The sequence below is a fragment of the Macrosteles quadrilineatus genome, unplaced genomic scaffold (assembly GCF_028750875.1).
Source record: "Macrosteles quadrilineatus isolate MER2022 unplaced genomic scaffold, UCM_ALF_1.0 Scaffold_8__2_contigs__length_117827958, whole genome shotgun sequence".
NCBI classification, from domain to species: Eukaryota; Metazoa; Arthropoda; class Insecta; order Hemiptera; family Cicadellidae; genus Macrosteles; species Macrosteles quadrilineatus.
This window is the reverse complement of record NW_026542601.1, coordinates 58,158,105-58,230,193: the sequence shown is the minus strand read 5'-3', so window position 1 is coordinate 58,230,193 and position 72,089 is coordinate 58,158,105. Positions and strand designations below refer to the sequence as shown.

General features: G+C 36.1%; 3 protein-coding genes across 6 annotated transcripts in view; 2 read left to right on the top strand and 1 right to left on the bottom strand.

The window, feature by feature from the left end:
- The window catches only part of LOC129001704 (uncharacterized protein C18orf63-like), a 21,075-nt gene extending 19,634 nt beyond the window's left edge, over positions 1-1,441 (bottom strand). For both annotated transcript variants that reach the window (XM_054429097.1, XM_054429098.1), the window contains exon 1: positions 1,311-1,441. The gene's annotated coding sequence lies outside the window, so the exon portion shown is untranslated. The remainder of the gene's footprint in view (positions 1-1,310) is intronic.
- A 2,682-nt stretch (positions 1,442-4,123) lies between these two features.
- LOC129001191 (prolactin regulatory element-binding protein-like) lies at positions 4,124-25,552 on the top strand. The gene is made up of 8 exons (XM_054428404.1): positions 4,124-4,370; positions 5,723-5,930; positions 10,918-11,113; positions 12,121-12,295; positions 14,068-14,186; positions 15,277-15,517; positions 17,611-17,770; positions 21,802-25,552. The coding sequence occupies exons 1-8, from the start codon at positions 4,236-4,238 to the stop codon at positions 21,885-21,887; spliced, it is 1,320 nt and encodes a 439-aa protein (XP_054284379.1). The 5' UTR covers positions 4,124-4,235; the 3' UTR covers positions 21,888-25,552.
- Positions 25,553-30,252: 4,700 nt separating this feature from the next.
- On the top strand, positions 30,253-71,794 carry LOC129000935 (putative golgin subfamily A member 6-like protein 3). Of its 3 annotated transcripts, none has more exons than XM_054428027.1 (8): positions 30,253-30,406; positions 34,651-34,706; positions 59,159-59,328; positions 59,896-60,087; positions 61,279-61,419; positions 63,644-63,784; positions 69,049-69,192; positions 70,863-71,794. In XM_054428027.1, exons 2-8 carry the CDS (start codon positions 34,679-34,681, stop codon positions 70,938-70,940), a joined length of 894 nt encoding a protein of 297 aa, XP_054284002.1. In that variant the 5' UTR covers positions 30,253-30,406; positions 34,651-34,678; the 3' UTR covers positions 70,941-71,794. The 3 variants fall into 3 exon arrangements, with proteins under 3 accessions (XP_054284002.1, XP_054284001.1, XP_054284003.1); XM_054428026.1 differs by lacking the exons at positions 30,253-30,406; positions 34,651-34,706 and adding exons at positions 50,065-50,174; positions 54,977-55,063; XM_054428028.1 differs by lacking the exons at positions 30,253-30,406; positions 34,651-34,706; positions 69,049-69,192 and adding exons at positions 50,065-50,174; positions 54,977-55,063.
- The last annotated feature ends 295 nt before the right edge of the window (positions 71,795-72,089 follow it).

Here is a 72,089-nt window from a genome sequence, read left to right as displayed (position 1 = left end):
GGTTGAAGTTCGTTCGCTACGCTCACTCACCTTTAGGTTGGAGCTCGTTCGCTGCGCTCACTCACCTTTTGGTTGCAAATTAGCTGTTGTCATAAATTTAAAAAAATAATAGTGCTGCACCCTGTTGGTATACCTATTAACTTTGGCCTAGCGATAATCTGTAAGTCATTGGTATTTGACTATTATAACTTATGATTAAATAGGCCTACTTAGTGATTACGTATGCAAAAAAGGTTTCTTTATCAATATAATACTGAATTTCACACATTCAAAATAAAAGGCTGACTAAGCAATCTACAAACTTGTAGAGTTCACAAACCCCACAAGACTCTGATTGGACATTAAAAATCTAGAAGTTCTCATCATAACTTAACTTCTAGATTTTTAATCTAAAAACAGGCTTTGTTTTGTACTGATAGCCTTCTCCTAACTTACTATTCTATGCTTGATGCTCATGAATAAAATACTCTGAAGCAATTTACCTTTGGTTGTTTCAGCCAAAGTAGCCTTTTCAATTTTATTGTGGGTTTAATTTGGGCGAATAAGACAAATAACAACTAGGCTTAAAGATGCCTTGGAAAGAATAAACCATTGATCTCAAAATAATTGGTGAACTTGCTAGGCCTAGAGAAGCTTACACATGGTTTAACACGTTCACTGCGGGCGTATCCGTTCGCTGCAGGCCGAGCGCTGTTCAGGTGCTGCCGTAACCGATCGGATACGCACGGCAATGCCTTTCGTATATCTTAGTTTTTGCTCTAGCGTCGGTCGAAGGTGGACCTATAGGCTACCACGTTAGCGTGTAGTGGGGGACTTTCCTTTTGTTGTGTTGTAGGTTGGTAGTAAAATTTCCCCATAAAATCCCCGTCTGGCAAACTTAAAAATCATCTTTTTGTCCCGTCTTTCTCCCTCCAATTGGCAATACAATGGGACCGGCTACGTTCCAAGCAGTGCTGCTATCTGTGAGTGTTTAGCAAACTACGTCGACTCTTGTTATAAAGCAGGACATCACCGCTCGTTATTTGCTTTTCGTCATACCGAAATATGAGAGCCAATCACCCGGCAATCGGGTTTGTTCGACGCTGCGGGCTGCGCCGCACTGAGGCTACGCCTGCCATTTGATGGCCCGCAGCGAACGTGTTAAGGGATTCCAATCTGCAATGTACCGGTCTTAGGCTGCTTAAAGACCAGCTCCATTTCCAATACTAAAGTTACTTAACTTTTGGGGGGTTAGGTCTAGATTTAAAAACGACCCAGACGATTCTAAACTATTATGCTATTGATCAAATTAATAACCTAGCAGACCTTACCTTCCTACCTACGATGTTGAGTGTTGTTGGTGTTGACTAGACTTGAAGGAGTTGTTGTGTTTGTGTACTACCAGTACCACAGCCTACTGACTCACTGACTGTGTTACTTTACTGTAGAGTGAAGTGATCATTGAGATATAGATTATATAGCTCAGTGGTAGTGAGTCAAGAGCACAGAAAACATACTCAAGTAAGAGTCAGTGTAGTTTAAATTTTAAAATCAAATCATAAACATAAACAAAAAACAAACAAAACGTCTTGTTGTTTTTTCGGTTCTTTCACTCCGCTTTCCGCTTCAATCAATCTCTATTCCTATTCAAATTTTGTTTTGTTTGCCTCTCTCTCATTCGCTTCGCTCGCACTGCCACTGCAGAGGGCAAGGCAGGCACAGATAGAGGCCTAGTGCAGTGCCACAGCGCAGTGACACTCACAATTCGCAATCCGACATTCCAAATTCCAATGCAACACAACTAGCAACCCTGAGAATATTTTGGAAAAATACAAATTACCTTTATCATTTTATTGCAATAGTAACCTCCGGAACTGTACCAAGTAATAAATGACCAAGGGACCACGGATGGAAGAAACGTGTTTAAATCATAATATTGGAATGTAATAAATATAATATACACAAACCACTACACCAACGGATTAAATCAAACGGACACGAAATACCTATACACCGCAGCAAATCTGCATTCTAAGCGAACTCTCAGTTGCCTGATTGAATTTTCAATCAAATCTATATAAATACTAGGTTGAACGAATACCTAGGTCAAAACCTAGGTTTGCTGCTACATCATGGAGGGTAATAAAAAGTAAATATTGGTCAAATAAAATATTATAGTTTAGTATAAATTAAATAAGTTTGCCAAGTTTGATACTATATATCCATAAATATAAAATATGTCCATAAAATATATAAACATAAAAATATATATCCATAAACAAGCAAACTTACCACTAGTACAACAGATTACTTCTCAATAAGATTTAAAGAATAGCATAAAAACTAAATTATTATATAATATATTGTTTTTAATTTTTTCCGTAGCCATAACCGTAAAAACACTTCAATAAACTAAAATATTATTTTGTTTTTAAGCTCTTTAAAACGGTTTAAAGAGAAATTGCTGGGAGATTTTATGTTTAGGGGGTCAAAAATGAGAAAACCCAATTTTTACTACAAAACCCCGTGCTCATGGTCCGATCATTGTGGTTCGCGAACTCATACAAGTTTATCCCGCCCTAAGTTCAATCAATGGCAATCAAATCAAATCAAAACAACTACTCACAAGTTTATATGGAACTCATACAAGTTTATCCCGCCCTAAGTTCAATCAATGGCAATATACACTTACAGAAATATTTTATATAGTATTAATATCTGTAGGTGTATACTATATAGACAATGATTAAATTAAAGTTCAAGTTATATTCGAGTTAAATTTCATCAAAATCTGACAAAAAATAATCAAAATATCATGTTCACGGACGTATATTTTACTGACTAGTGTTTTGGCCTCTGGGGACATCAAAATGAACAATTAAGGATATCGGTTCCGCCCGCCTCCAGGTCTTTACTGTGCCACCTACGGTACAAAGACCGTAACACGTCCTGTATTAGCTAATACAGTAGCAACATGTAATAACTACTTCCCTGAAATTCGCTAAAACACATTCGAATGAGCTTTTAATTGTGTTTTCAATTATTGAATATGAATGTACTTCTTCCGCTATAAAACCAAAATTATTGTATTTACAATTCAAATTGTTCTAATTTGACGAAATAAGTAAAATACAAACATTTTCAACGAAAAATAAAATAAAATAAAGATATTTACGTATTCGAAAAGTTCCGAAAACTGATACAATATATTTTTCTAGTATTCGTGCAATATACCTGGACCAAAACCGTTTCATTAGCTGGAGCATATACAAAAATAATTAAATAAAGAATTAAATATAGACCATCAGCCGTGCTGCAGGTACCATAGGTTCTGGCACACACCGCTGGGAGCGCCATGTAGTTACGGCGTACAAGCTACGTAACTACACTGCGCTCCCAGTGGTGTGTGCCAGAACCTATGGTAACCGCAGGATGGCTGACAGTCTATATTTAATTCTTTTTGTCTATATGGCTGGAGAGAGTACATTAAACCTCAGATAAAACATATTCCCTTCTTGGTTAGTCTATGACTACATGCCTCAAAATTACTCTCTGTAGATACTGCAAGTCATCGGAGGTGGGGTTTTAACGTGTCTCTTAACCATAATGGTTGGGACTAACCAAAACGAGAAAGTATGTTTTATCTATGATATAACCAACAATAGGGGTTTTTTATCTATTGTATCAATTGTATCTATTTGTTTGTGTCGTTGCGTTGTCGAGTAATTAATTAATTGTTCCTATATTTTGCGGGTAATCGTATCGTTGATCATATATTTACCAAGTAATTCTTGGGAATTCATAGCTATAATAATGATTGTTAATTTTGAACTTTGGTCTTTGGTAAACCAGGAGGAAAGTAGCATAGCAAATTGTCCTTTATAATTTGTCCTAAAACCTAAAAGCGTATAGTATCATGGTGGAATGAGGTATGGTAAAATAAAAATTTAATAAAATCTAAGAAAAGAGCTCAATCAAGCGTTTTAAAAGACTGTCATGCTTTGTATAGTACTCTATTGACTCTCTTTTTCATGGCTTGTAATTTTCAAATTCATCTTACATGTCAGCAGTTTTGACAGACCATCAAATCAGCTGAGTGTAGTGACGTAAATGTTCACGTTTCTGTTTCTGTCTGCTAGCAGAAAGCAGAAGCCGTAGTAACAAAGTTTTATAACGAATTAATAGGTTTACAATAATTAAAGAATATCTTCCTACTTGGCTTAAGTGTAGACGTAAGCTTCAGAGTGTTATTTAAGATGCCTTCCAGAAATCAGCCTGGTCTTCTAGCTCGAGTGAATTTTCCTCTTTACACTCTACAAATGCTTACAAGCCGTCATGTTATTGTTGGAGGTGGTGGAGGTTCATCTAAAACAGGGGTTGCTAATGGGTTTGTAAGTGAAGAAGCTTTAACATAGAATTTAAACATTATCATTATACATTTTGTGATGCTCCAGCCCTAACTATTTGTCATATTTGTGTGCAGCCTGGGATGTGTGATATGATCAAACCTGCTGTTAGGAACATAGGCCTAGATAGGCCTACCAGGCTTGTTAGTTTAATACATCCTAAAATTAAAGTAATTTTTGATAGCAGTAGGAACACTTAATCGTTAATGGCTTGTCTGCGAGTTAATAACCCAACGTCATTGTTAGGTTCACAGCTATTAGATGTGTAGGCCTATATCACATGTAAACATAGCCTAGGTACTAGGCCTAGGTGCTATAGCGCAGTGTCTTCTACACATCCTGATTATCGGCCCAGACTTGCCTTAAACGGCTAATTTGAATTGACAAGTAATATCACAACAATGTTGTGTTTAATAAGTTCGATTTATTTTGTATATTAAAATTTGACAGTAGGCCTACCCACGTTAACTTATTTACACACTGCTCAATAATAATAAAAAAACTTTCAGTTTGTCACAAGCTAAGTTAATTAATTTATGGTTTAATAATACTCAACAACTTTGCCATTCATTCTCAATAAATTTTTTGGGTTATCAATTGACTAGGCCTAGGTATCTATAGATATTGACAGACGAGCATGTTTCTTTAAAACCTTTTTTCTCAGCTTGTGTACATCACAAAGAATATCTACGCGTATTCTTAGAAAGATATTTTACTGTAGATGTGCAGAATCCCTTTATAAATTAAAATAAGCTCAAAAATAAATAAGTTAGGCCTACAAAAAATGAATTAATAAAAATATAAATAAAATTAACATGGGCCTTGTAGGTTGCCATGCTGGTGACGAAATATAAATGGAAAATCAAAACAAATGGAAGAAATTCCCATCACATGGTTTTTTTTATAGTGTGGGTGAAAATAGCTAGAAGTCTTTACATTTACATATTTGTGGTTGAGTTTTCGATACTGGACGACCTCTAGTATAGTTAAATAGGTACAGTAGAATCTCAATAGTTCCACACTTTTTGGACTTAAGGGGTGTCGAACTATCGAAATGTTGAACTATAGGTAGTGAATGGAGTTTAATATACAGGAAAGTAAAAACACAAGTCTTATAGAAATCGCCCAAATTTATTAAATAAAAAGCTCAACAATTTCATTGTTCATTAGTTATCTATGTTCAAGTCAGCTTACATCACAATAGTAACCATTAAATATCACTTGACAAAATAGCTCAGCCCGTGTCAAACGACAAGGAGTCTTGAACTATCAAAGGTTTACTGTTCCATACTTAAATGATCTTTTTCTTGCTATTTATATTAAACACACTTGTCTAGGAAATTTTTGAGCTGTCATACAACGGGAATCGGTTTGTCGTTGAAGAGATGATACGACATGAGACAGGACCCAGTGTTGTTATGAATTGCGCTTGTGTGAGTACACCAAAGAAAACATACCTGGTCGCTGGACAAGAGAGCCACTGCCAACTGTATCTGGTCACATCAGAAATTGTCTCAAGGAAAAGGAACATAAGCACTTCAAACGGTATGGTTAAAATAATACTCCTCATATTTTAAATTAGTAGGCCAATCTCTCTTGAAATAAGTTAGGCCTACATATTTATTTATTGCTCTTGACAATTTTTACATTGTGTAGCATATAATACTAAGTCTAATATTTATAGTTACATAGAGGTTATTTTATAAAATTACACTTTACAAACATTTTGTATACATTATACTTATTCGTATTATGACAAGAAAAGCATTTTACTTTCCTTCATATTTCTACAAGTAATTTGAATATACCCTTAGACAAAGAGTTGTTCAATTAATTATTGGGGCCTATAGTATAATAAAAATGCAACGCACAAACACTTTAGTAAAATATTAAAAATACGACAAGACTACACTTAGGCTACATCATTGTAAATTATAGCAATCTAAACATAATAATAACTAGGTAAATTGCAATGTTTTAAGTAGCCTAGGCTAATAACAAACATAACAAATCTAAACAGTTTATAACGCTACAAATAATAAGAAAAATAAATAAATAACACACTAGGACCACAGACAAGGGAAACAAAGTCTTTTATTTCCTTAGTCAATGCTAGGACTGAACAGTTAGCCTAAAATGCATTAACAAAGGGAATATTTTGACTGGAAATGAGAATAAAGTAGCTCAGTAGCCTAAATACGAACGAGGGTGGTTTTTGAGTGGAGCGAGCGAAGCTCTTATACGTTGACTCTTATGCATTTCGTAATACGCAAACTCCTCCTAGACGGCTGAATCAATCGTTTTCAAATTTTGCATGGTGATAAAGACCATATCGGAGAGTGCCAACATCTATATGGCGTTAAAAGATTCTCTCAGGAATCCGTCCCACTGGGTCTCAAAGTTTCAATGTAATCCTTCTGGAAGCAGTATTTGACACATGAACAAAGACATATGATCAGCTGTTGACTTTTGAATGCAGTAGATAAAAAAATAGCTGATGATAGCATTATTCCACAGATATTAAAACAGAAACGGTATGGATCATAAATATAATCAAATGACGAGCTTGAGGTCCGTGACGTAGGAAGGGGTGAAGGAAGTAGTCAAGGCAAGCTGTCCGGAGTGTGGGAACTGTTTATGATGATTAGATCAAGGTATCTGCAATCCTAAAATGCTATTGGAAGGGAAGGAAACAGGTCCGCGACATAGGAAGTGGTGAAGGAAGTAGTAAAGGTGAGTTGTTCGGAGTGTGGGATCTTTTTTTGACGATTAGATTAAGGTATCTGCAATCCTAAAATGCTATGGGAAGGGAGGGAAACAGGTCCGTGACGTAGGAAGAGGTGAGGGAAGTAGTCAAGGCGAGCTGTCCGGAGTGTGGGAACTGTTTATGACGATTAGATCATGGTATCTGCAATCCTAAAATGCTATTGGAAGAGAAGGAAACAGGTCCGACCCGTGACATAGGAAGTGGTGAAGGAAGTAGTAAAGGTGAGTTGTTCGGAGTGTGGGAACTTTTTATGACGATTAGATTAAGGTATCTGCAATCCTAAAATGCTATGGGAAGGGAGGGAAACAGGTCAGTGACGTAAGAAGAGGTGACGGAAGTAGTCAAGGTGAGCAGTCCGGAGTGTGGGAACTGTTTATGACGATTGGATTAAGGTATCTACAATCTTAAAATTCTATGGGAAGAGAGGGAAACAGGTCAGCGACGTAAGGAGAGAGGTGAAGGAAGTAGTAAGGTGAGCAGTGTGGAGTTTGGGAACTGGAAACTGTTTGTAGCAGTTAGATTAATGTATCTGCAATGATGAAATGCTATGAGAAGGGATGGATGCATGCCCACGACCACAGAAAACATACTACTACGACATAGAAAATGGCGAAAGAAGTAGTAAAGGCTAGCAGTGTGGAGTGTGGGGAATGTTTGTGGCAATTAGATTAACGTATCTAAAATACTAAAATGCTATGGAAAGTGATGAAAACAGGTCCACGATGTAGGAAGTGGCTTAGGAAGTCAGGGCCGGATTTCCCAATAGGCCCGGTAGGCCCGGGCCTATGGGCGCAAGGTCCCAGAGGGCGCACGGCCGAGAGTAATTTATTTTTATACCTAGGCTATGTATAAATAAGAAAATAAATAGTCACAGTTGATAAAAAAAACTCCAAAGCATTGTGATTCTGAAGTTCATAAGAAGAAATCATTGTTAGGAAATCTAAACTATTTTTCAGAATTACGCATCAATTTCGTTACAAAATTGGTAACCAACATTTGTTATACGGGAGTAGGCTGTAGGGATGTTGACGTTGACGAGCGCCCATGGGGTACGCATTGTATTGCCACTATGCTGTTTTGGGCTCGGCACTACTGATCAAAGTGATTAGGGGCGCATGCGTGCTAGACATTGTTACTACCCTCACCTCACAAAACAAAAGTTATTAACTAATCTTTTGATTAGTTTACAACAATCTGCAGGATCAAGTTAATAAGTTGTGTTGAATATTAAAACAATGATGAATTTACCTTTAAAATTAACCAAAAAATATTAATCTCAGTTTGCATTAGATTTTAGAAAAATTCAATACCCTCCAAAGCACCAATAATGCTGTCATTTTCTCCTCAGACCTAAGGATCGACGGTTGGCCGGAATATTTCTCTGTTTTGCTTTGGAAATATATAACCTAGATGCAGTACGACCATAGACTAAATATAACTCAAGTCGACTTCTTATGACATTGTTAATTCAAAATTTTTTCATGTCTAGTTCATGTTGTTGACACTGGACGTTAGTTTTGACGTAATTTGGTTCCATTATTTTAGGGTTAGTTCTATGATGTGTGTTTCAATTTCTTGTAATATAGCCAGGAGACGACCTATTGTTGATGATTAGATCGTTTTATTTTGGATATACTAGGTTTAAACATAGATCAAACATACTAGGTACTATTAAATAACAAGAATTGTTTTCAGCTAATCCAAAATGATGGCAAATCTACTAAAGGAGTATGTTTAATCTATGGTATCACGTACTGTATGCAGTTCATGTTTTTTGGCCTGGAATTGGAATCAATGGCCATGTTTTTTTCAGGAATGCTCGGTGGGTTGAGTTGTTTTGTTTCAGTCCCACGGCCACAAACGTAAGCATTTATTAAAAGCATAAAATTGCTAAAAGTGTTAAAGACGGCATTTTGTTAAGGCTATAAACAAGTCAATTCTAAAAAAAAAAAAAAAAATCTTGCAATGATTCCAACGAGGAGTGGTATTTAAGCAATTAAGTTAGGTCAATGGGCATGATATAGTTTTTAATAAAGGTTTGAAGGAAAGTAACTGTGACCAGACTAGGGGGTGGAAAATTATTTGGGCCTAGGAGCGCAAAAATGCTAAATCCGGCCCTGTAGGAAGTAGTAAAGTATGAGCATAGTGTGAGAACCGTCTGTGGCAGTTAGATTAATGTATCTTCAATCCTAAAATGCTATGAGAAGGGAAGGAAACATGCCCCACGACGTAGGAAGTGGTGAAGGAAGTAGTTAAGGCTGGCAGTGCAGAGTGGGGGAACCGTTTGGGCAGTTAGATAAATGTATCTAATACTTAAATGAATGCTATGAGAAGGGAAGGAAACAGGTCTATGACGTGGGAAATGGTGAAGGAAGTAGTAAGGCTTGCAGTGCAGAGTGTGGAAACTGTCTTTGGCAATTACATTAATGTATCTGCCATCTTAAAATGCTATGGTAAGAGAGGGAAACAGGTCCACGACGTAGAGGTGGTGAAGGAAGTAGTAAAGGTGAGCAGTGTTGAGTGTGGGAATAGACAACAGACAATAGACAATATAATATGAACCCTTGATGACTCCGCTCAATTTTGTGGATGCCTCTGCGAATGCCACCTAGTTTAAGTAAGGGCTGGTTTAGCCTATAAATCCGTAGTTCGCTTGTAGGCCTACACCGCAACAAGGCCCATCACCATTTACTAGCATTATTTGTGAACAGAATGACTCAAATTTCAGCTCTGTAGCTGTCATGTACGCTTCACTGCGTGATTTAAAATCTTTTAAATAGGTACCTAATCAAATCTCCCGCCGTGCCCAAAGCAAGGTCAGTGCTACGTTTTTGGATTGCAGAAAACATATACGATGCCGACATTTATCACCAGATGACTGAAGATTATGACCCTGATCCAAAGATAGCATGGAAAGTGCAGAAATACGCCAGGGAGTTTTAAAAATGGCTGTGAAAATGCTAATTTCATAAGAATTTGTGTTTTTGGTGGGTACCCAGACTTCTTAAAGAAGACCACTAAGAACAAAGGATTTCTAGGCCATTTTTACACTCCATAACCCATTTCTGCACTTTACCCTTTCTTGTAACAAAAAAACGTATCACTGATGCGGCTAGGTCTCGACCTAGTGGAACCCAGGTGGAGTGACGCTTAAACAAGCAGCCGGAATCCCTGGTTAGGATTGAGGGGCAACCCTCCTTCCGAAGGGTCTGCTTCGGCAGCCGGCGAGCCTGATGACCTTAAGTCATCCGCCCATGATGTGCTAAAGGTTGATGCGTAAGCTTCGGCCTACATCATGGGGCCCGGGTATGTCCTAAAGGATAGGTACCGGGTATGCAGTCAGGGGGCTTCGGCTCTCATGACAAAACGAAATGGGAAAAAAAAAAAAAAAAAAAAATGGTGGGAGAATTGATTGCTAAAAAAATCTAAAAACACAGTTAAGCGGAGGTACATGACAGTTATAGAGCTGAAAGTTGTGTCATTCTGTTCACAAATGATGCCAGTAAATGGTTATGAGCCTCGTTGTGGCAAACAAGCGAACTAAAGTAGCCAGGTTGATCTTGTTTTGTGTTTGGAAGTTTAAGGATTGCAGTTAAGTTTATAAAGCAAGTGTTAAAAAAATCCTCATTTACATAAAATGTAAATCTGAGCTTTTTTTCCGTTTCAGAGAAAGACCAAAATAACTGGTGGAGGTTTTACCATTTTTTTTTTAGTTAATACAATTTTCTGTTTCCGTTTGCGCTTATCAAAACGGTCATTTTACAGACGTACATCAGAAGAAAGAGGGAGGTGTTCGTAGAAGAACGACATCTAAATCAAAGAGTAGTATAAGTGAAGATCCACCATCAAAAATTAATGAAGATCATATAAAAACAGAGGGCAGTAAAGATAGCCAAAACACCTTAGATCGACATTTAGAGTTTCATATTAAACCAGCTGATAGTATTCAAACTGATTTCAGGTATGTACTTAGCAGACTAGGATTCCTTTAACTGGTAAAAATAAATGTATTGCTCATAATATTTAAAGCTTTAAATTATAATCTACCGCTGTGTAGATTAGCTAGTATTCTAGGAATGTTATTGGGTTTACCTGACTAAATTTTAAAGATTGTAAAGAGTTGTCAATAATAACCATTATAATTGACTTTTGTAGAGGCTACTAAATTAGACATCATACTTATATAGGCATGCACTGTGGATGCAATACTCCCTGGTGTGGATAACGTCCGCACTAGTGAGTACTATGACTAAGTTATCTGCAGGACTGTCCTGATAATTAGACCAATTCGTTAATCACAAGGCAAAAATGGGGTTCGGATTCCACTATAAACTGTAGGTCCCTTAGTTGCCATTGTCTGTATGGGCTTTTAATTAACAGCAATGTCTAAGGAATGTGTCGGCCTTAGTCACTTCACTAACAAGACTACAAGATCGCACCACTCATCCTACACTCATCTCCATTCATACTTGGCTTAAGATACCTATATTCGTATGGTCGCCATTTCAAAGTAAAGTATGTGACATAAGATGTTATAGCCTACAATAAACCCATCTGGTTACCTGATTACCTCCTCCTATGCTTGAGACCAGTTTGTACTGGAAAAGCTGTGTCATTATATAATAAACGTATGTAGCCTAGATATTTACAAAACTTCCATGATGGAATGAGGTCATTTGTCTATGATTTGGTTAACTGCCCTATGATGCAATGATGAGCCATTATGACTTTAAAAAAATGTTCATAATCTAGAGGAATCAGTAGCCTAATTTACATTGGCGTGCTCTGTTGCTGGCTTAATTCAATGATGTCCATTTTGATTGGGAAACTGGCAACAGCCATTATATGGGGATGGAATGTCTACTATCAATAGTTTAAGTTATTGTTTATTCTAAAATGTTCAGATCCTGGAAAAACAATGGTTTTGACTGCAGCTCAGTGTTCATGTCATTCTTGTTCATTGTTCAGCTCAGAGGCGCTACAGAGAGTTGTAAGGATCAGCCCGTCCGGTCAGCTGATGGCGACTGGAGGAACTGACGGACATGTCAGACTCTGGAACTTCCCCTCCATGAAGCCGCACCGTGACATTGTGGCACACCACAAAGAGATCGATGACCTTGACTTTAGCCCTGACAGCATTTCTGTATGTTAATTAGGTTGTATACAATTATAAACTGTAGTTAGTCTGAGTTTCTGAACTGTGTAAAATAGATAAGCCCTCTTCAGCCAGGTTGTTATTCAATGTGTAGTGTATCATATTATTTTGCTGTTAAGTCCTGAAGTACATTGCTAGTAGATTGCTTTCAAATGTGATATGTTAGAAGCATACCAAACTTTCTCCAGGATAACTTGCACGTATACAGCGCTCTAAAGAAGCCAAAGTTGTTTAAATCAGCTAGGATTTGGGTTTTGATAAAAAAAAGTACTTTCCTATGGAAGATGTATTTATTAGGACGTACGTTTCGACCATCTTCAGCCCCGCTGTTACACTAAGTTGTTCCATCCTTAGTTGCATTGTTGGTGTAGCAACCGCGTCAAATATTTACAATTAAGAACATAAAAACACAAAAATACGACATTGACGAAGACGAACACATATTAATAAAACTATCACCGTGCGCACGGCTGAACGGGCTAGGGACTGCGGCGGCACTCACTGTATTTATTAGAATTTAACATGAAATTAAATCAAATCCGCAGGAATATGATAAGTTGTCTGGTTAATGTAATAGAAAAGCCTTTAAAGTCAACTCAAATTCTGAATAAAAATCATGATAAATATCATACCTACATAACTAAATTGGTTAATTTATTCCCTTTTTCAAGCAAAACTAAACTCAGAATTCCATCTATCTCAACTTTTGATCTCCCTACAACACCGTATGATAGATCCTAATGCAAAAAGAGTATCACTAAAACTTATACAACCTTTTCTTTCATCTGAACACCTTGACCCAACCAACTTAACTCCTTACCCACCAACATTGAGTAAAAACCTACTTAATATCCTAACCCTGATCAGTTTGTAAGTTCAAAGTAGACATCAACCTAATTACACTCCATCACAGAAAAGCTACCCTACATTTATCTAGTATAAGTAGTGGCAGAACAGAACACAAACAAGTTAATTCTTAGTCACTTATCACACTGAGAGTGTGCAGTTGGTCAGAGCTTTCTCTTAAACCCTTTCTACTCCAATTACGGGATGCCTATTTTCCTCCCAGCTCCATTTAATTTGTGCCAAATTTGCATATTTCATTTGTTTACCAAACAATAAATATAGTCTTGATTTATAGAAGGCTGGTAATCTTTTTCCAAATACTTACACAAAATAAAAAAATTTCTCAAATAAAAAATCAAAATACAAGCATAATAGTCCTTTGTTGTCAAAGCGACGGGCGGGCCCGGCCCGACATTAGAGTATGTGCGGCCATGACGAACGGCGGGGCTCCCCCACCAATTGAGCGGAAAGGGTTAAAATTGATAACTATTTAAAGATAAATCCATTTGATATGATCAAACAAAGATTGCTACAGGGTCAATAATTATTCTATGATTAGATCAGCATTTCTAACCAATTAGATTTAAAATTATGTATATAGTTATTCTTCTTCAATGCTACTGGAACATTGTTTGATTAAATACCAACCAGTTACCTTCTCACGTTCACTGTTACTTCTGTGACATTTAATGTCTACACAGTGACCTCATCTAACATCTATTTGCATGTTGTCAACAATTATATAAAAAACCCAATTCACGAACAAACATAAATATTGGTAACAAAATAATAAAGTTGAGGCAGTGGCAACATCAAATGCACGTTTTACTATATCTTGGTGACAATGACTAATCAGTTCATTAGTTGCTATCTGTTTTTAACCATGTTTTATCCATACATTCATTTTTTTCAAGGTTGCTTCTGTCTCAAAGGACGGCAAAGGATACATTTGGTGTGTCAAAACAGGCAACAAACTGACTGAGTTGGAGTGGACCCCCACAAATGGAACAAAATACCTCTACAAGAGATGCAGGTACTGTAGTTCAGGAATAGTCTTACAACTTTCTAAACACTTAATGTTAAATATTTTTCAGTGATTTTTAACAAGGCTGGATGAAAATCGTAAAAAATGTGGGGTAATGAACAATATCACAGTTTAAACATACTCTCTTATGTACAGGGAGCGGCAGAAATATCTGACGGTTTTCAAGCGAGTACAGTCTGGCAGCCGAGTGGAGGGGGTTGGTGGGGAGCGGCTCATTCTCAAGGCCAAGTGTGACAATTTTAGTCGCCATGGAGCAGTGAACCAGTTTACATCGCGCGTTTGCCGTTGAGGCGTTTTTTAAAAATGGCGATTCTGTTGTTGGTACGCAACGTAAGTTTCGGAGGCATTTTAATGTGGCTCGTGGGGAACCTATCCCATCCCGAAACACCATCAAATTGTGGGTGGATACCTTTAGATCACAGGATCAACTGCAAAACGTAGGCCTACAGGCCGTCCAAGGCCAGTGAGGACGCCTGAGAACGTGGAGCGAGGGCGACAAGCTGTGCTAACGAGCCCGCATCGCCCGGAGCGTAGACAAGCTGCTGCTTTTGGCATGTCTGATCGCTGTCGGGTGAAAGTGAAGGCCTGAGTGCAATATTCGTCGAATATAGCGATCAGACATGCCAAGAGCAGTAGCTTGTCTACGCTCCGGGCGATGCGGGCTCGATAGCACAGCTTGTCGCACTCGCTCCACGTTCTCAGGCGTCCTCACTGGCCTTGGACGGCCTGTAGGCCTACGTTTTGCAGTTGATCCTGTGATCTAAAGGTATCCACCCACAATTTGATGGTGTTTCGGGATGGGATAGGTTCCCCACGAGCCACATTAAAATGCCTCCGAAACTTACAATGCGTACCAACAACAGAATCGCCATTTTTAAAAAACGCCTCAACGGCAAACGCGCGATGTATACTGGTTCACTGCTCCATGGCGACTAAAATTGTCACACTTGGCCTTGAGAATGAGCCGCTCCCCACCACCCCCCTCCACTCGGCTGCCGGACTGTACTCGCTTGAAAACCGTCAGATATTTCTGCCGCTCCCTGTATTTATGATTTAACTCTTAACTGTTCCTGTTTAGGTTTGGTCGAGTTGAGGAGGATCCAAAGAAAAGTAGGCTGTTCCTGATATGCAACCCTGTGAGCCGCGTTGGAAAGCAGACTGCGCACATACAGTTGTGGGATCCTGCGCAAGGTCTGCGTCGCACTGCGCAAGTGGAGGAGAGTCTATCTGCACTGGCTGTGCGCGACGACGGACGGTTCATTGCAGTCGGCACCATGTTTACGGGAACTGTCGACATTTACATTGCCTTCAGTCTACAGGTAAAATGTTTAAATCTGGATTATTTCTACTTAAGTATACAGCTTATGATCTGTATTCATAGAAATCTGATAGAAAATGTCACTATCTTGGGGAAATAGATAATCTTTGTACGTGTAAGAATTATTAAATGGGATATGTTATGAATGCATCTGAATAGCCTACTTTATGTTTGTAAAGAATAATGTTAACATAGGGATGGACTGATAAATGGACTTTGAGCCTGATGGTCGTTTTACATCTTCTTTCCTTATACAGTACTTCTGATAGCTGATTTTTTAAGTATATAGTTAATGGCGCCATTCTTGGCTTCTTGTAATTGCTTATTGGGTCTAAAAGTGGTTGGAATGTCAGAATCCAATCCCTGTTTTTACACATTACAGTATGTTTACTACCACAGTGTGTAACTAGGGATGTGTCGATAACAAAATTTAACGTATCTCGATACCGATACCTGAAAAATCGATCCTCGATACTGACACCGATACCTAAAAAATTGATTCTCGATACCATTTTTAATAGTTTTACCAAATTTTCCCAATGGATTGGTTATACTACAGCAATCCCTGTCTTTTTGCCCTTCCATAAAGTTTTTTTTAGGTAAGGGGTGTTTTGCAGTAAAGAAAAAAAATAATGCAGCAATGAATAACTCTAAATAGCCAATTTAAGTTTAACCCCTTCTAAACACATTAAATAACTCCATATCAAAGGTAAATGAAGATCTAACAACAAAAAATCATAAATAAAATGTAATTATATAACTAGATATGGGCTAGCCTGAGACATCATCTTCTTCTGGGATCATTGCAAAATAATGAATATCTTCCTCAGTACGGAAACATTACATATCACGTCTTTTGTGCCCGGCAAAATTCTTTTATAATCTCCCGCAGTCATATAGACATCATCATGGTCTCCCGTGGTCCTATAGAAATCATCATAGTCTTCCGCTGTCGAGGTAAATTTCTTATAATTTTTCTGCAGTCGTGTAGCATCATCCATTGACTCTTGCGATAGCAGCAAAATCATAAACATCTCTCACGGTTATGTGGACATTACTATTGTCTCACGTAATGGGGCAACATTTCTAATCCTGCGGCCGTGTAGAAACCATTATCGTGTTTGCCGTCGTGTAGCCATTATCATCGTCCCGCGGTGGCAGCAAAATTCTGACCATTTCCCTCGATCAAGAAGACATCATTATCGTCTCCTGCGGTTGTGTAGACATAATTATCGTCTCTCGCGGTCTTGTGGACATAATCATCATCTCCTGCAATCGCGGTAAATTCGTTAACATTTCCCGACATCATGCAGTCATTATCGTCATCTTCTATGATCGTAAAAAATGTATTAACATTTTTCGTCATCATCATATCCTGGTCATGAAAATGTCATTGTGATCCTGCCTGATTGTGGCAAAATCATGAATATCTCCCGCACCCGTGTAGATATCATCATCGTCTCCCGCAGTCACAGAAACATCATCATCATTTTGCGCAATAGCGGTAATTTTATGATTGCGTGATCAAATGTTGACGATCGATTCTCAATACCGATACCAATGTCTAAGAATCGGTGCTATCGAAAATCAACTTATCCCTAGATAAATATATCTTCAAAGTGGAATTAGGTGTGAAATTGGACATTCTAAAGGTCTCATCGCAGTTATATTTTAAGGAGTAGTCTTGCATTGTATTGTTAGGGCAACAATGGTGTCTACAAAATTCAGGGGTGATCAAAGGCGGACTGGGGAGATAAAATGGCCCTGTTACCCTTTAGGCAATTGGCTACAGGCATGATTGAACTGTTTAGGGAGAGGAGACCCAGGACCTTCCCGGTTTGGGTATTGAATTAGAAATAAACTTTGAAGCGAGTTAACTTAAGTAAGTGTATACTCAATCCTTCTATGAGTGTATTATTTTTATACCATACAGCACCTACTCAGTGTATAGCCAGGAGTTTGCCACTGATGTAAAAAGATTAATTTCAAAAGAACAGTTAGTTGTGTTTCTGTTCACTGTTTCACACATTTTTATGCCTACAAGTTTTCCTCTTTGTGACCTCGTCAGTGCTACATTCTTTGCTTGTTTCACAGAGGGTACTTCACGTCAAGGATGCCCACAGCATGTTTGTCACAGGACTAGAGTTTCTACCAGCGCTCGGCTCTGAGACGTCCATCACCACCGTGTCTGAGGCGGCCGTCGTCAGCATCTCTGTGGACAACAAAGTCTGCATCCACAACCTCCCGTACAGGCGTAAGTGAACACTGTTATAAACTGAGATGTCTTCTCTGAGAAAGAAAATCTGAAGGAGTAATTAGAGACAAGCACAGAAAATATATGGTTAACACGATGCTGAGGGAACCTCGAAGTTGGTCATTCCACAAGTGCTCAGTGCCAAATGCAAGGCGCTGTGAAATTTCAATTTCTCAGCTAACCAATGGCTGTGATGCTCAAAATTGTAGTACAGCCCGCCCTCGCTAGTCCGACAGGTACGGGACTGACGTAGTGTCGAATTACCAAAAACCTCGGATTATCAAAAATGGCTATTCTGTAATGCATTTGATTGCCAAAAAGATATAACTATCATTTTAAACAATGTATTAATCACCATTAAATTCTTGGGAAGAATTAAAAACACAGAATAAAGGAAACACAATTTTAATTTATGTAGCTAAACTTATTTTACAGTGTTACAAATAAGGCGGGCATTTCAATTACAGTACAGTACTGTAGGTATATCCCAAAAAATATGCATAAAAGTACACAATTCATTAAAAAAGTAGGCCCTGTAAAATTAATACATACGTGTATCAGCACGGTATTTAGTTGTTGAAAAAGTCTGTGATTGACTTCTGCTTCTTTTTTTGTACACAGTCCATCATTGCTGCTTCTTGCAATCCTTTTAAAACTAAAATTTTTGTCATGTCCATATCTCCCTCTTGGCACCAACCTAACAAAGTATTAGCTGCCGATACAGCTTCATCACAGCTGACAGTGAAGGTTTTTTCTTGCGCTGCGTCCTCGATCACGTCGTCATCAGCTGCTGTAACTTCCTGGATTATATCTGCGTCTGTCACGTCAGCATCAAGGTTGTCCTCCATGATCCATGTTCTTTGCTCTTCAACTGATGCGGGGGCAAGTTGCACTTCGTTACAAAGTTCCAATGTAGCCTCCAAAACGGGTTCTGGGTCGCTGCTGGATGTAGGATTACATGTTGTAAGACATGGATTGTTAGGCCATACATTTTTCCAAGATTTGATCAAAGTTATGCTTTTTACTTGTTGCCAAGCATATGCAGCGTTCAAAATGGCGTCCTTAATGTTAAAAGCTTTCAAAATCGCTGCAATATCAGCTTAACAATCAGGTTGACTGACAACATCCATAAGAATGCGCTTTTTGTAGTGAGCATTGAGAGTTTTTATCACATTTTGTTCCATGGGCTGGATTAAAGCTGTGGTTTTTTTTGGTAGGTACATAGCTTCAATGTAGCCATCAGCAGTTTTGATTTTCAATTCATCAGCATCAGGATGTCCTGGTGCATTATCCAGTAAAAGAAGGGCTTTCATTGGTAACTTGTTCTTCTTTAATTCACCCTTAACTTGTGGAACGAAGCTGTTAGTGTACCAGTCATGAAAAACTTCTTTTGTGACCCAAGCGCGACATGTGACTTGTAAGTTACTGGCAGAGATTCAACCTTGACATTTTTGAACGCTCGAGGGTTTTTTGATTTTCCTACAACAAGCAGTTTTAAAGCATGAGTGCCTGATGCATTAGCACACACCATAAGCGTGAGTCGTTCTTTTTGCAATTTCCTTCCTGGCACTTTTTTTTCCTCATCACTTACAAATGTTTTGTCGCCAATTCAACCCGGTTTCATCTGCGTTGTACAGTTGCTCGGGAACTAAACCAAGCTCAGTAATTTTTTTGTCTAACATTTCAATGAACGCATCAATCTTAGACTTGTCAGCAGATACCTTTTCACCACACATCTTCATAAACCGTATACCATGGCGTTTTTTGAAGTTTTCGAACCATCCATGACTAGCTCGAAAATCATTCTTCTTCGTTATTTCTGTGTAGAAATATTGAGCTTTTTGTTTAAGTATGTCTCCGGAAATAGGAACATTCCGTGTGCGTTGTTGTTTAAACCAAATGAACAGTGCTTCTTCCACCTCAGGAAACTCGCTTGTTGTTCTCAGGGTTTTCCTGTTTAAAGCGTCGTCTTCAACAGACTTCATAAACCCTTCAATTTTTTCTTTATTCTTCATTGTATCATAAATCGTAGGCCGTCCGATTTTATAAAATTTCACTACTGCAGTCGGCGTTGCACCGCTATCTATTCTTTTAATAATCTCCCACTTCTCCGATATTGTTAAAGTTTTGTGTTTCCGTTTAACACCACTTGTACTAGCCATTTCACACAACTACTGTACACGAACACTTGCACTTACTAACTAAGAAAATACCACTGCACCGGGAAAGTGTACTGCACGTCCCGAAAGTCAACTGAACACTGAACGGAAGTGCTCCGACGGCAATGAGACAAGAGTCACAGTGTTTCATGTCATTGCATGCTTCATTTTTTGCTCCCGTAGCGGCGCCTGACGGCGCGTCGGATTTCAAATCGTCGGACTAGCGAGGGCAGGCTGTATTGTGTTACAGAATAGCTGAACGAATTCTTTAAAGTACCAACAAAAAGATGCGCATGCTACGTCAAAGTAAGGAGCTATTATTTATTACAATATGTAGAAAGGAATATGAGCAAAACAACAACAAACAGTAGATAACAACTGTAATCTGGTCTATTGATGATTGCTTCTTCTTCATTCATTCTGCCTTAAAGTATGAGTACAAAATTAATAATATTAATTTAATTCAACTTCCTTATCAAACTTAAAAAATGCAAAGTTTTGGTCCTTTTAAGTATCACTATATATAAATAAATCAGTTGTATGCTAAAATGAAATAAAATTTCAGGTCTTTTGGAATTTTGCAAGTGTTTCGCAATCACATTTTTTTCTTTGCCTTTTATACAGCATTAAGTAATTGAATCAACTTTAGTAAGAATATAATTGAAATAATAAACATGGAAAAAAATGTTTAATTTGTACGAGGCATGTTTTTTAAGTAAGTTACGTTTTTAAATTTTTTTGTTCCAGCGCTGCGATTGGCATTTTGGACCATTGCGCTGTGTATGTGCATCTATTGGCAAGCCTGCACCGGAAAATCAGCATAAATCGGACATGTTTACATACGGTTTCGAGCATTCAAAATGGTACCGCCAATTGAAACTGCCGCCGACTGTGAAGTGCGTGCTGTAATTAGATGTTTAACTGCTAAAGGTTGGTTAGGCTTCAGCACCATAGGGTAAGTAAGCTCACCCTCTTCTCTCCTTCCCAGACGGTCGCCTCCAATGCCCTACGCTTGGACAGGAGGCGACTCAGACAGATCACAGGAATGGTCACTGGACATGGCTTTCTGAAATTACACCTGCATCGCTTGAGGATCCACAATGGTGACACTGCGTGTAGGAAATGTGGGCAATCAGAGGAGACTGCTGATCACCTACTCTACGACTGCACAGCTCTGAATGAGGTAAGGGACAGTACTCTTGGTGTAATGACAAGGGGCAGACACCTTCCTCAGGAGGAGCTCATTGACAGGATGCTTGAGTTCATTAAGCAACTCAGGTTTGACGGACTCTGAAGTACCATGTGGGGAGCGCAAAAAGCCCATCAGTGGCTGACGTGCAACAGGACAAGGTCCGCCCCTACAGAATCAATCAATCAATCAATCAACTGCTAAAGGTGTGAAAGCCATTGAAATTCATCGAAAGATTATTGAAGTGATGATGCCACCCAGTGCGTTGCTCATCATGAACGTTAGTGGGGCCGTCTTTTAATGCCCTTACCCACTTGTGTACCATTCCGTCACTCATAATGTTCTCGCCATACATTTCACTATTCGATGAAATTCAATGGCTTTCACACCTTTAGCAGTTAAAAATCTAATTACAGCATGCACTTCACAGTCGGCAGCAGTCTCAATTGGCGGCACCATTTTGAATGCTCGAAACCGGATGTAAACACGGTAGATTTTTGCCGAATTTCCGGTGCAGGCTTGCCAATAGATGCACATACACAGTGCAAATGTCCAAAATGCCAATCGCAGCGCTGGAATGGAGAAATTTAAAAACGGAACTTACTGAAAAAACATGCCTCATATAACCAAATAAATATGTTATGTGTTGTTAAGTTCACTAACTTTGTAAACTTTTGTTTCAGGGACACTTCCATCATGGCTTGTAGTAGTTTTGATCATAGTCACTCTATTCTTCACATTTGTGATATGCAGTTACATGGGGTTATGACGTCCTAATGACACTTAAGTTCTTCTCAGATCACTTGTCTTACTGTATAGTTCTATTTATTATCTTCCATTTACCTAGTGGTGAGTGTGTTTTGTACATATGAACGGAAAGGTATTGGATGTTAAAATTTGTAAATACTATCCCAAACTTTGTTTGTCAGACTAGTACGTAAAAATAAGTTATCGGATCTTGCATGTTATGACTAGTAAGCGCAATATTCTTCAATTAATCAACTTTTAGAGGAATAGATTTTAAATATGGAATTTATAAACATTAAAAAAGTGTAACAATATCCAGAGCCTTTTTTTCACTGTTGATTAAAGTTTGTGTTGTTCGTTAATTTTATCTTTTATTTAATACTATTTATTGCAAAATATGTTAATTCTTTAGCTTGTTAAACGTTGCTACAACATTTTTTTCAACAATGTACTTTATACTTTACTTTACTTTATACTTTTTGATGAAATGGCGACCATACAAAGTAGGTATTTTAAGCCAAGTATGAATGGTGGAGATGAGTGTAGGATGAGTGGCGCGATTTTGTAGTCTTGTTAGTGATTAAGACCGACATATTCCTTAGGCACAGCTGTTAATTAATAGCCCATACAGCTAATGGCAACTAAGGGACCTACAGTTTATAGTGGAATCTAAATCACATTTTTGCCTTGGTATATACAAATATGGTCTAATTATCAGGATAGTACTGCGGATAGTCGTAGTACTCACTCGTGCGGACATTAATCCAAACCAGAGAGTATCGCATCCACATTGCATGCCTATAAATATTCACAATTCGTGACCTCCTAGTAGCTGGATTACAGGACGCCGCCACCTGTCCCAGGCTTGTGTCTATAAGATAGGTATAAGACCTTTTTATCAGTCGCCAGTGATTGTATTGTGTGAACGGAAATAACTGAATTGTCCTTTTTAAATAAGTAGCTAATGAGGGGTTTTGTATCGAATGAAAAATTTAAATAAGGGATGAGCTGATTCTGAACCTAGATTGAGATTCCTCAAAACCCTTGATTCTATCAGTACGGTACCAAGGAATTGTCAATTTATCTTTTGCAACTTTGGTTTTAAAAAGTGCTATGGCCAGAATATTTAATCGTTAAAATTTTGTAGACTACTTGTACATTCTGAAAATTTCAAAACCCCATGGAAAAATGTAAATTTCCCACTTTTTTTATTGTGACGCTTATTAGCTTTTGTAAAATTTGGAATGAATAGATATTTTCTATGATGTCAATTTACTTGTACTTAAGTTTCATTCAATAAATCATCTCTAAATAAAGCATGTCATCTGGAAATTGTTTGGTAAATAATGAAATGCACTTTCTTGTGTCAGCTACTTTTAAAACACTTTCTTTGTGTTGATTAAGTCTCTTAATTCGGCCTGAAGTTGTAGTTACACCCGTAATTGTGATTCTACATTTTTTACCATTGGAATCAAAAGGTTGTTTTAGAATCAACCCGTAATAAAATTTTCTAGGCTCCTCACAAAGATTTTTGTAGATTATTGTAGTACTGCAGTAGAACTTTAGTAATCTTATATATTAAAAAAACTTTTGCAAAACTTATGACAGCTAGCCACTATATTACTGGACCGAATTACACACGGGTTGTACCAAAAGAAAGGTTATTGGTCCTATATGTGCAGGTTTTATTTGTATTTTGAAAATATTTATGTTAATTGGGTCAAAAATGGATATTCAACTTTTCTTATGGAGATTTAACATGGGGTTAATTCTATATATTAATAGACAAGCATGTTTATTGAAAACCTTTTCTCTCAGCTCCTGTGCATCACAGGGAAAATCTATGCATACTATTAGAAAGATATTTGCCTGAAGATGTGCAGAATCCCTTTATAAATTAAAATAAACTCAAAAATAAGCAAACAAAAAATGAATTTAAAATATAAAAAAAATTAACATGGGCCTTAAGGATTGCCATGTTGGTGACGAAATAACAAATAACAAAATATAAACAGAAAATCAAAACAATTAATTGAAAGAAATTCCAATCACATGCTTTATTTACAGTGTGGGGTGAAAATAGAGAAGTTTGCACAATACATAGTTTTGACCGAGTTTTGGACCACGGGACGAGTTCTCGTACTAGTATCAAACAATTTTTTTTTGCAAGAGCATGATAATATTAGTGGATTTGTTTTTTATTTATATTATGATAAATATGCTCAACTGTTTATTTTGTTAAATGTTGATAGATATTAAATAATCTATATATGTACTACTTTACAAAAATGAGGTGTCTTACTATAACGCAAAAACCACTTCACAAAATTAGTTCAAATTTTGCAAGGTGTTTACTTAATGAAGATGGTCATAGAGATATTACCATGTACCGGTACATATATTGTCATTAGGCTTCAATCCTTCAAATCCTTGTGGTTCACAGAATTTTAAAAAGGTTTATAAAATATAAATAACAGTGTTATTTGTCCTTTGTTGATTATAAAAAATGTGATATTTCCTTTAGGCAAGGGTACATGTTTTTCCATATGGGTGTGAATGACATGCTTGTTTCTATTTTTGTAGTCATGCACTGTTTTAAGCATGGGCAAAGCCACCATACTACTTGAGTATAAATAGTATTTCTTTCTTTGTGTTTTGCCTTTTTTGAACATTAATGGCTGTGATGAAGCTCTCGGAAAGGTTTGGGAACTCATGTGGGCAGTTAGAAAAAGCTGGTCTTTTAATCCTTGAATGTTTATTTTTAATAGATCATAGAATTAAATATACTTGATATATGATTATGGTAGTTTGTGTGTGTGCCTTTTAAGTTTTGCATTTTTCTAAGTGGAAAAAAATAGAAAGAAAGTTGCTCTCAACCTTCAAAATGTTGTGCATTTTTGTTTAGCCTAAACACAGTTTTGCTTATTTCCTTTCATCTAATTGTCTGGGTAGCCCAGTGGTTAGTGCTCGCCTTAAAATCTTAAGTTCTTTTGGTTTTATTGAGATTGTTTCCAGACCCAAATTCTATTTGTCATATGGGCTATGAATTAATGATGCTATCTTACAAAAAAGACGTTAGATAGTATCGAGACCATTCCCTTTTAAAACATAAAAAATGCTATTGGCTTAGAAAACATGCAACATCAAATAAAAATAATCATCTATCTATTGTCCTACTGATATTGGCACTCCTGTGCCCACTGTATGTTTTTTTAATGCACATTCCTTGATTTTAATCACACATTAAAGCATTTATGTACCCATGCAACACTGAATATGCAAACTTATCATTTGTCACTTTGGTTGAAAACAAATAGGGAATTTTATTCTTGTAATTTTAGTACTGACAGGTTTGCTTATGTTTTCGTTCAACACAAAAATTATGACAACGGAAAACATCACTTGATTTGAAATATTATGTCAAAAATGAGTCGTACACCAATCTAACATTCCCGAGTCATTTTTGTCATTCTTCTTTGTATAAAACTTGTACATCATTTAGATTATTCAATGAAAAATTTCAAGAAAAAATGTTTAAACCACCGACCTTCCTCTTGGGAAATTTCAATTTTTACTGTATGAAGTGCATAAGCTTTGTATATATTGTATTGTAGTTACTGAATGTTTAAGTGCCTATTTTATTCCATTTAAATGTATGTGTTGTTAAAATAAAACTATTTCCATTCACTTGTGATAATTTTGTCATTCCACCAAACAAAATTTGCTGTATTTCATTGTGTACTAGCAGAGTACCCCTCCTTGGTACGGGGTTGGCGTATGAGTATAAAATGCTAATTGCAGTTGTACTCGTGCCTTGCGTTTGCAATGGGAGAGGACACGGTTTGAGAAGATTTGGTTCTTTAAATTTGTGAAAGAAACATAGAAACGGAGTAAAATCATACTGTTTTCAACCAGACAGTGAAAACCGTATAATGTTAAAGGAGCGTAAGGCATATATAACCATGCAACAATGCATATTAGCTGATAGGCAATATAATCTAATCATACTAATATAAATGTGAAACGTTTGTGGGTTTGTTTGAATCACGCATTAACTACTGGTTGTATTGGACTGAAATTTTTCATGATGATACCTCACATTCTTGATTAACATATAGTCATGTTCTTATCTCAAAACCCCTTTCAGGCTCTGGAGTTTCCCATGTTAACCGTATGGGTGTTCACGTTTAAAAGGAATCAAATAATTTTGTCAGCCGATTCAACTTAATAAGTTGGTTGTATGATATTCAATAGCATGAAATTATAAGGTTTACCAACAGGGTGCAGCACTATTATTTTTACTTTCTCCCCCTATACCATAGAGAAAGTATGGAGAAATTTGTTATGTAGACTCTAATCCATGGTATCTCGGCTTTTTAAATTATTTTTTAAATTTTGATTTGTAATGGTAATTTTTCCATACAAAAACCCATGAATTACCAGAAAAATAGGATTCTCTCAAAAACTGCCTGAAAAATTTTGATAAAAATTTAGTATGTTATAGTCCTTTAAATTCTGAACTAAATGGTACAAAAAAGTGAAAATTAGAGTTCAAAAGATATTTTAACTTTTGTTATTTCTCCAGAAAATGACAAAAAATAGTATTTTTGAAAAAAACCGGTTTTGATTAAAATTATTATGTTATGGTCCTTCAAATTTTGAACAAAATGGTATAAATACAATTTACGTAAAGACTATGGTTAAAAAGTTATTGTAACTTATGCTTTTTTCTCACGAAAACCCCATAAAATAACAAAAATATAATTTCAGGAAAATTAATGTGTTAAGGTCTTTAATTCTAAACAAAATAGCGCAACCCCCATTGCTGAAACAATTATGGTTCAACAAAAGTGATTGCAACTTTTGTGATTTCCCTATAAAATATCATATAGTTACTCCCACAGCTTACAATTTTATAAAGGTTGTTGACAAGCTAATGGGAGAAAATATGTGTCAGATTGCTGATACCAATTATTTTGCAATTATGATAACAGGTAATTTGAAGTAAGCAGCATCAAAAAGTTGAGATTCACAATGAGATCTGTCAAAGTATTGTTTACAGTTTGTTTATGTATGGTAGAACAGTATGGCTATGGTAGATGTGTAATATTATTGCATAACGTAAATATAAAGAACCAAATTATCTCAAACCTTATCCTCCCCCATTGCAAACGCAAAGCACGAGTATAACAATGCAATAAGCATTTTATACTAATACGCCAACCCCACAAAGAATGAGTACTCTGCTCGTATAGAATAACAATAAAGAAATACCAAAATATGAGCTTGTTTTGTTGTTAAACAGTGTCTTATTGGTACTGAACTTATAATAATTTGGGTTGTCTTTAAAGAAAACACCCTGTATTTCCCACTGCCCAAGAAGAACCTTTTATAATAATAAAACACATAATTATTGTGTTATTCTGCTAAATCAACAGATTTACCTTGTAAACATAGACAGGAGTAAAATCATACTGCTGTCAACCGTAAATTGTAATACGGTTCTGAGCTAATCCTCTGTATTTTTAAAATGACAATTGAATCGCAAATAATGCCTAAAAAATCACGGTTTCATCATTTTGTGTTAGGTGAATTTATATATTTCTTTTAGTGTATTTTATAAATACATTCACTATGCAAGCTTCCATCTCTATTTGAAATTGTAGAGTAGATGATGAATGTTAGCAAACATGCTATTATCTTATCTTAATCTGTGGTTTGGTTTCAGTAGTTTATTAATTTGTTTCATTTCCGTTGGATGCAGTTGGCAGTTGCAGACCGTTTTTACGTAGGCAGGGGCAGGCTCCCACTGTCTTGTTCAGCCCACTCACTCTTTGCCCATATTGGGCACATAACTACTTCCTACGAATGCCCCGTTTGTGATTCACCAACGGTCTTTTTAGATGTGTGATGGTTTAACGGTCTTTTTGAACGATTTATTGATTTAATTTAATAAATTAAGTACCCACGTTATACGGCAACAAACAGTTTTATCCAATCCAACCTGTGATTTCTAACGTTATTGTCGCTAAAATGTAACTCAAGTAATGGTGTTTCACACTAAAATAAATAAAAATAAATTTGGCATTAAAATAGTATGTTGAATCTATACAAAGTTAAAGTTTTCCTTATAGACATGATAAATCTACTCCTTTTGAGCTTCGCTGTCAAAATATCATGATCTTAAGTTTGGGTTTGGTTTTTTAGGATCTTTGCAAATAAGTAATGAAAAGTCTAAAAATAAAATTGCTATAAAATTCAATGAAGATGAAAAATCGATATCCACCTTCTGGCTGGTAACTTAAATGCTAGTATTAATCTGCAACAAATGTGGAATATTAAAGAAAACCCATATGCTATGAAAATCTGTTGTATCAGCTCTTTTTGAAATTTAAGAAAGGACATATACTATTATGATTTTGTTGTTTGCAGCCCTTATGCATTTATTCCGAATCTAAGTATAGTTACTTTTTTGGGTTGAACATTATTTTGCCTAAGTTAAGGAAAGTCGCTACTGAAAATGACCGAATTTGTAAAGAAATTTGTTTATGGTGTATAGGATTCCAGAAAAACATAGTATATATATTTTTATCACTGTGAAAAAATATTTGAAGTGGAGCGTGCACCTGTTTCTATGGTTGTAAGTATAACTATTACGCTTTTCTGCAACTTTAAAATGTTGTTATTTTTTACATATAAAGTTAAAACTCTTTACTATTAAATTAAATTTTATTAAATTTTTTACTTTTTAACTATTAAAGCTATATGAATGAACTTTTTTACCACACATTGTTTGTACTATAAAGCAGCTTATTTTTGTGCATGGATATTATAATAGGTTCATACAAGTACATACAAGTTCATGAAAAAAATAAAATAAATTAACTACCTAGGAATTAAAAAAAAATATATATTTATGAAGCCATTTACTTATAAAATAATTGAAAAAATATGAGTACCGGTATGCACAGAAAGTTAGCACTTTTCTTCCTCTTTAAAATGAGATATCAACCAATAAAATTGGTTCAGTAGTTGAACAATTATAAGAGATTTAAAAACCCCATATTTTTTTCTGAAAAAGCTCAAAAACCTCCCAAAAGTATGTAAACAAAATATTTTCTTAGTTTAAAGGGGGGTAAACCTTTTTCCAAGACTAAACCTGAAAAACTATAGGCAATATGACAATTTTTAAAAAGATTTTTTTATCACTATATAGTTTCACTTTAGTGACTCCTCTTAAGTTGTCAGAAGTCCATTAGTTTTTTAAATTATTACAAGGAGTGTAGTAAAGAATGTAATTTAAAACATTGTTCAATATGGAAGCTATTACAGAAATCCTATAATGTGCACCAATCAATAGACTACAAAACAACTCCAGTAGTAGCCTATGTTCAGGTTATTTGCTTTGATTGATTATTTCTGTCGTCACCCTTGAACTTCCGCGTTCACCAATCACCATTGTTGATCTGACTTGACGAATAGGTCGCTGTGGTACCGGTACCACAAAAGTCGAGTGCGGTGTTACTTGAAGTCGTTGAAGGCATCTGGGTTTTCCCACAAGGTACGCTGACCTTATCGCTAAAAACAGTGTGTAGAGTGTACACGTCTTAGGCCTATATTCAATTCATGGTTTGTTAGTTTCAGCTAGGAGCTATAGGGTATAGTTTCAAACCAAGTTCAGTTATGCTAATTATAAAATAATATCATTTTTGAAATTACCTGACACTTATATTTGCTTGTAATAATACTTCTTATTCAATCAATCGATTAAATCAATTGATTGATTGATTGATTATATAATAATGGTGTCAAAGATAAGTTTCATTATCCCGTTTTCCGAACACAAGATGAATGTGGAGAAATCGAGAAATGTTAGACGTTTCACAATAATTATAGAAAAAAATACTTAGTAATGTGTCGGCATACTAAATGAAAGGATTTATGAAGTCTAGAGGCTGAAGAACACTTGTAGGCCTACTGTATGTAGAAGTTTTGAAATAGCTTAGCAGCTTTAGCACTAATGTTACCAGGTTAATATTTATAGTTTTTGCTCGCTTGACATCCGAAAGAAAAAAATCCCCGAAGGGAAATCTACTTCGTTTATGATGGCCACAATAGTTTTATTCAGTGATTTAAGATCGGTTCAACCAAAATAAATAAGATATAGTTACACATATTTTGCTATATGAAAAGGCAATACTTCTATGGAATAGGCCTATGTTCGATCTATGCCTCTATGTACACTGGCCGACTGGCCGCTGGCTGAAATCGCATGAGAGGTTAGGCGGGAGTGTAAAATTGAAACTACCAATCCCGTTGTAGATTCGAGTCAAGCTTTCAAATCAACCAATGAGCACTCTCGATTTTCTGAATCTGCGCATACACGGGGTAATATAAACACGATTTGACAAAGAACGTTTTCGTTTTCGCATTGCTCTGCTCTCTGTGGGAATCGTGAAGTTTAAAGTTTTAAGTTTCGTGCAACCACAAGTGAACTACTATCTGCTTTTTCTGTCTAGAAACCTGGAATTTGATTTCTTGGTAAGTTTAGTAATTGGATAAAACTATTTAAACCTATAGCCTATAAAGATCTTGTGGTAGGTTAATTTACCTCTTCAATTGGCCCTAGGCTACTTGCTGTCTTGAAATTTGGCTCATTCCACAAGTAAACTTAACTTCCATGTCGGCATTTCATCGTAATTACCATTGCCAAGTAAGACTAATCAATGGTGAATGGTAGTTTATGTATTTACTGCTAAATAAATAAACTTTGCCTGGACTTGTGCAAATTTGACACAAAGTCAGTAGGACTACACGGTTTAACACTTTATAAATATGTTACTAGATAGGACAGAGGCTTAGGAATAATTCACAGATACAAAGCCTGTCAAGATATTGCAATTGTAGGGCCTAGCCTGATAACTTACAAGACTATTGGTTAATAATTTAATGTAGGGTACGGTAACAGTTTTATTTCCTAATGCATGATAGGCCTAGCCTGAATCAAAACCAGGTACCCTTGCCAATGCAAAATTTGTATTTACCTTTGGCCTCTGAATTGCACTAAGTTATCGGCCTAACTTATGCATATGCGTGGCGTTTCATTCCATTAATGCCCAGTCCCTAGGTCGCTTAAGTTATGGTACTTTAAAAAGCCTTAAAGTTTTGAAAACTCCATTGCCTAAGATATATAACTTACCTAGCTTAAGTTACATTACATGATACATGATGTCTCTGTCCGTAACTTAAGTTAGTCCCTTGCCATAAGGAAGTAGCAACGGCAAGAAGTGAGGAGTGTGGGAAACGTTTGTAGCAGTTAGATAATTATATCTAAAACAGTGAAATGCCATGGGAAGGGGGGAAACAAGTCCACGACGTAGGAAGTTGTGAAGGAAGTAGTAAGTTAAAGGCTGGCAGTGCGGAGTGTGGGAACCGTTTGTGGCAGTTAACATTAATGTCTGCTATAGGCTACTAAAATGTTATGGGAAGGGACGGAAACAGGTCTAAGACGCAGGAAGTGGTGAAGGAAGTAGTGTAAAGACGAACAGTCCGGAGTGTGCGAACAGTCTTTGACAGTTAGATTAATGCATCTGCAATCCTAGATGCGATGGGAAGGGAGGGAAACAGGTCCACAACGTTGGAAGTGGTGAAAGAAGTAGTAAAGGCTAGCAGTGCGGAGTGTGGGAACGTTTGTGGGCAGTTAGATGAACGTATCTAAAATACTAGGTATAGGCTAACTAACATGGGAAGGGAGGGTAACAGGCCCACGACATAAGATGCGATGAAGGAAGCAGTAAAGGCCAGCAGTGCAGTGTGTAGTTAGATTAATGTATCCGCAATCTTAAAATGCTCTAGGAAGGGGGGAAACGGGTCCACGACGTAGGAAGTGGTGGATGAAGTAGTAAAGGCTGGCAGTGCGGAGTGTGGCAACCGTTTGTGGCAGTTGCATTAATTTATCTGCAATACTAATGCTATGGGAAGGAAGGGAAACAGGTCCATGACGTAGGAAGTGGTGAAGGAAGTAGTAAATGCTGGTAGTGCAGAGTGTGGGAACCCTTTGTGGCAGTTAGATTAATGTACAGTTGAACCTCTATAAGACGAATTTCAAGGGGTACGGGAAAAATTCGTACTATAGAGGTATTCTTAATAAAGAGGGTCGTTTTATCGAGGTTTAATGCTGCTGTTATTCTTCTTATAGAGGTTTCTCCTCGCTCCAAGGTTTCTCCAAACAATGACTGAGGAAGGAGGAGGGATGGGTGGGGGTTTCATGTTGAGACAAGCTTCTGTTTGTTTTGAAAACTACGTACTATGGAGGTTAAGATTATGACAAATTCGTCTTATAGAGGTCACGTTCGTCTTGTAGAGGTTTTGTGCTAAGAACATTCGTTGTATAGAGGTTAATCAGTCCTAGCCCATGTCACACAAAAATTCGTCTTATGGAGGTTTTAAACTTAATTACTACGTTGTATAGAGGTGTTTTTAGCATTGACCTATATGAGTGTGTGGGGATTAAAAAAAATTTGTCTTATCGAGGAATTCGTTTTATCGAGGTTCGTACAAACGAGGTTCAACTGTATTGGCAATTCTAAAATGCTATGGGGAGGGAGGGAAACAGGTCCACGACGTAGGAAGTGGTGAAGGAAGTAGGCCTAGTTAAGGATAGCAGTGCAGAGTGTGGGAACATTTGTATTTTGCTTTATTAAAAACAATAAAAACCATGACACATGATTGCTCCGCTAAACTGGCTTTCACTGCTATGAAAGCAATCCTGTTACAGCTGTTAGTATTAGGCTAATATCAAATCGTCATCTTTTTTATCAAATAACTTAGCTTAAACTCTGTTGAAATTTTAAATACAAATTCATTCAAAAATAATTCCTTATACGCTATCTTAGCCAAATTATATACTATTTTCATACCCAACAGAGAGAACCCACTAAGCTTCACAACATTTTAAAATGTTAGGATTTAATACTTTTTTTTATTAAGCCTCGTTCACATGGTGCGAGTTTACAAGCTACTCGCCAGCATGTAAGAAGATGGCGAGTTGGCGAGTGTGCTTGTATTCGTTCACACGGAGATTGTCCACTTGCCGACGTGTAGAAAGACGCTGGCGAGTGCGCTTGTAGTCGTTCACACGATGCTTTTTCCACTCGCTCAGTAGCAAGCTTGAACCAAATCCTCCGACATCTTTGAATAACATGCGCACAAGCACAAGCCACTGTATTCACACTGGGCTACTTTACACGCCTACTCGCTCAAAAGCTGGTGAGTTGGCGTGTAAAGTAGCGGCAGCGTCAACTTTTTCCAGAGCTTTTTACAAGCAGCTTTTGAGCGAGTACTTCGTTCACACTGAGCTATTTTACTAGCTGCGTGTAAAAAAACCGGCGTGTAGCTTGTAAACTCACCCCGTGTGAACGGGGCTTTAGAAATTCTTATCCAAGTCCACAACTTCAAACCTAATAAGGCTAGGCTAATTTAGAATATTGACCTAGTCCTTATATATAATAATACTCTGTGGCGATTTCTACAAAAAACTACTCCTCCATTAATAATGGACAGGTTTTTTACAAAAGGTGTGTCAAAATTTAGTATTTTTTTGTGTAGACGCCCTCTTTTGAAAAATCCTTGGGCTTTGCCTCACAGGGCATCAAAATCCCAATGTAGTTGTTATGAAGAAAGGATTTTGTTTAGCCTACTTAAACAGACGAATAATTTGTATTAATTTCATCTGTTCATAGTAAACACATGATAGACACAAGAGCATTCGTTTTCAGAGTCAGTTCATTTTCAGTTTCAATAACTGGAGGGAGTGATTGATTATAAAGTAGTCGCAGTTAGTCTGGGCGCGCGGACCCTTGTGTACTAACCGTCCCCCACGCCAAAGCCATGAAGACAGCACTGAGGCGCTGAACAACCCCAGAGAGCCGTGACCGCCATATGTTTTTGAAAATGAGCAATAAACACGCCCCTATACACCCCCCGCCTTAGCGCAGCCGGGCGCCCAGACTATCTGCGACTACTGTACATTATCTTTGAAATAAGCCTGTACTGTAATACTTTGCAATTGCTTGAATTCGAGCAACAGGTGCACTAGTATAGATAAAATAACACAGTCAGTTGCCTTCATGTAGGTCCACATAGGTTTGAAAATCTTTTTTTTTTTCTACCTAAACTCCTTTTAGGAATAATTACAGTAATAGATTTATATCATAAAACCCTAAATTATATTATAGTTATTTTTCATTAACAATAACAATTAATTGTTATAGACCTAGATATTAAATGCAGGGTAAAGGCTGGGATGAAATTTGTTTGAGCAAAAATGCTACAAACTTTCAGACAACTGTAGCAAAAATATTATTCTTTAATAAAAATCATTTAACAAAATTGCCAGTAATATTAGCCAAGACATGTTAAAACATTACATCTTCAATTTTATTTGTAGCAAATATGCTAGGCCTATAGCCTGCAAAAGCAATGTAGCATTTTTAAGTTGTGTAGCTATATAGAAAAATGCCTTCGTAGCTTAAACTTTGAAATGTCTTCATCCTGATTAGCATTAGTTTTATATCCTCTCTGGCTAGGGTAGCCATTGAACTTTGCCTCAACATAGGTCAGTGTCTGAGGGTGGGGTGGATTGATCTCTAGGAGGCTGTGGAGGGGGTATCAGCTGGTAGACACTGCAGGTGCTACCCCTCCCCTCTCCAGCACCACTGTCACAGCTGCAGTCCCCTCCTCCCTTCTCACTCACACTCACTATCACTCACTGTGTCTGATTCCAGGTGGTGAATTGTATCATCTGCATCCAACATGAGTGACACTGTCAATGAAGTTGAAGGTATGTACCTCATGTTTTTCTCGAATTTGAATGGCATTTGTGTGTTTTTCCTGAAGGACAGATTTAAATAATAAATTGAATGAGAGGGTTAAAGATGCAATGAAGTGTTTGAAAAAAAAGCTGTTAATGGCTTTAGCTAGGTTCCTTAGTGCTATATAATCTTTTTATATAATTTAAATAAAGTTTTATGTTAAGTTTGTTCAGCAAACCAGGCATTTATTCTCTTAACGACTTAAGGTGAAATTATTTAAATTTTAACAAATGTCTGTGTTCACTAGGAGGCTTACAATTTTAAAGTAGGCTATAATTTTTTTTTTCTTTTCTTCATTCCAAAGTTCAAACAGGGTTAATTTGCGAGGGGGTAAATGATGTGTTGGTAGGTATGCCTACCTAAAACTTAACAATTGAAAAATACTTTTCTAAAAGGTTGAAGTATTCCTTCATTAAATTCAAAATTATGCACATATTTTTCAGGATTATTATTAATGGATGGTGTGAATAAAAGAGTGACCATGTATCAAAACTCTTGGGTGCTTTTATTATTCCGTAAACAAAAAAGGAATTTTGTTACAATTTACTCTTATTTTCATGTGTTAATAAGTTTGTGATTTACTGATTGATGCTGTATCTCCATATCTTTAAATTGTCCTATGCTGGATCTGTGCCAGTATAAATTAGGTTTGCTGCTGGTGAATGTAGTTGAGTGTTTTTTGCAAAATATTTGGTAGCCTAGACTGAAATTATTCTAGGCTACCAACTACAGTACAACAATGTACAGTTTGAATTTACAGTTATTTTGTGCAATTTTCTGTAATTATTAATTGTACATGCTGGTTTGCAAACTCGTTAAAATGAATCTAGCCTATATATATGTACCTAATTTAACCAAAATCAGATCATTTTAACTCAAGTTATCATGCTAACGGACACATATATAAAATGCGAACATATGGTGTTTTAGGCCTCTGGGGACTTCAAAACAATAAATAAATCTGTCCGGGCCCCGGGTCTAGGCATTACCATGAGACCTACGGTAATAGCTTATTCCCTATGTGGAATTCGCTTAAGTTTGCGAAAAAGTAGGCTAATCAAAAATAAAATTTGTTTAATGTTCAATTTTTTGGAAGATACGCTTGCATTTTATTTAACACCCTACTATTATAGGCTATTAAATCAAAATGCTGACAATTGTACCTTACATATGCCTATCTTACAAACAAGGACCTTTCAAACTAGAAGTTGTTATGAAGAAGTTTATTTTTACCATACAACAGTCAACCCATATCATCCCATATCTTAACCATGAATGATTATAAAAATCAATTAGATATTTTCCCTCTATCAGAAGGAAACACTGCCCCCCCCCCCCAAAAAAATCTCAAAATGGCAGTTTTATACCATTTCTTTGTAAAAAAATATATATTTTTTTGCCTTGTGTACTGTAACAGTAACAAACCATATAACATTTACTTCAATGACCAGTTGAGAAATATTTGAAAATGTTATACTTTTCTACTAACATCCAATCAAAATTAATACCCCCGCCGCAGCAAACCTGCAGAATAAGCAAATTTCCATTTGCCTGATTTTATTTTTAATTAAATCAATTTCAATAACATAAAGTTTTTTATAATGAGTAGGTACCTTGGTTTGGTGCTACAGAGAATAAAGTGTGCTTTTTTAAAAAAATATTTATATCTTAGTAGGTAGGCCTACTATAAAATTAATTATTTTCCAAGTTTGTAAAAATATATCCATAAACAAGGAAACTACAACAGTTTATTCTCCGTAGAAATAAATTTTAAATTTAAGTACTATTTTGTTTTTAACATTCTTCAACCAATAACCGTAGGTACAAAAACATTTCAGGATACTATATTTTACTTGTTTTTTTTTACACTCTTAGAGAGTCTAAATCTCTCCAAATTTTTTAGAGAGAAATTGGGAAATTTTATGTTTTGAGGGTCCAAAAAAGAGAAAATAAATTTCTACCCTATAAATCCCCTCATAAAACTCCCTTCCCATGGTCCGAGCACAATGGTTCATGAACCCGTTTGAGTAAAATAAAATATATAGGTTCACACGTTTTTATAAAATTTCTTTGAAACCAGATAATTCTAGTTATTGTGCTAACGGACACATATATATATAAATGTTCAAGGATGGTGTCTTTGGCCTCTGGGGGCATCAAAACATAAAAGCAAATCGGTCCCGGGCCCATTTCTTACAATGAGACCTAGCTTATTTCTTATATGGGGAATTTGCTAAAATGACACATTTTTACCTGCAAGATGTTGTGAAAGTAAAGTAGGTAATGTAATGTCCAAGACAGATCTAGATAAGTTAGTCCAGGAATGCAATGTTGAGAGAGATAAATTTAGTCAAGTACATGGTGCAAACTACACCAAGTAACAGTTGTTCTGCTAATCATTCCTGGTTGAATGTTGCAATATAAATCCAGGATGATATCATAGGAGGATATCATTAATCAATATGCCACTATTGGTAGGTAGGCCTAGCTGAAATTTTCCCAGAATATTTTTAAAACCAACTTTATAAATTGTGTAAACAATAGCAAAACGTTCAAATGTTTAAAATGATCGGAGCATAAATGGGCAAGTAATATAACATCAAATGTTTAAACCCCTTCGTAGGACACCCTGTGTATAAAGACCACATCAATCCTTTGCCACAGATTTGTAAACATCAACACAACTAAACACTTTAAATAAAATTTCAATACATCAATTCATAGAGACAGGTGGACCTTATCCATTGTTAAACTTAAATCTCCCCCAAACGGTAAGAAAGAAGTTATTGCCGTAGTTGCTTAGTGAGACCTAAACCTGTGATTGATTTATTTTTTTCATTTTTATGTCCCTAAACAGGCCAAAAACACTATTCACTTAGATATTTAGTACCGGTGGACCGATCCTTGCTAGGTTGTGGTGTGGTTAATTAGGTTTTATTGTTAAAACAATATCGTAAACAGACATAATTTACCAAATCTTTTTTCATTACAAACCATAGACATTTGATTACTGAAATAATAACAACTCAGTAATGTAAAAGTATCCAATCAAACAAAAATAAGATACACTTTTATGATCTTTTGCATAGGATGTTTCTCCAACACATTGTTCCACTTGCGCTCACTGATGAGTGATGACACCAGATAAAAATGTGATATAAACAAAATCATAATTCCATAATGGTTTAAAAAAATGATTTTTCTCTTTGCTACTACTACTAAAGAAATTGGGGTACTTCTAAAGAAATTGTGATCCTGTCTATTTTTTCTTGGGATTTAGCATACCACGGTAATAGTGTTTTATGCCAGTTAAAACCCCCAGATGTACTTCATTTACTTGGAATGCCTCAGTACTATGGGGATTAGTTTTGGTGGGAGGGGACTAAGTAAAATAATCTAAATTTGATCAAAACTACTTCCCTATATATCGAGTAATCTTCAGTGTAATCTTTGCTCAATAGTTACAATTGAAGTTTTTCCTTTGTACTGTATTTTGTAATTTGCTAGTACACTTGTTATAAACACATGTGACAAGTCTTTTGTTTACCTTTTCGGTTAATGGGTATGTCAAATAATTAGGTGCTATATTTTAGACTAACTACCTATATTGTTTACATAAATAAACCTTCCTTCCCTGTTGTACATAAGTAAATCTTATCTGTAAACCGATGTACGGTACTAGTTAAACTTAATCTTATTTAAATAGGGAATACATCTGACATGTTTAAAGAAATATTTTAGTAAAAGTTCAGTCACACAAAAATTGGGAGTTTGAATAAAAAATGCAGGTTTGCTGTGGCGGGGGTGTTTATAATTCTATAGCATGTGGGAGCTCTGGAACAGATTTTCCCAGTTTGTGGTGCCTCAGTACCTCACATCAATCAATATTGTGGCGTGCTTTCAATATTTGTGTCAATGACACCGCACACAATTCCACTATGAAACATTAATTTAGGCCGTAATGGTGTATTGATTTTTAAGTCACCTTCAACTCAGGGTGTTGCATAACTTTCTACAATTGATTTTTAAATTAACCTCTTTAGGCAGTTTTGTTAATTTTACTTTAAAATGTTGTCTGTGTCACTCACTTCAATTGTTATTGTAAAGATATAGCATTTTAGATACGTATTTATATACTATTTTATCAAAATGAAAAGTAAATTGGTCCCGGGCCTAGGTCTTACCGTGCCACCTACGGTAATAATAGCTACTTCCTCCCTATAGGGAAATTTCCTAAAAAACTGTAAATTTTAAATTTCCATGTCACTCTTTTGAAGTACACTGTTATAGTTTGCTTGGTTTTGGTCATAAACTTTTTTTAATTAAATTTGGAATAGGGCCTATTTATTTATTTCATACTATACTACTAACATTTAACCATAAAAACAATTTATTACCTTCCCTAGTAACAAAAGTACTTATTAAACTATGTTTAATAGGCCAACATGAATATTGTGATAGTTGTTTTGAAGCTGCCATGCATCTGATGACCATGTTTAAGGTGTCGTTAGATAGGTCATTGTGTATAGATTTGCCATCAAACAAAAAAATTTGTTCAAAGGTTTATTGTGGACATTTTCCATCACAAACATTATCTCACCATCACCAACAATGAACTTCAAACAAAAAACAAATAAACGGTATCAGCATTCTGACACATACTTTCTCCCATAAGTTTGTCAACAACATTTATCACGTGTAAGCGGTGAGAGTAATTATACGGAAATGGGATTAGTACAATGTTGATCAGAATTTAAAGGACTATAGCATACTAAATTTTTATCAAAATCGTTCGGGCCATTTTTGTGAAAATCCGATTTTTCCGTTATTTTATGGGGTTTTTATGGGAATATAACATAATTTACAATAACTTTTGAACCGTAATTTTTACAGAAATGGGACTTTGTACCATTTTGTTCAGAATATAAAGGACTATAACATACTAAATTTTTATCGAAATCGTTCGGGCCGTTTTTGGAAAAATCCTATTTTTCCGTTATTTTATATGGGGTTTTATTGGAAAATCCACATCAAAAATCAAAATTTCTAAAAAAATTGAAAAAACTGTCAAAATTGTTAGGACGATAACATACTTCTAATTAATTCTAAAATCCAATTTTTTGTTATTTTATGGGGTTTTTATGGGAAAATAATATAATTTACCATAACTTTTGAACCGTAATTTTTTGAGAAATGGGATTTGTACCATTTTTTTCAGAATTTAAAGGGCTACAACATACTAAATTTTTATCAAAATCGTTCGGGCCAATTTTGAGAAAATTCGGTTTTTCCGGTTTTTTTATGGGTTTTATGGGAAAATCCCCATTAAAAATCAAAATTTCAAAAAAATAAAAAAAAAACGCCTGGAGATACCGTAGATTAGAACCTACATACCAAATATCATCGAAATCGGACCACAGGTGTAGTCTCTAGCTCTGTACACATCCAGACACACACACACACAGACATCACTTCGAAAACCACTTTTTTGGGTCCAGGGGGACCCAAAACGAATATATCCACTCAAAACTCAAACTCGAAAATTTTGACGAAAACAATACTTTCTCCATATACTATGGTATAGGGGAGAAAGTAAAAAAATGTTTGAAATTTCTTCAGGGCTCTGCCTCAGTGGCCTTCAAAGTTCCCATGTTATTCTTAGGGAGAAAATGTTTGTTTACATTTGAACAGATGAATACTTTGAATTTACATTAGGCCTCCAGATTAAATATGACAGTTTAAAGGTGAAATTTTAGTAAAAAGCCAATTAGGCAAATGGAAATTCGCTTAGTGTGCAGGTTTGCTGCGCCGGGGGTATTATTTAAACAAACAATCAGCTTTTACCCCAGGTACCTATTCAATTATTTTGTCAACTGTACTACAAACTATTATTGTACTTAGTGCACAGTATCAGTTAAAACCCAATATCTGGCGGCCATTTGACCCACCAGTGGCGGGTTGTTTTGGCCCTTTGATAGTCAAAGGTAGTAGTGGTACCATATATTTTGCCACATAACAGTTATTTGTAAATATAAGTACATAAACATATATGTTTCCTGTTTCAGTGATAAATTTAGAATATATAAAAAAAAATGTTCTAACAATGTCTCTTAGGCGTGGTAACAAAATATTAGCAAATTTCGGATTATGCAAATTAGAAATTTTGAAAGCAACCCACAAGAAAACCGCAACACAATTTGTTTTCACATTTGATCTAAATCGTAAAGGTTGTGTGAAATTTGATTATCTATATATATAATTCCGTAAGTCAAATTTTTGTAAAGAAATTGTGAGTGACTGGATGGCCGTAGAAGGATGGGAGGGGTCTTATTTTAAAGGTCTTGACGTGAATTTTGAGGGAAAACTATTCATTTTTCTTATTTTTTTTACCATAAATTCGCAACAGAATAAAACTTTCCCCATTAAAACAACATGGGGTTTAATTTGTTTACATCTTTTGAAATTAAAACAGCTGTGCCACAGATTTTAAAACAGTGATCAATACACGCATTTGGTTTACTTTTAGCCAGTCAACTATGAAATGTATACTATAATAAAACTGAAATATTGAAGATTAGTCGGAAAAACGTCTGCATTCTTTGTTTATATTTAAATCATATACTCAAGTTTCATTTTTTCATGCTTTTACGTTATTGTCGTGTTAAAGGAATAAACGACATAGAATAAATATTCTGTATAAATAATCAAAGAGTCGAAATTAAATCTAACTTCTGTTTTGTTTTTATTTTTAAATCATATGTTCAAGTTTATTTTAAATGATGTTGTTTTCTTTATATTTCTACACATTTTAAGGTTAAGGTTGTGTAAATATATACAACTAAAATAACCTATAAATGTTATTGGTTCTAAAATGGTGTATTTGCATTCCTTCGTAAGTAAATTTTTTAGTGCAGTGAATATACAACGTAGAGTAATCATATTCGATCATACTTTTATAAAATCACCAGGGATTCAAGATGTTTTGGTATGTAGGCTGCTGGATATATATTCTTTTCATTATAAGTACTGTAATTAATATGAACGCCAGGGGAATACCACAAAGGCGGGGAACTGTTCATAGGAATGACAGTGCGCGTAGGAGAGCAAGAGTAGATAATGACGAACTTAATCAAGATATGTTACAACACAACCCCTTTTTAGGAGACCCATGGTAGACGAGAGAAATGTAAAGATCCATGATGCAGGATTACTGGACCAAGAGTGCATTCAATGTAGTGCTCTTCATTTTAGAGAAGAACTAACGAATAATCATTTTATGACATGTTGCCATAACGGACTTATTAACCTTCCTCAGTCAAAAACTAATGTAGAACTTAAAAGTTTGTTTGAAGAGAGCCCACAACTGTATGAATTCATTCGACAATGCAACAGTGCAATGGCTTTTGCTTATTTTTCAGCCAGTAAGAAAGATATTCCAGGAAAAGGACCATAGTGTTTCAAAATTCAAGGACAGATTTATCGTTCAATCTCAGATTTGCTGCCTCAACATGATGAAGACTCCGTGTATGGCCAATTGTACATTATTGACACATCAACAGCAACAGAAATTCGTCAAAGGCGTCGAGAAAATAGTGACTTAAAACCTGAAATATTGTCAAAACTAGCTGAAATTCTATTAGAAAATCCATTTGCACAAATTTACAAAAGAGCTTCGGAAGAAATGGTTGTACAAGGCGACAGTGAATTAGAACTTAGGTTTGTAGACAGGATAAATGTGAATCGTCGTAGGTATAATAAGCCTACTGCAGATGAAATTGCAGGCGTCTTCAATTCGTCTGAAGGCGAACCTCCAATGAATTTTTAAAATTCCAAACAGGGAAGCTTTTATTTATCCTCATTAACCACAAGACCAAAGCTACCTTAGTAAACCAGTATTTATTCACAAACAATGATATGTTTGCTGCCTTTTCATGTTAAACCACTGGAGTGATTCAAATTATTTATTGAAAATGACATCAACAAAAGCAAACAAAGAAGAACAACAAACTGGTTTTTACACAAAAGATATGGTGTAGGGATGCCTATTCTGACACATAGATAATGTTATTTTGAGTTTGTTTAAATACCGGTATTGCAAAAAGTTGTTTTACATTTGAGCTTTTTAGGGACTTATGTCCCTACAAGCCACTAGTCTACGTATAAGTGTCATTTTTTTAATACCCATAAAACTAAAATTATTAAAAAAGAAATTCTAGATACATTTTATGTTTACAATTACCAATTGTATTGTCATATAGGAAATACTGAATTGAATTGGACATCAACAGTAAAGAAATACGATACTGCAAGATATAAGAATAAAAGATCTTTCTGAAAATGTAGGTATACAGTAGTTATATGGAATCGATTCTAAAATTTCTGAGTAATTGACGGTTGAATGTAAAATTTTGAGTTTTTTTCATGAATACATATTTCCATAAGATTCGGAGGGAATTTATTGTAGTTTCAGAATATGTAGGCCTAATAACATTGTACACTATTATTGCCGAATGACGATCACCAAAATGGCTGTTTTTGTAGTCAGGTGATGAAAACTTTCCGCCGCCAGAATATATTTTGAACTCTCTAGTTTGAAAAAGTAGAGAAAATGAATCGACCAGTGCCACTGATGATTTGTGGTCGATAATCGACCAGCGTAGAACCTGGATCAATCACCCTGGATAATCGATCTTTAAACTTTAAGGGTAGAACCTGTTCTCCACTTCTGCTGATTCACCCTAGTGATGAAATAAACTGGTTTGGTTGTTAACATAGCAATAATAATCGGTTTCATGCAGTTTGATGAACATCTTTCAACTTTATTAAAAACCGTCATAATTTTTATCAATTTTTTAAAGCCTTTTGACCGATCATTGTGAGGTTGAACCTGGTTACCAATTAAACTTATTTTAATTGAGTAATGTTTTTGATGTAATGTTTGTGTAATGGGCACTAGACGTGGCAGACAATGGGGCAGCTCTGTAATTGCTATCTGATGACGTGTACAGGGGTGGGCAGCTATAAACTAGAGGGACCGGCGCCCGACGCCTAGTCTGCACCCCCACCCGGCGCGGTCTCTCATCTAAATTACCCACACTTTCTGGCATAGTGAATGTATGAGTTTAAACTTCTGAAATAAAACTAACTTGTGTGCATTTAAAATCATGTTCAGAGTTTACCATTAAAGTGTGCCTCCAAATATCTAGTACCTACATAATACAATGCCATGAATTAAAATGAACTAACAACAATGTTGGTAAAAACGAATTATACATTGATACTTTGGCTATGTTTGGATAATTATTCCCATAAAAAGAACATTCTTTGGATATTTGCACAATCTAGGAACTACTACCATAGATGAAGTACCGTAATATAATTGTATATTATCCTTAATAAGTATCCTCAATAATTATATTACTTCATCTATGCTACTACTTTGTTGCAGGTCATTTTGTTATACAGGGTGTCCCGTAACTCTCTGGACATATGTATATAGCGTTATTCCTTCTATATAGAGAAATGTCTTCTTTTCCAAATGCCTGACCACTTTTCTCCATTTAAACAATGCTAATACTCCTTTAACGTTGTTTAGCATTGTTTAAATGGAAAAAGGTGGTCATACATTACGAAAACAACTAGTTTCTCTGTTATTATTTATCCAATCTTAACAAATAAGGTATCATTGAAAACTACATAAAATTTACAAACTTTTTTGTCTCTTGCACTTTTTTTGTAAAGTTAACGGTTTTCGTGAAATTTGGCATCAAATATTTTAAATGGCCGCCATTTTGAAACGGTTAATGATTTTTTAGTATAATTTCTAACGATAAAAGGTCTTAATAAGATAAACATTTTTGTAAAATATCAAAGCTGTATCTCAAACCGTTTAGGAGTTATTAGTTTTTTTGTAAAAAACACATAAATACCGACAGTCGGTAAACTAGACCCCACAGACCCATGTTCCTATGGTGAAATGTGTTTGTCTTGACCTAAGGAATAACGCTATATACATATGTCCAGAGAGTTACGGGACACCCTGTATAATATAAATTTTGCTTAAAAATTTAATATTTTTAAGCGTTACTAGACGTTTATTTTATTTACTTTCCGTAAATTTAATAACACGTACAATGCTGATCAAGAAGTTATTTAAAATTATATATTCATGGGTGAGTGCTTAATATAAAATCCTTGTTTTAACCGGAAGAAGCCTAACGAGAAAGTTATCAAGGTTATCACATGTATGATTTATCAAGGACTATCTAAATCTAGATTTGGCCAGATTTTAAATCTAAAAAAAAAAATAGGGTTAGAACAAATACATCAGGCTTAGATAGTTGTGTTTTGGTTGGATCCCGATCACCCTGTGTTATCAGCTTAGGCACAGTGGTCGATGGACGTCTGTAAAGAGCTGAGTCGTCGTAAAATTGGGCAGTAAATGTTTATTCCTTTTTATATTCGTTTACTTTTATCAAGGAAAACACATTTATGGGTGATACGATTACTATCGCCTATCGAGTGCTTCAATAGGTTTAATTGTGACCGTCAGTTGTGAAAATTTTATCACTAATCGGAAATAACACATTTTTAATCTTCTTTTTTTTGAACCGACGATGTTTAATACATAGCTACAGTATCAAGATTTGTCTAGGAAATTATGTTCGATAAACAATGGCACGGGATAGTCCCATCTACTAAAACTACGTATCGTCCTTAATCAGTTCTTAATAATTAAACACTATCTGAGAAGGAATAATCGTATGTTTTAGCATTGAGTATACTAATATACGTGTATACTCAATGAGCCATTGAGTAGTAGCACAGAAAACATACTACTATAACCTATAGGATATAGTAGTAAAACTAAACTAATAATACAACTATACTACTATGATTATAGTAGTATGTTTTCTGTGGTAGTAGTTAGTTCTGCGGTATGGTATTGTCTGTGGTTCTGCTTACCATGCATGATGCCTCTATTGCCTGCAGTACACTATCGCCGAATGTAGGCGAACTAAGACGAACGCGATAGTGTACACGGTGTGCTCGTGTACATTTGGGGTAGTTCGCATCGCCAACATTCGTGTTCGGGTGCGCTCGCTTTTTTGGCGGTCTCCCGTCGCGAATCAAAGGAGACGAACTAGGACGAATGCCGAGCGCAGACGGGCACGAACATAGCCAGTACACACTCGCTGTCATTCGTAGTCACGGACGCTCTCTTTATACAGTATTTACTGCACTGGTTGTGTAGTTAGAGTTACTTTTATAGTTTTTGTTATTTATTTATTTTTTACTAGATCTTATATAGATAAATTAATTGTACAAAGTATGGAGTATTCTAATGAGGAAACGCCAAGTCCAAGTGTATATGACTGTGGCGACTAGCGCCACGTCTGGTGAAGTGCCTGCTCGCTGTGATTTTTGGAACTATACCATAGTGAGCCTGTTCTGTGGCCGTGGGTTAATTAAATTGAATATACACATGTATACATTATCGTTTAAGAAAACCAGCATTTTAATAAAAAAGCAAGCATTAATTTTAAATTATTAAGCCACAGAGAAGTAAGAAACTTAGGATACATTCAAGTGGTGTCTAACACCAAACGAAAATTACAGAATTTTCTCTAGAATTTTCTAGAATATTCTTCGACGGTAGCGTCCATGTTGCACAAAATTTGGTGCGAATGTTTTGCCGCGAATACGCAATATTGGGTTCATCACAGTTCGGCCGAAGTTAGCCGATAGTGTACTTGGTTAAGTTCGGGATGGTTCGGGCTGCACATTCGTCAACATTCGTGGTCGCAATCTGACCCGAACATTCGGCGAAACATTTGGGCGAATGTTCGGCGATAGTGTACTGGTAGCATATCGGTTTTAGAGAGCGAGAATTGAGTCCTGGTGGCCCGGGTTAAAAAATCGCCAATCGCCAAACGGAGGTTGCTGAGTGAAAAAGCCGTGACCCTGAGGGGTCAGCAGCAACTAAATGGTCCAACTAAAAAAATAAACTAGTTTCTTTGGCGAGCAGAACTCTTTTATCTCGGAGATCTCTCTTAACAAAATCCATAGGAAAATTGAAATTTAATACCAAGCGCTTTTAATGGGAAGGTTACCTGAATAGTTATTATGATCGTTGTATTAACAACGAGCATAGATACTGTACGGTACCAGACTGTTATGTGTTAACTATCGAGGTTCGTTAAATGGTCAAGATTGCAACAACCGATTCTGTGTGGTTGCTTCTTTATTCTGACTAGTCTCCAACATAATATTTTGTTAAGTAATTGTTGGCAAAAAACTTCTTAGTTTTCAACAAGTTACGAGTGTTCGCAACAGGTTTGTAGTTGTTGATTTTGGCGTTAACACCGGTTTGTGAAAAATGTACATTAATAGTTGAGCAGTAGGTAAGGGTAGATTTTAGTGTCTTTAATTTTAGAGGTGGAGAAATGTTGATAGTACAGAATAGAAAGAAGGACAGTTACTGACTATATGTAATTAAAACCAAGTAGTCTAGATCATCTTTTAACTATACTGAAATAAAGAAATAAATAGATTTGCATAAACATCGGTTTTGTCATTCGTAAACAAAGCCGTAAAATCTTCCTCTAATGAAGTTAGCGCTGCTACATCTGGGTTATGATTTCCTGCTAACCTACCTATTTAGCACGCCTATTACGTAAAGAGCATTCAATATTTATGAATTTGTCTGCGTTCCATGTGCTCGATGGTTTCAGCACATCAGTCACGACTGACTGATTACTGATCAGAGACCTGACCCTACTCACATTTTTAAAAGTCCAATCTATTCATTGTATACTAACTAATCAGTCAATGATTTAACCCACACACACGGGGAAGTAGGGAGCCTCTGATCTTCTTCAGCAAATGTTAGATCGGAAGTTGAGATCTTGATTTCCGCAGACCATTTCCAACACTTCGTTTAAGAGCCGCCCTTTATTTTTCCGTTTGCTAATTAGCCTGAATGAATCTCTCGAGTTTCAAATTATTCGCGTCAGTGACTTCGGAGTCCGCCTGTTCTCTGCCGTCTCACTTAGATAAATAGTAGGTATACTCAACGTGCCACAGATCGATCATAATAGTAAGATAGATCGAAACTTGTATTTGAAACTCGTAACTAACTTGTTTGCACGATATTCGTAATAAATAAGTTTCACTGAAATCTTGTGTAAATGTTTTCCTCTAAGTCTTGATCTTGCATGATTTAATAGGCTATACTAGTTTGAGATGCATAGGCAATATTCAAAGGTTTCCCTTTTCAATTGTTCGAAATCGGGACTGCGGGGTGGAATCCATGGGGTGGAATCCGAAAGTCATAGCCAAACGAGACTTCATTTCATTTTACTCAGTTTTATTTTGTGTTCATTAATAAGTCACATAAAAAATGAGACCTCGCATTAGAAGGTAGGCTAGAAGTAATATGCACGACTTGAGGTTGGTTATGTTAATTTAATTTTGACTTAAATCTTTCTCTAACGGTAGGCCTATAGCTTTGGGCTATGCAGTAAACGGTTTGCTTATGCAATTTATTAAATGTTGAGTTTAATTTGGCACGTCGAATAGTTCCGTTTCACCAATAAAACTGGCTTTTATAGCATAGTATCAAATATACTGAAGAAAAAACCTTCAATTAATTTGAAACTGTGTAAAAGGTTCGTTTGTTCAAAAACACGAGGGACTTGTTAGTTAAATTACGACGTTGTTTTGCACCTGCAGTGGGAGTCTGTCTGCCATTTTCCCCCTCGGGTGTTATATTCCGCGGGAAACACGCTCAGCGCCCTGTGTGTGATACGATAGGCAGCTGGGCTTCGGAAACGGCGGGTGTTGACGTTGTGACAATGTCGTGTGTATGGCTGCATAGGTAGTGAGTTTAACTATCCAGTAGTATTTGCTGGAAGATGAAATCTTTTTTTTAATTTTGCGAAAACACCTGAAAGTTATGTTGTAGCGGCTAATCAGACTCATATTGTATACATCGGGTAGTAAATATTCTCGTATTCTCGTGTGGATGAGAAACAAAGCTAAAAATTTAGGCCTATGCATATCCCGAGCCGATTTTTACACTGCTGTAAACGTCTCCTGACGTTCCTGACGACTTTATAAAACATATTTTGACTGTCAGTACTTTGCGAAAATTGCGTTAGCACGCATTGCTATTCACGAGCGGAAAACTTGTATTGGTTTTATACTAGGCGTCTGCACAATGTAGTTGTCTGCTTGCAATATTGAGCGGAGCTAGCATATTAATCCAATATTTGTTTCAAGTTAATACTATAGCTATTTCTCGTAAATAAGATATATACTTGCAATATCCATTATCCAATGCCAATGCTATATTTGGTTCTCATAAATGGAATGCCTATTGCAGTATCCAAAGTCAATCATAAGTCTGGTTCACGTAAATTAATTATTTTCTTACAGGAACCAAAGTGTATGTTTCATCTGGTTCTCATAAATTAAATGCCTACTTGCAGTATCCAATGTCACGATATATTTGGTCGCATAGATAGAATGCCTATTTGCAGTATCAATGGTAAGCCTGGTTCACTAACCTGCTTCAAATAAATGAGAAATCTACTTGTAATATCCAAAGTCAATAGTCATTTGTTTAACATAAATTCAATGGTTATTTAGAGTATTTAAAGTCAATGGTACATCAGCCTAATTCTTGCGACCTTAATTATTGTTTTTCATTTTGTAGTAAAGAGTGCTCATTGATATTAATCCGATTGTTCTTCCCTTTTTGTCTGTACGGTATTTGTAATGTGCTATTTTAGATGATTCGTTGATTAACTTATGTCGCGCCTCTTGTTTACCTTTTTATTTTTATCTCGCAAACAATCTGCCGAATTTCGTGCAGATCGCTTCAGCCGTTCAGGAGGAGTATTTGTAAAACAAAAGCAGGAGTGTAGAAAGAGCTTTGCTCAATTATTTATTTGTCTGTAGCATTGCTGAATTATCAACAATTTTTTGCTTTCCTACATCAACAACCCTAAGTTGCAAGCTACTCTTGTAATCCATGTTCGGTTTCTTGAGGTTATTTGACTTACTTTCTTGACTCTTGGTACCTAAGAGGCGATCTGAAAACAACATCTTGTCACGATTTTCTGTTTCCCAAACATAAGCAAAAATAAAAATAAGATCTCAAATACCAAAGCGTCGGCTTTTAATTATAAATAACATCTCGTCAAAGAAGCATTTCGCGTTTCTTGCCAGATACCGGCGCAATAGGTGGGGTGACGGCGTGGCGTGGGGGTGGATATCGATTGTGAGGGGTCCGGGGGCGGTGGAGGCGGCACAGTACGGGCGTGAACCACGTGTGTGCCACACCGCCGTCTCCAACATGCTCATAGGACTGGTCACCGACTCCGTGCTCAACTGCTTCTGTCGCTCCTGCAAGGCGCCCATAGCCGCCACAGGTTTGCCATCAGTGCCTCAAGGATACATTTCGGGCCGACCCGCACCGGCCGGCGGCGGAATCTTTGGTTTCTACCGGCTGTTGAGAGTTTCTAAACCTAAGTTTCGCTAGAACTATTGTTGATTTTTGAGGCTGCGGTTTTTATGGACGATAAAGTTTTAACTAATTTCAAGTGAACATATTTCAAGAGTAGATGTCCCCGCCATATACATGGCTGCAGGGCTAATAACTGTTGGGCTATTCCGTCCCGTCACCGTGTCGGTTACCAATGAGACTGATGATCGAATTGAAGACCACGGTGTTGGGTTGCCGTTGCCGGTCACAACTTTGATATAGTGAAGTAAATTGACTCGTTTGGATTGTCTTAGTAACATTTTCTTCCATTTTTATTTTCCTTCATTTTGTACCGTTGAGATTTCTCGATTAGCCAGAACGGTCATGTGGTATTTAAATTGGTCAGTAGTAGAGTATGAGATGCGGAATAACATGTGCTAAGTTACGTTTAAAACGGCATTCAGAAACTTAATGCTATACAACTTGTGTAAATTTGCACACAGAATTGTTAAGTAAAAAACTATTTGGTTACAAATATAACCAACATTTACTTTGTTTAAAATTACGGTTGGTTTTTTTCGTGCAAGGTGGTTTACGAATTGCGGTTACCGGTATTTTTATGGTTGTAGTATTCGTGGTTGTTACCTACTCGTTTGCAGATTCGGCTGTTAGCTGATACGCATGAAACTTGTTGCTCCTTACTTAAACTAGTCAACTAATTTATACTAAGATACGATTACTTACCAACTTATCGTGTTCCCTATTGTATCCTTGGGGCAACCTTGTCCTTGGCGGCTGCAGTTATGCATCGATCGACAAACAAGCTGATCCATGCAACAGTTTCTTTGTCCATGTCTGAGATCCGTTTGTGTCTGGCATCCCGTTCATCTCACCATAAACATGATAAACTATATATTTCCTCCTTGTATACATGCAGCTTCAAAATTTGATACGGATTTTGTAATTGTTTGTTTTCAGACAACGATTTGCAAGCTGAGTCAAACCTTTTACGGTTCATCGTTTTCAATTTACTTCGGCGCTGTAAAAATTATTAATGTTGGAATAAACTTTATTTATTATTAGGTACCAAAAACTCTTACTTTCAATAATCTGTTAAAATCCTTGCATTTTATAGGTCTGGTCCAATATTGTTACTGCTGTAGTCCCATAGTGACACTGTATTCCTAATTGAATCTGAACTCGTTTGTTGGTACAATAATTTGTTTTGCTTTGTCAACAGTTGTATTGTTAGGCATTTTGAATAGTTTCTAAAGTACTAAAGTCGTTAGGGCTACGTCCAAATTCACCAACATTTTTGGGGTCGTTTCTAATGTCCAAATTCACCAACTTTCTACCTGGAGCAGGTGCGATATTTCTCCCGGCGGGCGGGGAAGGAATTCCGAATAGTTTGCCCTCGCCTGCTCCGTCTCGTCTCGGCGAGAGTGTACTGCTTAGCCCTAATAGTACTGTTTAAGCTGTGATTGTTTCAGGCAGCTTTAGGTTAGGTTAGGTTTGGTTAGGTTAGGTTTGGTTTGGTTAGGTTAGGTTTGGTTTGGTTAGGTTAGGTTAAGTTAGGTTAGGTTAGGTTAGGTTACAGTACACTCTCGCCGAGACGAGACGGAGCAGGCGATGGCAAACTATTCGGAGGGAATTCCTTCCCCGCCCGCCGGGAGAAATATCGTACCTGCTAAAGGTAGAAAGTTGGTGAATTTGGACATTAGAAACGACCCCAAAAATGTTGGTGAATTTGGACCTGGCCGTAGTTAGACAATCTGTCTTACAATACTGTTTATAAAAAGCCCAGCAAGACATATATATTGACAAGTGAGATGGTTTTGTATGCTTCAGACTGTTTCTAAATATTTTAAAGCTTCTAAATCGTCAAATTGTTTATAGAACGAAAAAAGGGTTTAATTTATATAACGTCTAGGCTAACAATAAAATATATAAAAACCAAAGTTAATATAGCTTTTTAAACATTAAAAGTTAAATGAGATATAATGCAAAATATGAGACGATAATCAAGTCTCGAGTTACCAGGATTCAACAAGTCTAGTTGAGAGTGTTGTAAGCTTGTATTCCCCACAACTCAGAGAAACGCCCAAGGCCCCAAGATTGGTTATCGAATCATCCCCCTTCTCCTCACCTTTACCCTCCTGGGGTTTCCGTCTTGTAATGGTAAAGTAGATCAGACTTAGCCGGCCTCTATCTTCCACCTGTCCAGTAAATGCCATATCTACACGGTTTCTTGTGTCGGCGGAGATGTTTGAATTATTTCCTCTACACGAAATTGATTTTGCGGTTAGTGCATAATTTAATAGAAATTGACGTTGATGTGTGCATTTTCCAATAATTGGAGTGAAATGTTTAGCTAAGAGATTTGACGAAATGTTGTAATGTTAGGATTTAAAGTACTGTAATTATGCATACTCAATGGTACTGTACATTATTAAAACCGCTTCCTACGGTTTAAAACCTAACAGAGAATTACATTTGGTTTTCCCCTAAGAAATATTCTATGAGCAAAAGAAAAAGGTCGTGTGTGTGAATGCAAGTCCCAACACGTTATTGGATATATTTTACTTTTATAACACAATTTCATTATTGCACCTCGTGCCTAACTAAATAATAATAAATAATAAGCCAGATACATTATGTGAGGATTGTGTGTCAAATCCACAATCCTCACAGTTCTTAGTTATAATTTAAGTTATTGGGATTTGTGTTGCCATTCCCTTTTTAGAAAAATACTTTAAAATGGAACTAACATTTTTCGTCCATTTGATTTAGTTAAGTATTAACGCTGTCTGAATTTATAGTTTGAGTAATTAGGAAAGTATGCTGACCGATTCTTATCTACGGTTGAAACAAATCATATATATTTTAAATTAGTTTGATCAGAATGAAGCTATGAAAGACGATAAACATGATTAAACCAAGTGATGTTTCAAACGCAGACGTTCTCTCTCGGCCAATATTTATTCATAACAGTAAGATTGCTGTTGTTCCTCCCTTTGGACCTGTGTTCGCAATAAGTTTTGCAATAAATTGTCAGATTTAATCAACCTAAACATTTGATCATGTTGTATTTATTCCGCCATTTCGAAATATGTGTTCGGTTTGAAAAAAGCCCTTTCAGAGCGATTATTGTGGTAGAGATGTATGTAGGCACGGCTTTGTGTGGATGTAGACTAAATAGAAATCCTCTTATCTGTCGTATGCACACTACCGAATCTGTATTACACACTAGACGCAAACTCTCTAATCTAAGGAAAATATTTACAGTACAAGTACAGTAGTTAAAGAGGAATGGTTAGAGCTATGATGTTCTATTTATTTCGCTCAGTGAACATGATTGAGTAAAATGCTAGCCTAGAATATTCCATCCGGTGATGCAGGAAGTGATAGCCAAACATTCGATAAACTCAACCGTGGAAAGATTGGGCGAATTCCATTCCCATGAAGCGTGGTTTTGAAGTTAAAATATTAACTGTAGAGTTCAGCGCAAGTCCTATAACAATTTCACTAGGTTCTTATAACAAATGATGATAACAAATTATAATTGCTATCTTATTTACATACAATGTAGCTTCACTGCCATTTTGTTGTTAATTTATTTACCGGCCACACTTGGCTAGTCACGAAAACAGTTGTAGTAGTTGCAGTTTGTGGTTTGAACTATCGAAGGTCATTATTCAATATCGGTCACATGTATGACACGCGTGTCATTCATCAGCATCAGATATGAATGTTTCCCGTGTTGGCCATTGAATGTTAATTACCTGTGACTCATACGCCACGTAATGCATGCAGGACTGTATAGTTCAAACTGTTTACGCCGTTCAGGCTAATCGTACCACTACAGTTAATTTGTGCTCTAGTGGTTTTCCTGAGTCGTTTATTTTTAAGCTGTTCTGGTTGAAAACAAGGATTACGAGTAATTTTTAAACCCCTACATTTGAAGTAATTCTGTGCATTTGAAATATTGAGTAGGCCCGACCAAGTTTTGAAATTCTGTTATAAAAATTTGTTTTAAAATTCGTGCCCGTTTAAAATTTTACGTTGGTGTTATGTGAAACCCGATATTGAATTTTGATGTTTTGATTTCTTATTAAATTGGCATTGCTTTGCTGTAGCTTATAGAATTACGGTTCGGATGACTATAATCAACTTTGGAATATACACTATCTGTACCAAAACCATTTACCAATCGCCCTTTACATTGAAGATATGAGCTATCTCTTTGTATCGGATTTGATTGAACCAAGGTTTACAGATTGTTAGATTTCGCGTCGTTTTAACCACTGGATACTGTATGTGTTGCACTATGTGTTTTCCAGACGAAGTGCAACGTCGACCTACGCAAACCCACACTCCTCAGTAGGCGTCGTCAGCCTTGGATGCACAAACAAATACAGTACATGCATAAAGTGTGGGCTATAACCTATTCACATATTGTTCCCAGTTGTATTGACTTCTCTCTATACTATTTACTGCTTTTGGGACGCATCCATTATTACGGCAGATGTAAACCACTTGTAACGTTTGGAAGTTTACTTCGCTGGCAAATGCTATTGTCAGGAATAAGTAATATTTAATTTTACAAAAAGCTGCATGTATACAAACGTATTAATGCGTCCATGTTGGCTTGATTAAAATACAACATATCGCAGCAATATGTTGTGTCCCTCTACAAATCAAACGGGCTGCCAGACACTATGTTCCCCAAACTCACGGATACGTTTGCAGCAAACCGTCGCAACAAGGCACCTCTCAAGAAGCCTCTGAAAACCGCCAAAGTTCGGTCGAAACAGCCGAGGAAGGTCCAGTTTATTAGTAAGTGATAAGTGTGTGTACGTAGTTTTAATTAGTAGCTTGTAAGGCTTGATTTTGAATGCTGTTTATGAATTCTTAGGGTTAGTCATAAGGGGTTATATCTATTTGGCGTAGTAAATGTGTATTACAAATAAAATCGTGCTACTTTGGTCAGGTCGTTGTCTCCAGTTGAATCTGACATTGACCGGTGTGACTGGTCGAAATCGATTGCCATTGTAACTCTTATTTTACACATATTTATCATGAGGGATGTTATTAATATTGGACTGTAAAATCGTGTGAAGTTGTTATAGTTAACTAACTGGTTAACAACTGGTTTGTTTTGACGAGTACTGCAATTCGGTAAATCCCTCATTGCTTCATCAAACATAATCACTCAAATCATGTTTAGTAATTGTCCTTTAAACAATGCATGTAATGATATAATCGATTGATCGATTTTCCTATTCAATACGCGGTCTTCCAATGTGCTTTTTATGTTGCTGGAAACGTATTTGATGGACAATCCAAATGCATCCAATAACACAGTCTTTAAGTGGTATAATTTAAATACTAGTTGTTTAATTTAAATAACAAATTAATTGGGGGTATTAACAACCACTTAAAGACTGGGTAAGTATTGGATTGATTTGGATTCTTTCCCGTTATTATTCATTGTTTTGAAAAGTACTATGTAAAACACACGCTGAAGTGGTTGTGGATTTGATATTAGCATCTCATAATACCTTTGTCCTTATACTCAACAACACCTTACATCCTGAATATTGCTTAATCAAGCATAAGCAGTATTATTAAAACAGTTGTATTTATTTTCAACCTATTAATCCATTTAGAATGTTTAACAGGATGTGAGTGTTAATGAGGAACGCACACAATTTTAATCTCATCATAGTGTAGGATCATACAGAATAAGTTCGAATGGTCCCGACACAGTATACAGCACAGAAGTGGTGAAAGGAGACGCGTTTCCAATGTTCAACAGTGGGGTGCCGAGTTGAGAGGGCAACACCCTTGCGAACTTGGGTGGTAGGAGGTGCTTCAACCCGCCACAACATACTTATCAAATTATTTCTATATGAACCACTCTTTTTCATTGGAAGTTTTTACACGTTATATTTTAAAATGTATTATATTATTTATTCTTTAGTGTTAGGTTATTGTAAATTACACCAATTTTAACAGCTCGTTGTAAATTACACCAATTTTAATGTGTTCACAAACTCGCACTATCTGAGGTAATTTATTTATAACTTGCCCAATAATTTGTAACCTCTCAAATAGTTGTTTTTATTGCATTTATTCTATAGGTTTCGGTTACAGAGATGTGATAAATGCGTTGTCTCATGTCATCATTGTTGAGAATAATTAATTAAATTGTTCAAGTTCATTAAGAAACTACCGTCATTGATGTAAAAAATGTACGGAAATCATTATAGACTGTTTACAAAATATATTCCCCATTGTAGCAAACGTGCGTTTTTTTTAAGAACCAGTGTTATTTTAATACTGGGCTTGGGTCTAAGTGGAGCATTCTTTTTAATTACGATCATGCTTGAAATACTAGAAACCAACACAAAATAAGCGCAATAATAACGCACAGGCCACAGTTTTTACGCTAACGAATTACTCTAGGCATAGTTTTAACTCAATTTAAACATCACTTGGCTCTATATCACGTATACAGATATAATAGCCAACGCAGCACACATCGCTGTCGCTTGATATCATAAACACGAGTTGAAGTATTAACACATACATTGATTAACATAGAAAAAAGTTTGAATTCCAAAAATGACCTTTTTGCGGGTACGGTTTTTATTAATTTGATTTCCTTCGCTGTACATTACTTGTCACATCACTTAAGGAAAACTATGTTGTTCAACATGAATATGGATATTTCATTATGTACAGTATCATATAAGCAAAACTTGGACCCTTCTAGATTACGGTGCGTGTAGACTCCGTGACGCCTCTAGTAGCAGACGATATATTGATTTTGTCATGGCCATGGTCATCAGTGGAGTTGTACATGTGACGTCATCATATGCTTCGTTTAGACACCGTGACGCCTCTAGTAGCAGACGACGCCTAGGTTAATATATTGATTGTACCATGGCCAGAGTAACAATATCAGTGGAGTTGTACCTGTGACGTCATCACAGGCTGCGTGTAGACACCGTGACGCCTCTAGTAGCAGACGACGCATAGGAGATATTGATTGTGCCATGGCCACAGTAACAATATCAGTGGAGTTGTACCTGTGACGTCATCACAGGCTGCGTGTAGACACCGTGACGCCTCTAGTAGCAGACGACGCCTCGGAGATATTGATTGTACCATGGCCACAGTAACAATATCAGTGGAGTTGTACCTGTGACGTCATCACAGGCTGCGTGTAGACACCGTGACGCCTCTAGTAGCAGACGACGCCTAGGATATATTGATTGTACCATGGCCACAGTAACAATATCAGTGGAGTTGTACCTGTGACGTCATCACAGGCTGCGTGTAGACACCGTGACGCCTCTAGTAGCAGACGACGCCTAGGATATATTGATTGTACCATGGCCACAGTAACAATATCAGTGGAGTTGTACCTGTGACGTCATCACAGGCTGCGTGTAGACACCGTGACGCCTCTAGTAGCAGACGACGCCTAGGATATATTGATTGTACCATGGCCACAGTAACAATATCAGTGGAGTTGTACCTGTGACGTCATCACAGGCTGCGTGTAGACACCGTGACGCCTCTAGTAGCAGACGACGCCTCGGAGATATTGATTGCAAAGTGTACTGCTAAACTGACCTTTGGGAATCCCGGTGCACTTTCTAAACTTAGATCGATTGTATAAAAAAATAAATGTTTCTCATAATATTCTCCATATTTCTAGTAATGCATTATTTTTATACTTTGATTAAACTTATACCAATGCGATTGTATAAAAAAATAAATGTTTCTCATAATATTCTCCATATTTCTAGTAATGCATTATTTTTATACTTTGATTAAACTTATACCAATGGAACCTAGCTAATACTGCAGGTCAATGGTCAATTTAGTTTTTATTCAAAAATTTCAAAAAGAGAAAAACTGCTTTTATTTTTTTATTTTCTGTCTGCTGACACTATAGCATTTTTCAACTGATCCACTTTTTTAAATTCTTTAAAATTTAAAAGAAAAAAGAGAGCTTTCACAAATTTTACTGAAAACCAGCTCAATATGATTAGACTAGACTTTAAGAATGGGGATGTAACAATAGTAGTTTACGCAACGATTGCGTTAAGTGAGTCTTTACGACACGAGTAGAAAATTGCCTTAAAAACTTCTACGAGTGTCGTAAAGACTATTAACGCGAGTTGCGTACACTACTTTACCTACGACCGTTTTTTAATTACTATCAATCTGGATTTAATTACTAACAATCACTACTGATAACTTTTTAGAGAGGTTATGTTTTCGTGTAGGTATTGTCATTGCCACTGAAAGTGATGCAACGACTTGTTGTATAATCAGCTGATTTCCTGTAATTACGTGTTTGTTAAACTTCGTTAAATATTACATTGCTAGCAGCATTCTTACCATAAATAATATTGTATCAGGTACAATCCGGCAAATATTTCATTTATTTTTGGACTTCCACCAACTTAATTAAGAATACGCGAGTATCAACATGAACAAGTCGGATCAACAATTAAATTGGTCAACTGATAGTTGACGTTCGAACCATTACAATTTTAATTATTTTCTCTCAATACTTGAACTTCATTGGTCCGTTACCTGTGTGGATATGAGAAAACTATGCGGATATGAAATGAAACTATGCGGATATGAAAGTAAACAGCTGTAAAGTGAAACTTTTCAATTCTAAGAACTGGACTGAAATGGCTACTTTAAAAAACGGTCGTAGGTAAAAATTATTTCTTCATTTTTTACCACTGTTCCAATTTTATATTGCTTAAGCTATTTTGTGCTTTGAAACTTACTGTGTACCTTTTCAAATACAGTAACATGGTTGAAACATGTCAGAAATTAGTCCAAAACAAAGTCACTTTTGAGCACAACAAGATCCTTTATGATTTGTGGTTGTTGCAGCGACCGAGATCCGCTGCCAGGAGAAGTCCAAGGGTGGACTGAAGTACGATGTGATTCTAGCAGACCCGGCTGGTACTCCTCCTCCTCCCAAACGCAACACCTCGCCCACCCGCACCAAGTCTGTGGACAACATTGAGGAGAAACTGAAGGCGGCCGAGGAGAGGAGACTGGTGAGTCACTGAGAGTGCTCTAATGTCCAATATTATGTAACTTTGCACTTACAGTAGTTTTTGATACTGTGATTGATAGTTAATATGTTATAAAAAATAACATCTAACTGCCAGTAAGTTATATACAATGTTTGAGTTTTGACTTTGTAACATTTTCAAAAAAGAATTTATTTTGACATTTTTTGTTTTGTAATATTATTGTAATATTAAACTTACTTGTCAAATTAAAGCTTAGCTCATAAGGAATGCATACTTTGAATCAAAGTAGATATATATATGCAAAAAAGAACTATAAGGTATTCAAAATAGCACCAAATCTTTTACATAAAGAGCCGCCGTCTTCCAACGAATAATATTACTCAAAATCTGATACCACCAAGATGATTTGTATTAACAAGAGTTTTACAATTATGTACATTAGATATATTTTTATTTGACCAATGTTTTTTATAGTTTTATTAATTACTTTTCCAGACTCATTAAATTTATCATTCATGTTAATATTTCCTTTTATAAAATTTACATAATATCATTTTAACCACCATATTAATCATGCCATTTTTTCAGTCCTTGGAAGCTAGCAAAATTTCAACCATCGCAGCCAAGCTGTCCAAGATAGAGGAGGCTTCGAAGAAGAAGGAAGAACAAATCAATGAATTCATCACGCAAACAAAAGAGGCTCTGGACCAGAAAATGGAAACATACTCGGAGAAGAGAGAAGCACACATTAGTGACATGAAATCCAAGTTAAAGGACCATGTAAGTATTGCAACAACTACTTTGATTTAACCTACAGGGATAAACCGCATATTTGGTCTGTGTGATACAACGGGTAAGGAATGTAAAAGTAAAACCACAGTTCTCTCCCTTCCGTTAAGATTAGTTTAGTTCTGCCTTCTTATTGGGCAACAACCTTTATATAATGCGCTGAGCTGTTTTGTCCATAGCCTCCTAAATAAACACGACATACCTATTTATATATAATACATATGTGGTAATAAAACAACCTTTCATTATTGCGATAACTTCTTATGGCATTGGGTTTTTTAATAGAAATAAAGTTTTGGAACAAGAGTATACTACAACACATTGCCCAAAAAGTCACGTAAGCTACAGGATGTTTTTTACGCAACCTAAATTAAAAGTAAGTTACTGTGAGAATGAGTCACATTTTAATGACAAAACAATCTTATATGTTGGTGTCCCTGTTTTCTTTACTTCTCATTGCTGATCAGCTGATACATTGTTGCATAGTTAGATATCTATGAGGTTTAGTGTAATTGGGAATCTATTTGAAATGAGACACAACATGGTGTTTCCCCAAGCTTGAAGAGTTATAAGAATACGTTAAAAGTAAATTATTGGTTTAATGCTAAGAAAGATTTGAAGTTTCCAGGAGTGATTCCAGTATCCAATAAATCAAATACTATTGACATGTACAAATTTAAAAAAATCTATTTAAGCATAAGCTCATAAAAAGAACACCATGTTGAGTCTTATTTACAATAAATTCCCAATTACCGCTACGCTAAACCTCATAGATAACTATGGAATAATGCATCAGCTGATTGGCAATGAAGTAAAAAAAAACAGGGATACCAACATAGAAGCTTGTTTTGTCATTGAAACTTGTCTCATGACACTTTTTATTTGGGTTGCGTAAAAAAAATTGTTGTATTGTATTATTAGGTAATTTGAGGATGAACTCAAATTGTTGGTTTGTCACTTCCTTCAGTGTTTATGTCTTGTTTCCCCATAGAATGTTATTGTTTATCATTAGAGCTTATGTTTCTTACCGATAAGAAGATCAAAACCCAGGCTCCCAGAATTGATCGGCAGGTTGGTGAAAGTTTTCTTTATTTCGCCTCTGCACATTATTTCATTTTAGTTTTATTTTGTTTTTTCTGTGTTGCACTTTAGTACTAGTTAGTGAGTGTTGTGCGCTTTTAGCTGGAGTCTGTAGAGAAAGCTCGTCAGAACTTGGAGCAGCAAACTCTGGAAGTCAAGAAGGAAGTTGAGGAGAAGTTAAAACACGCAGCTGACCAGAGGGATGAAGTGATCAAGAAGATGATGGACAGGCTCAAGGATCATGTGAGTTATAGAATTCTGAAAAAGTGATCAGTCCCATATTCTTTTGGGAATTAGTTGACTCTTGATAATCTGACACTTATTGGACCAGGAATTTGTCAGAATACTGAACATTTTCTGATCCCCAAAAATTGTACTAAGATTAACCTATCTTATCAGCTTAGATAATTCATCTTATGACATCCATTAAGTAGGTACTTTTCAACTATTGAGAGTTCAAATAATCAATAATTATGATTGCGGTGATATCAAGAATCTTTTATCGTGTAATATACGTTAGGCCTACTAAAATAAAAGCTTGGCTCAGCTGGATTTTCTCACTTTGTATTTGATCACTTTCAAAGAGCTTTTAGCCGCTAGTATCTTTAGTTAATCAGAAATCTGATTAGATCTGACTGGGATCAGTCAATTATATGCGGTAACATTAGGAACTTCAACGTGATGTTCTTACAATCCTCCGTTTTACTCTGAGATCCACATGATACAAAGATGCTGCCAAAATTCTGATTGTAACCGGACTTCTTATCGTAGTCAGAAACTAAATGCAAATGTGGCAGCAAACAATCCATCAATTTAGTTTTCAACCTCTGAAAAACTATATGATTTGGCTTATTAAATCTCGGGTTACAGATCTATTTCTTCTTTCTTAAGTTATTAGTTCACAACAATCAAGGACAGCTGGGTCTAGTTTTAAACCATGAAAAAGCTATTGACTTTTCTCAGGGCCAAACCGGCATCTTTTTGTTAAGTACGCGAGCATTATAACCTACCTCGCAGCTACACAGCGACAGTTAGGCTTGAATCAAATTAGAACATAAGTTAGGTTAAAATGTTAAACAATCAAGGCACATTGGAATAAAAAATAATCAACAGAATCACACTAATATCCTTATTCTATCCATTATCAGTTTTATTCACTTTAAGGTTCGAAGAGGCAGACTGGTAAAGCCCGGTTTTCACAACCCGTTCCTGACCGCCCTTTTCCGCTCCTGGTCCCAAGCGGTCAATGTTCCCTATCTGCTTGGCAGAGCTTTGTTATTACTCATCCAGTTATCTGCACCCAATTTGAGCTCAATGCGTTGGTTTCCTTTAATGAAGAACGTCATTATTAGCTAAACAAGCTGTTTTTTAGAAGATTTCAAAGTGTAATGCAATGGCTCCGTATTAATCAAAGCAGCAAGTTGTTGAAATCTGCGCTGTTCCCACCTTTCCTCTCTAAATTAGCTGGACATTTCTCCTGACCTCCCTACTTGGTCGCCAACCAAAACGTGACCAGGAGTACGGATTTACACGATTGGTTTTCAGGGAAGACGTTGATCAGGACCGATTTAGAGTCCCGAGATCGGGTCGTGTAAACTGGGCTTAAGACAGGAGACTCTTCTACTGAATAGACTTGGGCCGATGACTCAGTTATCACAGCATTGGATTACCAACGTTTGTTAAACTATCAAACGACATATTATTGAGAGTCAACTGTACTTTAAAAATTCTCTTTCCAAATTATAATACATTGCAGTAAGTGATGTTTTAAAAGTAAGTTCATCTTAATAATCCCATAAGGATAATAGATTGACGAATTCCTCAAAGAAATTTGTTAGTAATTGTTCTTTCATAAAAGTACTTAAATTAGGTTGTTGTGTTAAATCTGAGTGAATTGTCATAGATAAGTAAACTTTTTGTTTCACAATTCACACATTGGTTAAACGCCAGGCCACGACTTGATTCCTGTCCTTTCAAAATCATTTAACATTCATAATTTTACTTTCAAAATTAAATAGCTGTTGGTAATGGTAAAAAAAAAATCATAATGGACATACAAATTCTAAATTTATCCTATATACAAATTTTAAATATATAAATCGTGTCCGTTGGCGCTGTTTCGTAGAGGCCCTATGCTCCGCCAAGGAGTGACAGGAAATAAGTCAAGTAAGTCAAGTAAGTCAAATATATAAATAGCTGTTGGTTATGGTAAAAAAAAAAAAAATAATGGACATACAAATTCTAAATTTATCCGATATTCAAATTTTAAATATACAATACAGTAAATTGATAAATACTAACTAATTTTTGAGGAATGAAGTTTTTGTACATTTAAGATCACATAACCAGGTTGTGGATGATCTGCATCTTCTATGATGGTAATGTATTCCTTTTTAGCAATGTTTTTTTATTTTTTATTTTATTTTTTCCCTCATTGCTTTGTGTGTTGTGTCACTCGTAATGGTAGGAAGAGCAAGTGAAGAAGGTAAAAGCCTCCAATCAGGAGAAGATCTGCATGTTGGAGTCACAGATACAGTCCAAACTGAAGGAGGCTGAGGAGCGACGACTCACTAAGGAGAAGGAACAACTGGAGAAGCTCAAGGAACAGGTACAACTGAGTAGTAGACTGATAGCAGATATTCCTTATGAATCACTGCAGTTACACCAGTATGCAGCAACCCTGCAATGTACAGGGTGCGGTAAAAAAACCAATCTATTTATTGTAGCACACTGTTTAGGAACAGGTCGTCTGAGAGTGTTGGGGTTAGGATCGTTGGAAAGCCTACACAATGCTATTATCTGTGGTCATAGATCAGTGGTCACCTGAGTGTCATTGTGTGTTGTTATCGAGTCGAATTAAAAAAGTAATGATTCAGTCATTGCAACTCAGCGGCAGTTCCGTGCATTTTTTTAAATAAGTGCAAAGTCGATTCCGTCAAGTAGCGCAATCATGATATGGGCTACCAACATTAATGATGACTTCTGTGTTAAAAAAGAAGCTGACAAGCCATCCAAATTCAGAATGGACGTCAGACATCTATAATTCGATAGAGTGTGGCTGCTGTGGAAAAACAGTCGTCGTAGGCCCACCCGAAAACAAACATCTGCCTTTAACATATCTGACCGCTCAGTTAAACTAGTTTTGAGGTTTGATCCTAATTCTTATCCCTACAGATTAATGTGAATTATTCTGTTCAATTTTGTTGATTATCCATACATCCCACCTGAACTTCCCCATGTCGACCTAATTTAAATAATGCATAGAAACAATGCAATAACATTATATATATAGTACAGTAGACTCCCGATTATCCACAGTAATGAGTGGCTGAGTGATTTTTTCTTTCATGCATTTTAATGTCTTGTTTATTTGTATTGATCATTCTTAATGCTCCATGTGGATAATCAAGATTGTACTGTACAGTATATAAATTCTAAACATATACATTTTATTAGTTACCAAACTGCGGTGCAGTGGCAGATCCAGTAATGTCAAAACTTTGCCGCGAAGACGATGATGATGTTCAGCAGGGGTTATTCAGGGAAATAAACAATACTTTACCGCGATTGTGGAAGACAATGCTGATGGGGGGGTTATTCGGTGTTATGATGTGACCGTGGGAGACAATGACGATGTCTACACAGTTGCGGGAAATGATCAGAATCGTGGAAACCGATGATGATGTTACTGTTACCATGGGGGATATTCAGGATTTTGTCGTCACCGCGGGAGGCAATGACAATGTCTACACAACCGCAGCAAACGATCAAATTTTTTCTGCGATTGCGAAAGACGATGATTACGTTTCCGTGACATTGGGAAACGAGGACAGTCCCACATGGCCATGGTCCTAGATGGCCACGGCAGATGATCGATCAGAATTATGCCGCGAACGTGGAAAACGACAACAATCAATGATAATGTCTACACGACCGCGGGAGACGTTCATAATTTTGCCACGACCACAGAAAATGATGATGGTGTTAGTTACCGCAGGGGTTATTCAGGGTTTTGGGGTGAACCGCTGGAGACAATAATGGTGTCTATACGACTGCGGGAAATGAACTAAATTTTCAGCGAAGACGATGATGACGTTTCCGTGACTGTAGGAGCGGGAGATGATCAGAATTTATTTGCGAATGCGGAAGACGACGATAATGTCTTCTGGACCGCTGTAGTTGTTCATGGTTTTGCCACGATTGAGGAAGACGATGATGATGTTCCGTTACTGCGGGGGTTATTTAGAGAGTTCAGGATTTGCCGTGACCGTGGGAGACAGTGACGATTTGGGGGGGGGGGGGGGGCTTTATTTGCCTCTGCTACGGTGCAGAAAAGACCTAGACGTCATGCATAGCAAACACATGTAATGAGGTGACAGTTACTTGAGGTTTCATTGTCATCAAGTTGCACGCATCTTTAGAACTGCAAACACCAAAATACAAGGCACAATAAAACAGTGTGGCGTAAGCGTTTAATTGAATTCAGTTACATCTTATGGGTTCCTCTTTCAGGATTCTCACCCTAATGATGGGAGTGGTATCTATGTCTACAGCATACAACTGGAAATTTTCCATATTTCGGTTTGTCTATTCTTCCCGGTTGTTGCTGTTGTATGTATACACAGCAGTATGTATACTCAGTTGTAATTTTGCATCTCTGGTTATTACTTGCTCTACAGAAAAGGATAATGAATTTTTGTAAACTTGGGATATATTTTTGGTTCAGTAGTCTCCTTTACTTTTAATGAAATTAATTTAGTTACATGTGCACATGGAGTTGACCAATTGACGAATTCTAAGATATATGTATGATATAACAGGCTATATTAAGTTATGGTACAAACTTGCTACAATAATATAACCCCTTATTAATTTAAATGCCTTGGACTTTTGTGATTTTTTACAGTATAGGCCTACCTTGCATTCCAACAAAACTAAAGATTCTTAACAAAACTGTTAACTAAATCTTTAAGACTTATGCCACTGATTATGGAATTATTTCATTTGCGCATGTTACTTCCTTGTCTTGATTCTCCTGTCAATTATGTTCTTGGATATTTAGACTGTTAAATTGGCTCATGGTGTAAAAGCCAAAGATTAAGGCACAATTTACATTATTTCCTATTATAAATTATATGTAAGTAAAAAACCTTACACAAAATTGAAAAAATTATCTCTCTAAGGCATAATTTTATTGAGGCATAATCTACATTTTTAAAATACAGATTTTTACTAAACATAAAGATTAGGAGTCTGTGTCATCTGTTTTATTACTATTTTGATTACAGTAGACTCCCTCTAGTTCGGCCACCTCGGGACCGGACCACTGGCCGGACTACAAAACGGCCGGACTAACCGGAGGTAGTGCATTTTACATAAACAAAATACAAATAATATTGTTGCGCAGTTGTGATATGTTAAGTCATTAACCTCGGTTCAGTAATCAAAACTATAACGTTTAAAATCACACTTACTTATCAAGCTTAGCCGAGACCAACGCTGACCGTCGCTCAACAGCAGGGATTTAACGGAGAACTTTCGTTATAAGGTTGGCAACAGCCACGTGGGCTACCTGCCGAGCCGCTGCTCCCGGTCGACGAGTCCCAAAACAAAAGGATGACGTGATAAATCATTATAATTACACTATACAGAGTGTTTACTGATATTACATAATAAATTCATTTTATACTTAAGTTTTAAGTTACTGGATTAATCATTGAATTATGAAATGAATAATACACTTTTACTGACATGTCATTGAATCGAGAAAATACAATTATGTTTTAATTAAATTTGTTAAAACAAATCTTGGTAATGTTTGCAAACTAAATTTAGATCACCATTTATGTCCAAATATAAGACATACTTATCAGGTTTGCAGATTTATCCAAACATTGAAAATATTTCATAAAATGACTCGTCTTTTCAAAGATTTATGATTATCTTTTATGTATCAGTAATTTGTATGTAATTATGTAAAAGTAATTAATCAGTAATATACAATAAAAATGCTTAGACAAACCTAACACTGTTTGTCGGAACCATTTTTATTTTGCAATTATTTGGCTGAAATAAAAAAGTTCAAAAGTGATAAAAAAAATAAAACACTAACGTTATAAAATTCATTTTCAATTTAAAATTTATATAAATAGGCCTATGTTAAGCTATTAATTAATTATATTTTTATTTAGTAATTAATTAAAATTAAAAACAGCAACTTTTTACAATATTTTGTATGTTTTTGACAATCAGTAGTAAAAAAATGAAAAAAAAATATGTTGAGGGTAGTGAAATTGTTTGGAATTTAATGGCAAATTCAAATATAACATTCTTTTTGCTAAAAAAAAAAAAAACAATAAATGAGCAAATGAGATAATCCCGACATGATGTCAAGTTAACCCTGCCCCCTAGCAGGGTTAAGTTGAAGTCCAAAACCATTGTTATTTACGCCCGAGATTATCCAAATTGCGCTAGACCATGACTCGTGAACCCGAAATTTGGCCCAGGGTTTTCTCTAATTGAACCCGTGAAGCCGACTTTTTGCGCTCGGGTTTTCTCTGTCATAATTGGATGAAGTTTAACTGTCTGCGCCCGAGCGCGGTTAACCTTGTACTCGTGAACCTGATTTCTAAGTCCCAGCGCAAAAAACCACCTATAACTGGATTTTGCGCTCAAACTAAGGGTAACCCGTGACTCGTGAACCGTCCCTAAGAATGTCAATAAAAACATTACATAACTCATAAAATCATAGTACTTAGTCATAAAGATAATAACGACAGTCGTAAAATAGGAGAAAGATAGAAATGGATGATGTTAAACACTACTTATTCTTTTTTCTTTGTTCTTCTATTCTTTCTTTGGTTTCTCTTCATCAACACATTAAACTAGTTGCCATGGTTACTAATCACCCAATCACAAACTGTTGTGAGATAGCAAGCGCACATCAGACATCAGTTGTGTAAAGAGCAAGAGCAGATGGTTGTCAGCGCAAGCGGATAGCTTGACCTTGAAGCTAATGATGGCCATTTCTTTGTTTTGTTTTAATTTATTTTTGTCAAATAAACCGTGGTGTTTCAAAAACAATAATGGGGGAACCTACCACATAAAAAATGGTCCGAAGTATTTAATTATACACTGCATTACAACATATTAAACTGAAGAAAAACTATTTATAAAAATGTTCTTGGTATTTTTGAGGTTATGTAACATAGTTTTACGTAGGTAATATGCAATAATTCACCCATAGAAGCACCCGTCAACTAAACTGACATGAATTGTTTACTACTATGGCCGGAAACTAAACATTCAAGTTTAATCCTGTCGAAGGTCATTCGCCCGTGACGATATGACTTTTCCCCCTGAGACCGGGCCGGACCATCTGGTGGCCGATCCAACCAAAGCCGAACTAGAGGGAGTCTATTGTATTTACAGTTATTCATTACCACCTAATGCAGCGTTCTAAATTATTTTTGTAAACAAATTTTAAAAAGATGGTCATTTTTGACTGTATTATTTAAAGATTTTCAAATATTTTACCTCTAAAAAAACCAAAATAAATAATAACTAACATTAAGCATTATTATCTATCTGAGCCCAGTACACTGTTGTAAGTTTAATTGCCACAATGCAGTTATAATTGTCAGAGCTGCTGATTTGGTTTGAGTAACTGAACTGAAGCTCCTACATCAAATGTGAGGCTTCAACTATCATAATTAAAATAAATTGAGTTCAAATTGACAAGTGAAATTCAACTAATGTAGTGGTTTTTACTGTGACCTGTCAACAAGGGTCTTAAATTTCATTATGCTCTACATGTATGTACCTGTGTTGTTTGCTTACTGTGTATTTAGCATTTTGTATGATGCATGCTAGAATAAAGTGAAAATAGAGAAGATAAAGCTGTTGACACAAGAAGAAGAGAAGAGGATGCGAGAAACTATCCAAGAGAAATTAGAAACAGCTGAGCAAAATCGGCTGAAAGAGCTGGAAAGGAAAATAGAAATCGCTAGGATGAATGTATGTTGTTTTGAACTCGGAATTGCTATGGATGCTAACTCCTGGCGCATGTTGGGAATTTGGGAATGTTATGTTTGATGCTATTAAATCATTTTTGTTGTGTTTTGTTTTAATGCATAGTATTAAAATGGATGAAAAAGGCTTTTTGTATTTTCATAACATACTTTTTAGAGGGCCAAAGTGTTGAAATTGGTTGTTTTTATGCATGATTTTCATAAAGCTTAATTATAGGCCTACTTTTATAATATATCAATCATAATTAACTATATTGTTCACCGCTCAACAAAGGAAGCAGCTTCTAACAGTGAAAATAGGTCTTAAGAGTCTTGCTCTTTTGGGAGTTTTTGTAAGCTTTCAGATATATTGTAAATATGTTAAGCTTTAACTACAAATGCCTTAACCTTTTTATTACATCCATCATCATTCACTACAGCAGCAATCACTAAACGCTTTTAGAATCATCTAGCTCTACTTACCACAACTCAATTCATTACCATATTAACATATAGAAATGTTTGGAAATGCAGCATGAAACTGAAGACATCAACTTATTAGAAAGCTGTTTAAGGCTTCAAATGTTAATGTATTGTTATGCATTGGCTTAATCCACCGATAATATTTTATATTATGTACAACTGGTAATACTGTATGTGACCCTTACTGTAAATGCCCAACAACCAAAATAAAGGGGGCGAGTCTGTCTTTTTCGCTCAATAAATGGTAGAAAGTTATTGGTTAGTCGGTTAAAAGAGATCTAGAACAGTATTTTTGCACTGTTTTAACTACAGTAGGACCTTGATATCTTGATTCTGAAGAGGGTGTGATAAAAATTCATGTTGTTGAGTTTTTCGTTTCGAGGAAGCGAAGTTTGAGTTTTGAAGGCGCTTTATCAAAAATTAGAGATACCAAGGTAACGGATTCTGACAATGATGTTGCCTCATGATCTTTATTATTTCACCGTTATGCTGCAGTTATTAACACGTACTGAAGGATGCAAAAGGGTACTGTTGAAGCAAAACCAAACAAATTATTATGCATTCAAAGTACTGTATTTATTATTCAGCAATGGTATTTTACAGTTGAGTAGCAACCGGTCAAACGGTTTCTACTCATTACTCTCTCTAGGCGATGTATTCATCAGTCTATTAGTTAATCTCCCTTTTTCCTCCGCACCAGATTTCAAAATTCACTTTCCACCCAGTTGCCAGTTTTTAGTTGATTAGCAAGATTCTTAGTGCCCATTATATTACTTTACATGAGACTGACTTCATTTTGGATTTCTAACATATTAAAAAGCGTTCGTATTACTAACTCAGACCAGCCAGAATCTTGTAGCTGCCCCCAACACCTTTAAAAGCAAGTAATGTTTGAATGAGATGGTTATTTTATACTTTAAAAGGATTTTGAATAGGAAATATAACGTCTTTTTTGAAAACTAGGAAAATAAAATAATACCCTATACTCACCAAATTTGCGTTAAGACAAATTGGGGGCAGCTAACGTTTCCAATCCAAATTAACACAAGTCGATGTTTCCCTCCTATTAGATTTATTCAAAATCGTTCTACTACATTGTTTCTTGATTCCTCTCTGGATCCTATGATCTCCATCGGCAATTGCTATTTGCTTAGTGCAGTTATTGTTCTACATATTGCTCTATCGTGGTTGCAGGAGCGGCGAGCTGAAGTCGTACGTCAGAAGAAGTTGAACGCCAACCAGGAGGAGCAGAACACTGCATCCTCAGGCTAGACGTCTCCACACTTTGCCGCTTCATCGTATTAGCCAGGGTTTTTAAATATTGTACATTATGTGATTTACGTACACCTCGGATCGTGCGAGACTTATTTGATAATGTAAATTAGTTGTGAGAAATGTGGCTTTTTGTGACTAGGCTTGAGCTGACGTTCGCACACACACACTGCCTTTTTGTCGGAGTTATATTTTCAGGGGTTGAGCTTTTTTAGTAGTTTTATATCCGAGGGCGAGAATGAGCGTTCGCCTTGTGATAACGATGTAATTCCCCTTTTATACGCTACAATCCAGTTTTTACTCTGCGTTTCTTTTCTATCCGACAATCGGTTTTTATATTCCTAAATCTTTTGTTTACTTTATTTTATAGTTATTAGAATTTTAGTCCCGGTTAACTTACCCGTTGAGCTAATTTGTTTATATTCTTACTATTTGTATACTTGTTTTGAATTTTTGCTATTAAAACCTTGTGATTTGTGAACTTTATTTTATTAGTTTAGGGTTTTACTGAAAGGTCTGTAAGAATTATTATGATGTATAATGTGCAGAGGCTTTCGTTGGTGCTATATGTCAGAAGAACCAGTTCCTTGAACATTTTTGTAACTCATAAAAATGTGTTAGCTTCAATTGCCTTAAACTGCCTTTGTTGCTATGTCGTTTTCAAGCTTTCAGTGACCTTTATTATGCCTTAAATATTTTTATTGTTGTACAATAGACTGACACCTCTGCTATTTTAAGCTGTTACTGAAGTAACATCAAATTTGATTTCCTGCCTTTTGTGCTTTTGGAAAAAGTTAATTGTGAGTAGATTTCAGTCGTAGAAATTAAATCAAAATAAAATTTAGTTCACAGTTGTTTGTGTTTTTGTGACTGCCTTTTTAAATCACTAATTGTTTAATAAGATCATAGTGTTAGACCAATGAAAAGTGGAGATACTTAAGACCTAGATTGTGGCATCAAGACCTAGATGCCTTTGAATGAGTTTATTCTTTTTTAATTTTTAGTGAGCAATTTTTTGACCCGATTTCCTAGCTGCCGAATTTGATTGTGAGGTTTTAAATGTCCCACCACATTCTGATCATATGTGTTTTTCGACATGAGTGCTTTCCTAGGAGTGGGTGTGTATAGTTTTTAAGAGGGGTTTATTTC

Excerpts from the sequence above, each read along its gene's own strand:
- LOC129001191 (XM_054428404.1), top strand. The coding sequence starts at position 4,236 with ATGCCTTCCAGAAATCAGCCTGGTCTTCTAGCTCGAGTGAATTTTCCT. Across the intron at positions 4,371-5,722 it reads CAGGGGTTGCTAATGGGTTT|GAAATTTTTGAGCTGTCATA; the intron begins GTAAGTGAAGAA and ends ACACTTGTCTAG. Across the intron at positions 15,518-17,610 it reads ACATTGCCTTCAGTCTACAG|AGGGTACTTCACGTCAAGGA; the intron begins GTAAAATGTTTA and ends CTTGTTTCACAG.
- LOC129000935 (XM_054428026.1), top strand. The coding sequence starts at position 50,099 with ATGCTCATAGGACTGGTCACCGACTCCGTGCTCAACTGCTTCTGTCGC. Across the intron at positions 59,329-59,895 it reads CGGCCGAGGAGAGGAGACTG|TCCTTGGAAGCTAGCAAAAT; the intron begins GTGAGTCACTGA and ends CCATTTTTTCAG. Across the intron at positions 60,088-61,278 it reads AATCCAAGTTAAAGGACCAT|CTGGAGTCTGTAGAGAAAGC; the intron begins GTAAGTATTGCA and ends GTGCGCTTTTAG.